The following is a 72,089-nucleotide window of genomic DNA, read 5'->3' as shown; positions in this document are numbered from 1 at the left end:
CAAAATACAGAAAATCCAACAAATTATACAGAATAACTGAGCCTGGAGAGGCTTGCCAAAATAATACTCTCCAAAAGACATCTCAGCTTGCATTCTCGGGCTGAACAAAAAACCAATTCATCATACAGAATAACTGAGCCTGGAGAGGCTCGCCGAAATAATACTCTCTCAGAATAACTGAGCCTGGAGAGGCTCGCAGAAATAATACTCCCCAGAGAGACCTCAGCTTAAGCTCATGGAACAAATCCCCAGCGAGAGCTATCAAAGCAAGATCGTCAAAATCCCCAACGGAAACGCGATCATCCAAACAAAATATCCAAGTCAAAGGATTTAAACTTCCTCAGTGGAAGATAGCTTTCCAACTCAAACGAAGAGTGAAGCTAAGCCTGAAGAGGCTTTCTAAATAATACTCTGGGATACATAAGAACTTCAAATCCCCAGTCGCCTACACAAGAGGCACTCCTTCAAAAAGGAAAACCCAAAAAAAAGGATCAATAACAATTCCCCAAGCGGAATTTGGCTTTTCAGCCAATCATTGAACATCAAGATAATATGCCTAACAGAAGAGGCTAATCACAATCAACGACAAAATCCCCCAGCGGATAACAGCCTACACAGAGGCAACAAAAATCAAAAAAATCAAAAAAAAGTCACCCGAATAAGGATAACCGGGATACTCCACAACGTCAAAAGGACGACAGCCAATCATAAGGCATCGCTCACATCAGAAAGAGCATCTTTGTGTCTGCACCCCCAAGGAATCAGAAATTCCCCAATGGGCACCAACTACCCAATGGAAAGTTGGGACACAAGAACCTATGAGTAACTGCACATCCCCTAGACGGATCCCTGCGTTATCCAGCCCTCAGTGGCACAAAAATAAAAAACAATCGTCGAAGCAGCATCGTGGACTGTGGAGACAAAATCATCTCAAAGCCTAAGAGGCGCTACTCAGCTACCCAGTTGTCGAGAGCACCGAGGTATGCACAAGTCTGGAGAGGCGGTACTCAGCTACCCAGTTGTCGAGAGCACCGAGGTATGCACAAGCCTGGAGAGGCGGTACTCAGCTACCCAGTTGTCGAGAGCACCGAGGTATGCACAAGCCTGGAGAGGCGGTACTCAGCTACCCAGTTGTCGAGAGCACCGAGGTATGCACAAGCCTGGAGAGGCAATACTCAGCTACCCAGTTGTCGAGAGCACCGAGGTATGCACAAGCCTGGAGAGGCGGTACTCAGCTACCCAGTTGTCGAGAGCACCGAGGTATGCACAAGCCTGGAGAGGCGGTACTCAGCTACCCAGTTGTCGAGAGCACCGAGGTATGCACAAGCCTAGAGAGGCGGTACTCAGCTACCCAGTTGTCGAGAGCACCGAGGTATGCACAAGCCTGGAGAGGCGGTACTCAACTACCCAGTTGTCGAGAGCACCGAGGTATGCACAAGCCTAAGAGGCAATACTCAGCTACCCAGTTGTCGAGAGCACCGAGGTATGCACAAGTCTGGAGAGGCGGTACTCAGCTACCCAGTTGTCGAGAGCACCGAGGTATGCACAAGCCTGGAGAGGCGGTACTCAGCTACCCAGTTGTCGAGAGCACCGAGGTATGCACAAGCCTAGAGAGGCGGTACTCAGCTACCCAGTTGTCGAGAGCACCGAGGTATGCACAAGCCTGGAGAGGCGGTACTCAACTACCCAGTTGTCGAGAGCACCGAGGTATGCACAAGCCTAAGAGGCAATACTCAGCTACCCAGTTGTCGAGAGCACCGAGGTATGCACAAGTCTGGAGAGGCGGTACTCAGCTACCCAGTTGTCGAGAGCACCGAGGTATGCACAAGCCTGGAGAGGCGGTACTCAGCTACCCAGTTGTCGAGAGCACCGAGGTATGCACAAGCCTGGAGAGGCGGTACTCAACTACCCAGTTGTCGAGAGCACCGAGGTATGCAATGAGCCTGGAGAGGCGACGACTAATACTCACCCTGGAGAGGGCAAACTCAACCTGGAGAGGCTACTCAACAATTTTCCCGCCTGAAGACACTACAAGTCGGAAGGATGGCTTATTCCCCGGACAATTGGGTCAACTCCTTTACTTATCAAACGGTACACCAAAAGGCCGTTTGACTAAGTAAAGGGGGGGCAGCTGTAGACCCCTAAAATTGTCCGGGTCGGAAATAAGACTCGAAGACTCTCGAAGATCAAAGGAAAGTCAGCCAAAGGGACTCTTAGAAGACCGTGGGATGACAATCTGTAGGTTTAGAGGTCTTAGAGTAGCAAAAAATAAGAAAGTGGAGGGAATGAAGCCCAATACGGCCTCCCAAAAGTTCAGTACGGCCATATTGAACATTTTAAACTACAATACGGCCGCACTAAACTCAATACGGCCGTATTGAAGTTTCTGAACTTCAATACGGCTGCACTGAACTCAATACGGCTGCACTGAACTTCAATACGGCTGCACTGAACTCAATACGGCCGTATTGAGGTTTTTTGAACTTCAATACGGCCGTACTGAATTCAATACGGCCGTATTGTAGTTCAAAACTTCAATACGGACCGTATTGACCCCCAGAGGCCGTATTGCGCCTCATCCCTATAAATATGACGTCAATTGGACGTCATTCTACACTTTTACACTGAGTTTTAACCCTCTTCTTGAGTATTCTGGGTTTTTTTGAGCAGTGCTCTGCCTAGAAATCACTCGGAGAGTTGATCCGACAAAGTTCTCGAGTTCTGAGCTTTTTGCTTGAGTCTCGAACTGAGTCGAAGGGAAATCCTCCGGATTTCCATAGTTAAAATTTTCTAGGAGGGAGCGAGCGGGCTTGTAGAGCGAGGGAACGCCAAAAAGCTTCCTAGTTTTACTTGAATATAAAAGCACGCTTCAAAGGTTTCTTCTTAAGACCTTCCTTTTACTGCTTTCTGTGTGTATATTTAACTGTCATCATGTAGATAGTTAAGTTATAATTGTTTAGAATAAAGAGGGGTAATTTAGTAATTTCGCACTATTATTTTTAGAAATAATCTGTCATAGGGAACCCGAAAGGGGCGCTGTGGGGTGCTAACACCTTCCCCACGCGTAACCGACTCCCTTACCCGACTCTGGTTGTCATGGCCGAAGTCGATTTTTGAATCGATTGCCTTAAACTTCTTTTTCCAATGTTTTGAGTAAAACATTGGTGGCGACTCCATGAACCCTTCCTTTTTATGAAAACCGCTAATCCATGGAGGGTCCCGCTTGGGATTAACATGGATTGGTGAGCCTTTTAATAAAATTGCTCGTTTGACAAGGTCTCAGTTTGAGAATAAGTCATTCTAGCAATCCATATTTTTAAACAAATAAAAGAGTCCAACCATCCATCACGAATGCCGAAAGCCCGTTTCGGGCCGGTGGCGACACTCCTAGGTGTTTAATCTCCACCAAGGGCTTTCCACCAAAGAGAATAACAATCTCCTAGGTTCCCACAAACATTCCAAGATGCTACCCTTGAACTTGGCTTTCCACACCTTCAAAGAAGCACTCAACACACCTTATAGTTGCTGGAACAATATGGTAAAAACTGAAAAGGAACAATTAAGAAAGCTACACCAAGTGGTAGAGTTAAATGAGACAAAACAAGAAGGAATTCTAATAAAAGACAAGCAAAAATTAAGGCACCAAAAAAGGCTAGTACATCAAAGTGAGTCCTATCAATGGCTCTAGAATGGATTACAAAATTAAAATCTAAGATTAAAAAAGTAAAAACAGAAGCAATTAGCTAGTGTTCATGGCTGGACAGATTTAGACATACACAAAAACATCAAAAACCGAGAGCAAACTTTCACTATTGTTTACTCCTTTTGACTTTTTCTTTTGTTCTTTCTTTACTCTTATTTTTGTAAATTCTTTTTCCCTGTGTTTTACTTTTACTCAGGAGTTTTTAATGCCTTTTACAACAAATATTAGTCTCGGATTTAATGTAGAAAAATGATGTCAGACAATAAGCAAAACAAGAGGTATACAAGTGAATTTGTTTTTCAAGTGCTCACAATTCTTTTGCACAAACTTTAGGTAACTTTCAAGCACTCTTTCCCTTTTTTTTCTAATGCTTTTAGAACACTTATACCTCTAATTTGCGTTTGTTTTAATGGACTAAAAACGTTCACACAGTTCAGCCACAACACAAGACACAAGAAATCCTAGGAAGCAAATATTGTTTTAGACAATTTTTTTTTTGACAAACTTTTTTAGAAGACATAAAGGAAACCTAACTCTAAGAAATTTGTTAGAACTAATAGCAAATTAAGAACTCAAATATGTAAAATAAAATCACATATAGGTCAGCCATATATATTACCAAACCAAAACCGAATCCAATATTGACACAAAATAATTAGTAAAACAAGCTAGTCTAAGAATTTGAGACATGTTAAAGGACTACACATGACTCTAGACAAAACATATGATTCAAAAACAAAACACATGCTATTCAATATTACTATCCAATCACGGATTCAAGTAGGAATAGGCAAGACTCAAGAAAAATAAAAAGCACAAGCACAATGAACCTATAGCACACAGATTTGGTTCAAGGAATTAGGAAACAAGAAAAATCATGAACCAATCAACAAATGAGACATATATAAGGATCCATCAATATATGTAGAAAAACTAGATCCATACAGAAAACTAAACAAGACATGTAAGGAATCAAGACATGACCGAATCAATTACAAGAGACAAGAAAACATAACCTCAAGGTAGCTTGTGGAGCAAGCTAAGCTTAACCATGGTTCTCTAACTTGACCATCCACAATGGTTTGGAAGGCTTGTGGAGCAAGATTCTAACTTAGAAGCTTGGGAAGCAAGCTCAGTTAGAAGCTTGTAGCACTAGCTTCCTAAGAGTGCAAAGTCTATTAGTAAATTCGGCCAAGGCAAGCTTATGGAGCAAGCTAGGCTAACCAGGGTTCAAGAGAACCAAGGTTAGCTTAGCTTGACCGTCCACCTTGGTTTGGGAGGCTTGTGGAGTAAGCTTCTAACTTAGAAGCTTGGAAGCAAGCTAAGTTAGAAGTTTGTAGCACAAGCTTCCCAAAGAAGCCAAGTGAGCAAGCAAATCCAACCAAAGATGAGGTGGGCGGCCAAAGGCATAATTTCCATACTTAATCCAACCCAAAAATCTTGGAATTAGTTTAGTTAGGTTCACCAAATGATGGTGAGGCCTAGCTAAATCAATTCCTTGGAAAATATGGAACAAAATAAGCCTAATATGTAAAATTTGGCCTAGGCCCAAATCTGGCCCATTTACTAGTTGCACCTACATTCTTTGCTAATTGCCACCCCACTTCTACTACTAAAAAATGTAAAATGAATGACCATTAATACAAGGTCAAATGGAGCAAAAGTCTCCAAAGAACCTACTCTAAATACACAATAGAATGTTCTATAAAAAGGAAATAAAGTGCCTCACAAATACAAAGGCAAAATAAACCTATACAAGTAACTACTATGTACACAAACATATGAAAGGTCTTCACAATCATCCCATTCCTCTTGGTTCCTTTAATGTATCACCTCTTGGTCTTCTTAGCCTTGGCATGTTTCCATCAAAGAGGAACTTCGATAAATCACCTCTCATCAAGTATGAGTTATCGAGTCTCTGTTAGAAAACCTCCTTCATGCACTATCATTTAAATAGCTTAATAGGAAACTATCATAGTCCCGTGAAGGTGGCTTTTCAAAACTTTGTATTCACGAGAGCTCAAAAGATAAAAGCTATGGAAGCCCTAGAAGAAAGAAATTGCATGCTTAACGAAGAGCTCACGCAACTCAAGGAACAGATGGCTAGAATGCTCGAAGCCATGGACAAGCTGCAGAACGATGACAATAATGCCAGCAATATTAGAGATGCTTCCAAGGTTCATTTGAATGCCTTAGAGGAAGGACTAAAGGTTGTCAAAGGTTGTAATCTCGACATCGAGGAAGCTGCAGAAATGTGCCTAGTATAGGGCATTAAATTCCCTCCGAAATTCAAAATCCCCGACTTCTCCAAGTACAATGGGATCAGTTGCCCAAGGGACCATCTAACAATGTATTATTGAAAGATGGCCTCTTATGTTAGTAATTAGAAGCTCTTGTTACAATCCTTTCAGGAGAGCTTATCGGACGCGATGTTAAACTGGTACATGTAGTTGGAGGGACACATAATTCAAACCTGGAAATAGCTCGCTGATGCATTCCTCGGGCGTTACAAACACAACCTTGACCTGATACCTGATAGGTCAGACCTTCAAAACCTAAGCCAGAAGGGTGATGAACCTTTCAAAGCATATGCACAAAGGTGGAGAGAATTGGCTGCTCAGGTAGAGCCCCCGTTGTCAGACAAGTAGACTGTGACCCTCTTCATCAATTCCCTAACTAGACCCTGAAATTACTCTCTTTCATGCGTTGATAATAAAGGTAGGACAAATTCTAATAACTACTATATTATTTTATTTCATATTAAAGTCATAAAATAACTATTAGAATCATTTTAATAGTAAAAATTGAAATAATATACACAAATTTTTAAGTTTAAATTTTGTTATTATCATTATAATTTTTATAAATAAATAAAAAAAATTCATAGAAGGTTTTGTTGGATGATTTGTAGCCAATAGATCATCGTGATTTGTGGAATATGTGATGGAGACATTTCCATGGTTGTGGTGGTCTTAGTTCAATTTTGTGGTCGTCATGGACACAACCTTTTTCTCTCCCAAATTTCCAGTCCACATAATATTACCATAAATGTATTCAAATTAATTTTTTCGTTGACTTATAAAATATTGATATAAATACTATGGTAGGGGTGGATCGATTATGACAAAAACACATGAGTACAAGTCAAATTTGAAGTCATAAGTTTCAACTACTATAATTTATTTTCGTTTACAAGTTTATATCTTGAATTCAACAGTTGAAAAATATTTATGATGATAGTGATTTAAAGCTAGAAAATAAAAAAAAATTATAATATAGCTCTTTTACAAAATGTTTCAGAAATTATTAGTTCTCAAATAAAAATAATTATTAAGTTTTAAATGTATTTTAAAAAAAATTCTTTAAAAGGACACATACAAATGAGTCATAAAGTGATCTATACGACATTTCTGTTTATTTTACTGCATTCGGTAGTATTAATAACTTTAAATTATTTTTATCTTTCAATGTTTTACAGTTTAAAGTTTTTTAAATATGGAGAGGAAAAGTTTAATGATATAGTTTAAATATAATAACTTTTAGAACAGAAAACCAAACTGAATTCTGGACAAAATGACATATTTAATGAGTTCACTAAATATTCATTACTTTGCAAAATGCATATAATATACATACTATTAGCAAACATTTTCCATTTTTCGGAAGCAATTATATTCATGTATTAATGAGTTCAAAATACTTTATGTCTTTATAGTTATTTAAAGATATTTAAGAATTATAATATTTATTGAATCACTTTGATATAAAAATAGTTTATTTTAATATTATTTTTTATTATTTAAAAATTTAAGGGTATAACAGTTCAAACATATTATGTACAGAAAAATTAAAAAACCACTTTTATATATAGATATAAATAATAATAAAAAATGGTAAAATATAAGTGAGGTCAATCCGAGTTTTTCATGCTTTTTCATAGATTTCTTTACCAAACTAGCAATAAAAAAGACACTTCATATAAATATATTTTTTAAATAAGTTATTATTTTTAAAAAGGTATATTATTTTTTATATATATTTTTTTATCTATTTTATCCTTAGATATATTGGTTAAAAAAATTAAAGTACAAATATAGAAATATAATATCTTTAAAAGAAATGGACATCAAAAGAAGATAACTCATTTATATATTGTTATAGATTAATATAAAATTAATATTTTAACATAGATGTTTATTATATATAACTAAAATTTATTATAAATTATATATAAAAAAATATTATATTTAAATATATAAATTATATTTATATTTATATAAATTAATATTTTAAACATATAAATTATATTTTAAATATAAAGATCACTGGTTTATATTGTGATAAAAAATTATTTTTAATTATTGATAATATATTCTAAAATATTAAAATTTAATTTATAAATAAATATGATAAATAAAAAAAACAAAAAATTATAGGAGTTCCTAAAAATGTTTTTATCAAAAACTAATCTCCTAAAAACGTTTTTACGCAAAATAATTATTTATATATAATATTTAAGATTGATTTAAATAATTTTTTTTAAAATAATATATATTCAAAATAATTTATCAGTTTATAATTGTTTTAGACGTACGTGTAACATGTGTGACACCAAAACATCTCAACTGCACAAACCAATACAGCGTGTGTTTAGTATTTATTTTCTGACGCAACTTTTTCTTCTCTTTCCATGTCCAAAGTAAATTTATCGTAAAAATTAATATTTATCACTTTAAGTTAAACAGGATTCTAATGCAAACACACACATAATGTATGAGGTTAGAAGAGACAGCAATGTGATGTATTTTTGTTATTAAATTTTTGTATATTTTTATAATGTCGACTTTATGAAAAATTGAGTGTAAATAACCAAAGCATGAAAACTTATTTCCACTCGCATTTTCTTATAATCTTGTTACTAAATTTTCATAATGTTAACTTCAATAATTCGTAAGTGTGAGAGGATGTGAGTGAGACAAGTTAAAAGTGCTTGAAAAAGTGATCAAAGCATAAAATGAATTCAAAACAAGATAAAGGTATTGGAAAATAATTAAAATATTAGATGAGTTAAACAAAAGTTAAAAGGGGAGTTGGAATTAATCAAAGCATCATATATAAATTCAACAAACTTTAAAGATGTGTCGTAAATAAATAAAAAAGTTAAGTGTGACACCTTCTATCCCGCATACCATAACACATAAATAATAAAATTTGAATAACATAATCTTTCATTATTAAAAATATCAAATATGTTCAGATAGAGAGCACCACACCCATAATTTAAACAAATAACATAATTAGCGAAAATTACAACGAAATAAGGCTAAGGTTTTCAAAATAATTTAATAGAAATAACATCCTAATCTAATTTTATCTACACCCCGATGTCACATGTCCTATCAGAGTAAAGCCTAACATAGAAGCCTAAGCTTCATCACCAACATCCCCAGCCTCATGTTGATAATCACTTGTATAATGGTAAAAGGAAAACAACAAAAAGAAAAGGGAGTGAGAAACATTTCACTCTAGCTCAGAGTGTAAGAATACACACCGGATAGTCAAACACAGACAAAACATGTATATGTACATAGCATAGATGGATTAACAACAATATCACATTCCACTCATCAAAGGCATAAAAATCACTTTAACATATAACATTAAAATACACATGTAATGGACACGGACTACATATTATCATGGATGTGGCGCCAGTAACACATATCACATGGCGTATTGCCGCTAGCAATACACGAGAGAGTAGTCTAGGAGTATATGCCAGGTCACACCCTCTGCGCACTCTCACTAGAAGGACATACTACCAGGGTCTCGTCGGGATAGCTAAGCCGTACAAGATACATCCCATGCACACAATGGGCGAGACTAAGACTTACAAACTGAGCTATCCCCAATGACTAATCCCCAAGCTTTTACACAATTGGGTCTTCCCTGGCATTGTATTCTCATAAGGTTCCCACAGGAACCCATAGAGCACTCTAATTCATACAATAAACATTTAAAACAGTACAATTTACTCATACAATTACTTCTTCAAACAATATCCTCTTATAATCACTAATGCATTCCCTTAGGGTTTCCCATAGGAACTCATAGAGATCTCAAATCATACCGTTATTTACATATAAGAAGAGCAAATAGAAGAAACGTATAATTGGGAAAAACCCCTCATAAATGAGCATACAACAAACATAGGATTGGGGGCCAATCCCACTAACCAACATATATTCTCATACCCAAAGCGAGGTTTCTCACTTCCCCTTACCTCGATAAGTAGGAGCTGAAACTGAAGCAAGATCTTCCTGGACTCCTCCTCTAGGTTCCCCTTGGTCTCAAAGAGTGTAGAAGAAAAGAAGTCAGGAGTGCAAAAATGTGCTTTTGGGAGTGTTAGAACGTGTTATTTATAGACGTCAGAAGTGGCTAGAACGACCCATTTCGAATCCGGAACGGCCCGTTCTAGACCCATTTGTCATGTGTAAAAGTCACATTTGGAACGACCCGTTCCTAAACCAGAACGACCCGTTCTAGGCTTAAGTTTAACCCACAATGACCATGTTTGGAACGACCCGTTCTTAAACCAGAACAGCCCGTTCCTAATTAGGGTTATAGATCATTTTAGTAGTTTGGAACGATCAATTCCAGTTTCGAAACGACCTTTCTAGGCTATTAAAATTCAAAATATTAAAAATAATTTTCGTAAATAATTATTATTAAAAACCTTTAAAATATTTTATAAAACCCATTTAATTAATTAAAATAATTATAAAAAAATAATTTTTATAAATATAAAAATAAATAATAATTAACTACAATAAAAAAATTGGAATGTTACACTAAAAAGTTAAAGGTACATGAGAAAGCAATAAAAGTATGAGATGAGTTCAATATATTAGGTGAATTTAACAAAAATTAAAATGTGAGTGAAAAAATAATCAAAGCACAAACTTAGTTTAACATAAAAGTGGTGCAATTTTGGGGGAGAAATTGAAAAAATAAAAAGTTAGTAAAAAGTGGGTGAGCAATATCAAAATATAAGAAAAAATGAGTGAGAAGAGATAAAGTTAGGTATAAATTAAAAAAAAAAAGCATGTGACTTATAGTGAATAATTTTAATATATAATAACAAATAATAGACAATATGTCATGATTTTGCAAATACACTTATGTGCTGTCATTTTCTCGAATGAAATAAAGGAATCTTGAGTGAGAAATTGATACATGTTCCATTGGATATTATTTTACTTAATATACACAGTAATAAATAGAAAGGGGAAAAAGGGAGATTATGGAATTGTTTAAACTTAAAAAGTAGCATTTCTACACAAGTATTTTTTTTTAAAGTAATTATTTAAGAAGTCTGTAAGAGTTATTTATTAAAAAAATTAAATTGTTTTTGCTTATTTTAAAAGAAAAAATTTAGATTTTGTTTAAATATAAATTCAGAAATATTTTTAAAATTTTTTTATTAAAAAATATTTTTTATTTTTAATAAAGATTTTTTTTTTTAAATCTAACTTATATCAAAACATATGACAAGCACACAAAAAGTATATAGATATTCATTTTATTAAAAAAAAAAATACATTTTTATTAAAAGATAAAAAATTAAACAGACACTATATTAATTATTCCTATGTAATCCAATTTGTGGATACAAGGGATTGATTATTTTGCTAATAAATATTTGTGTTAATTATAACATATAATAAAAAAATTATCTCATTTAATAGTATATATTTTAAAATAATTTTCTTTTAAATTTTTTAAATAATATTAAAAATAAATTATTTTTATAAAAATAAAAATAAAATTCAAAATTTTTAGATTTAAATACGATATCAATTAATATATCAAATATTAATAATTTTTAACTATTTTTATTAAATAAAATATACAAACAGAAAATGCTTGATAATTATTTTGTATTAGGATTCTTAGAATTTCATACTTTCACAAAATTAAACACAATAATATTTTTCATATGAGAAAGTAAATAAAAACCTAACAAAAATCCACAAAATGACACGTGTACAATGCTTACGCAGACGCGCCCGCAGGTAGTAAAATTCCGCGAACTATATGTAACTAAAAGCATGAAAAAGGGGAAAAAAATGGCATTGGATTTGGGTTGGGAAAATTGAGTGAGGAAGTCTCGTGTACTTTTCCTGGTTGGCAAGCAAACGAGTAGCGAAAATTCCAACCCAAAGCATACGACACTGACGTACCTGTCGTTTCGATTTCAACAAAACTCCTTCCCTCTTTCTTCATTACCTCATTCCCCACACACCACACTCGCTGCTCCTTTCCACGCTCTCAGGTATCAACCAACCACAATTCTCCTTTGCATCAACTCGGATTCGTCTTTTGGATGTTCCTAATTTTGCTTCAATTTCGATTTTTTTCGCTGGATTTTAATCTTCATGATGCGTGGTTGATTGCGCCGCATGTCGCTTCTGACTTGTACATGATTATTATTATTATTATTGTTATTACTGTTGTTGTTTATTGTAACCGATGTGAATTGTTCTTAACGTGGTAGGATGGACGTGATTGCGGTTAGCGTTTTATTTATTTATTTATTCATATATCTGGAAATTTAGGTTATTGCTGGAAGGGGTGGTTCAATTTTTGGATGAGATTTTGCCTGGGTTTAAGAAATGATTCTCTTGCAATGGGAATGGTCTACAAGTTAAATTTTTAACGGCATTCATGATTTTTTCTTTTTTTGGAAAGAAGTCCATGTACAGTAGTCGTAGTGACAATAGCTGAAAAATGCTCATTGGGTTGAGAGTTTTAAACTTGTACTATTTTGACGACAGTTTCCATTGAAGGAAAAGCTATATGAACGGAACTTTGGAACTCGTGTTTTGCTAAAACAAGCACATTTCAAAGTACCAAACTAAGATGTAACTTTTTATCTCCTTTTCATTGAATGTGATTTTGTAGTATGTTTGTTTTATCATTGAGTTTCGTGGGAAAAACACACATTCAAAAACACTGAATTAAGATGTAACTTTTTCTATCTTTTCACGGACTTTCCTGTTTGTTGAGTGTCTATCTTGGAAGGTATATGTCTCAGAGTAGGTATAGCATTTTAAAAGTTTCCTCTAGTTCATTATTCTGATACCTGACCGTGAACAAAGATTAATCTATATTATCTTATTATCTTATTTTGTGGATTTGTGTATTTTTCCTAACCCAGGTTCATTAACTTTTTACACTGCCTGCTTTTCTTCTTGTCTCTCAATATTTCCAATTCACTGTTAGGAACAGTATATGTCTGAGGACATTGACTTCTATCCTATGAAGCAAGGACGCTTTGATGTGTCGTATTGTTGGACACATATCTGACTCTGACGCTCCCTGACACTTGTTTGACACATGATGTCAGACATTCTTAATTTGATTTCTAATTTTTTTTTTGTTGGCTTGGACACTTAAGTATACACTTCTAACAACTTGAACACTTGAGCTGACACCTTTATATGGATGAACATGCACTAATATTATTTTTAGAAAAATACTCATTCTTTAACTTTTAGATAAGTCAGCTTAAAATATAACATAAAGTATTAAAAATATAATATCATTCTCCTATTCGTAGTGTTTGTTATATTGGTAGAAAAAGCACAGATCGTTAGTTTTAAAAGGTCAATATACCATCAATCTTGATCTCTTGTTATGTTACTCATATTTCATTTCATTAGAGTCTCTCTATGTGTGTATGCAGTGTCCTATATTTTAGACATTAGCCATGTTGGAGTGTCTATGTTGTGTTTGGTGTTCATGTCAAAGTTCATGCTTCATAGCTTCTAACTATTAGGAGGTGGCTGGTGCTGGTAGTTTTGGATGAAAATATAGTATACCACATTTTTTTTGGATATAGGGAAATAAAAGGTGCCTTTGACATTGCTATTAAAATTTAAAAATCATTTAGAATATGTTTGGTGGAATCCAATATATTGGTGTAGTGTTATCCGTTTTGTATGATTCACAATATGATTCATGGCTCTGGTGATACAAATCATGTGTCCAATTGTTTTTGTGCTTGAATTGTAGATGAATTGTATGAATCACTTGTATCATATCATATCCTGCACACAAATCCTGCAATTCTGGGCATGTGTTTCCCAATTCTAAGAAAACCACAAAAATGCTTATTCTTCTTTTTTTATTTTGAAAATTAGGTAAAACAAGAGGGAAAAGGCTGATTTCCCCCTCCAATCTGACCCAGGGTGGACTGCTGTCTCTTTTCACTCATTGATGCTGTCTCCTTTCATTTCTTCGCCTATTTTTTGTTCCTCCCAATTAAACAGAGTGACCCACTCTTTTCTTCTTTTCTTTGTATTTTATTGTGTTGCCTTTGCTCATTCTTGCATTACACGTGCAAGCTTGGTGCTCCCTCTCCTTTTGGTGTCTGAGTGTGTTTTTCTGCTTCTGGTTGGTGATCACCTATCCTGTTACGTGTATTCTTGCTGTGTGCAGCTTGTTTAGCAGCAGCCAGCGTTTTTTTGGCCTTGTAGCTGTAATGATTTGGATCTTTGTTTATGTCACTTCACTTTGTTAGCCATTTGACTTCAAAATGCTAATATATATACACACACACACACATATGTTATATGTTTTGATTTTTGGTGTTTCTTTATGTTAACATGCACCTAGAGTTATGTTTTCTAGTTATTGATCATGAACTTGTCCTTTTATATGTATTTGTTAGTTGTATATATTATGTTTTATTATTGATCATGAATCTTGTTGATGTAAATTCCAATACCATTTCATGGACCAGCTAACTCACGTCTAAGTTGTTAGGTGAAGTACTATCAGTGTTTTTATATCTAATTTAACATTGGAAATACTAATTTCAATAGACTTGAGCTAACTGTTATTTATATTATATTGAGTTATTTAATAATCTCAGTTGTTTTGTATGTTTACTAATTACTATTATTGCACTACTCTACATGCTCTTTATATATTTTACTTGAATTTTTTCCTCAATAATTAACTTGTAAAACAACACTTTTATGTAGTTAAAATGCTTAATGGGCATTTGTTACTCTGTTTTTTTTTGTTTGACTCTCTTGGTTCTTGATTTGGTGGAATCATATTTTTCAATCTAGTTACTCTGCCATATCTGTATATCTGGCCTTAAAATAACCTTCATCTTGTGTTGTAGCTTACCTGCGAGAATGGGGTGGGGAAATATTTACAAAAGACGTATCAGAGTATTTACAATGGCCATAATAGTATACCTAGATTATAAGGTAAGTTATGTTGGTTATTCCAAAAGAGTTTCTTTTGATTTTTTACTTAAAAAAGTCTATTGACTCTATGAACTATTTCGCTCTTGAATTCATCTCTATAGGGTGTACAACAACGAGAGAAATGGACTAGCAAATCTAGACAAGCTGCATTGTGGGAGAAGGCTCATGAGCGTAATGCTAAGCGTGTTCTAAATTTGATGATAGAGATGGAAGGCTTATGGGTGAAATTTGGGCAATATATGTCAACACGTGCAGATGTGCTTCCTGCTGCTTATATACGTCTCTTGAAGCAGTTACAGGACTCTCTTCCTCCTCGACCCTTGGAAGAGGTTTTTCTTCAAATGTTTTAATTTTAAAAAAGTCTAGTTTTTGTTCTAGAAGAAAATAGATGCTTTTTCGGAAACGATTTTCATTGTGGTTTAAATTAAAAATAATCATTAAATTTCTTAAGCATCGTAGGTGATTTTTGTTCATTAGAGGCTAGTATAAGAATTCCTAGCTTTTGTACTTTTGTTGGCAAAGAAATTCTCATGTACTGTTGAAAATGGAACTGCTAGTTTGGACTTCACAGTCCATGAACAAGAATAAGGGTCATCATTTGCTAACCTACTTGAGAATTTCATTTTGTATCTTGAGTCATTATCATTACTAGACTTCTGAATTTTAGTTTGTATATGCAAGGTCTATGGCACCATACAGAAAGAGTTGGGGAAATCAATGGATGAGCTATTTACTGATTTTGTTAACGAACCTTTGGCAACAGCATCAGTAAGATCCTAAGGATATTTTTGCTACTAGAGGATGATTATATAACTTGGATAAAAAAAATCATTACAAGAAAAGTGTTTTTTTCAATTGAATTGAGTGAATCATATCTGAGCTACACATTTTATGCAGATAGCACAAGTCCACCGTGCAACTCTGCTCAATGGACGGGAAGTGGTTGTTAAAGTTCAACATGAAGGTGTCAAGGCAGTTATACTGGAGGTTCGCTTGTTTTATTCTATGGGATGTATGGATATAGAGGTCAATGGAGCCTTTCAAAAGCTTTTTGGACCTTCATTGTTTTTCAGGACTTAAAAAATGCGAAGTCAATTGTTGACTGGATTGCATGGGCTGAGCCACAATATAACTTTAATCCTATGATTGATGAATGGTGCAAAGAAGCTCCTAAGGAACTCGACTTCAATCATGAAGCTGGTAATTTCAGATCTTTTCTAAAGTTTAATGTAATAGATCTAAATTTATCTGAGAATATCTTTGGTACATTTTTTTTTGGGAGAAATGTGCTTTGATTTTCAAGAAATTTTCTTATACTTAGATCTTTCATAGGCAGAAATGTCTTTATGGGTTATGTTTGGTGTTTAGCAGAGTTTCCCAAGGGTTTTGTTGGCTAATATGTTGAGAAATCAATGAGTTCTAGTTATTTCGATATCTTTCCTCCTTTAAAACAATTTGTTTTTTGTTTCTATCTAGAAAAATAAATGTTGTAAGAGAATTAACAATAATTATGCATGCAAATTGCAAAGTAGTTATTTCTAAAATATATCCTAAGTGAAGTCCAAGTTTAGAGTGAATCATAGTATAAGCTATACGATGTTCCTTTTGCACTTTCCAATGAATAAAGAAAGAGATAAAACATAGACATATGATGGGCTGAAACTGTGTGTTTCAATGAACCAAGGAATGTGGTTTATATAGACTTGTTATAATAAATACGCACAATTAGAGGAAATTTTGTTTTCTCTAAATCTGATACACTTGATTATAAACCATAAGTAGAGGATATTCATTTCTGATTTTCAACTCTTCCAAAGCTGGAGCATATAAATCAAATGCACCAAGCTTGTTACATCTATAGCTTGATTATATTTATCACAAGTTTGGAATGATCAATATTTTTATAATTGTTTTAACTTGAGTGGGATTATTAAGAGGGTGGTATAGTATTTTGAAATTACCAGTATTAAGATGTGTATTACTTTTTCTACAATGGATGGTAATTACATTAGTTGTATTTAAACATGTATGCCTGCATCCATTGGATGCACAGATTGGGATGTGTATTACTATAAGTGAATTGTGTCCTTTTTGGTCTCCCTTCATTGCAGCTTCCAGCACCTTAAATGTGCTTGGTGTGAGGTGTGTTTAGTTCCATATCTTCTAGTGATATGGCCTAAGTAGTGCTTATAACGCTTGGACAATTCTCACTATACAAGCGGGTTTTCTGAGGTTGAGTTTGGCCTTTAACCCAAATTTTAAGATGATATTAGAGCCTATTGTAAATTCATTGTTGAGCCGCCCACATTGTCCACACTCTAGACTCATAGCCCTTGATGTGAGGGGGGGTGTTAGAAAGTTGCCTTAAGCCCTTAATTGCAATTACACCTAATTGCATTGCAGCCTCCAGCACCTTTATCGTATTGGGTGTGAGGGGGTACATTTAGTCTCACATCATCTAGAGATATGGCTAAGGTAGCAATTATAAGAAGTGTTTTGAAACCCAGCTTGGACCGGCTGGTCAGACTGAGACTTGGACATATGTGTTGCTGACTTCTTCAAGCTTGTGGCTCAAGACTTGGTCACTGAGCGTGCTGTGCATATGGTCCCATTGGTGCGATTGAGGAATGTGATATGTAATAAGTCTCACATCATCTATAGATATGACTTAAGTAGCACTTATAGGAAGTGTTTTAAAACTTGGCTTGGACTGGCTGATCAGACCGGGACTCGGGCATATGTGTTGCTGACTTTTGTAAGCTCTACAAGCTCGTGGCTCAAGACTTGGTCACTGAGCATGCTATGCATATGGTCCTGTTGGTATGATTGAGGAATGTATAGTATAATAAAAGTGAACCTATTGGGTGTCAAACCAAGGACATGACACAGAGTAAAAGTTCAGCAAACCACTGGACTATGTTTAACAAATATAATATATACACCTATATTAAATTAAATTTTTTTTATACCGGTTCATGCAGTTCAATTAGTGAGTGCTATTTCGATCTGTGATCCACTAACCTAGTACTTCTACCGAGTCAATCACCTATTTGAGTTTTAAAACATTGCTTATAAGTCTTTGATTTTAGCATTCTATCTATAGACTCATCTTAGCAATCTGTCTGGCTTTGTTTGATTTCATTTTTTCCTCTTCACTTAAAGTGCGTCTCTTACTTTTACATTTGTTTCTGTAGAAAACACAAGAACGGTGGCTAAAAATCTTGGCTGCAGAAACCAATATGATGGAAATACAAATGCCAATAGAGTGGATGTTTTGATCCCAGATGTAATTCAGGTATGTTCTAATAATTCAGGCATCACTGAATATTGAGGGAAAGATGTGTGAAATAAATGATCCCTTTTATTTGTAATATTTATAAAGTCCTTCTTACATTGGTGACATGATGCCATGCATTATCCTGTCCAGGCAGACTTGATTAGACACATTCACATATTTTGCATATTTTTATGTGAGAATAGAAGTTACTTGAATATTACATATTTCCCTACAAGGTCCTATACCAAAGTAAAAAATGATTTTCTTCTCCACAGTTACATGCTGATTATCTATTCCAGTGGGTTGATGTTGGTGCCTTAAGTTTATAGGGGTTCCATATGAAAATGTGCACCCACGGGGCTGGCCCAAGGGCGAGGCCAACAAAGCCTTACCTTAGGACCCCTAAAAAATATATATTTTATATTAATATTTATATAATTTTTTAAATGTTTCATAACTTAAAAGTCAATTTTACATTCTTAAAAATTCATTTTAAAAGATTCATTTCTAAAAAATATACAAATATAATTATTCTTTTCAAGGCTCATCTCTAAATATTTATTTTTTTATTAAAAGATACTATTAATTTTTAAAAGTATCACTTTAAGATTTGCTTTAGGCCTAATAATATGTTGGGCTAGTCCTGTGCACCCAGTTCATTCTTATTCTTTTTGCCATAATTTCTTCTGTTTATATAATCTGGTTCCTTCCAATGATAGTCTACAGAAAAAGTCCTCATTTTGGAGTACATGGATGGCATTCGGTTGAATGATTTAGAATCACTAGAAGCTTTTGGAGTAAATAAACAAAAGATTGTTGAGGAGATTACTCGTGCCTATGCACACCAAATATATGTTGATGGGTTTTTCAATGGTGATCCTCATCCCGGTACTCTCTCCCTCTCTATCTGATCTTGAGTATGCATGTGTAAATGATGTTGTTCACATGTATGTCATTTCTCAATTTGTTGTAGAAACTTTATCTGTAACAGTTCTGATTTTTCCATTTTCTCATGAACTTTTTTGGTTGTCTTACTGGTATCATCATAGGAAATTTTCTTGTGAGCAAGGAAACTCCACATCGTCCCATTTTACTTGACTTTGGGCTCACCAAGAAACTATCAAGCACCATTAAGCAAGCACTTGCAAAGATGTTTTTGGCATCTGCTGAGGTTGGTGCTGGCTTTTGTGCTTTTCTTGATTATATGAATACTCATAATATCATGTATATTGTTTATGTAGTGGTTATAATTGTCATTTTCTGGCAAAGATCTCTTGGTTCCTTGTGGCTTTGCTGGCTTGGAAGCAAGTTACCTGTTTTTCCCTATCTCACCTCTCTTACCTGGTTATTTATTGGGCTCTGACTAGAGTAGCTAACTTATCCTATCTTGGCTTTAGAGGGTTGTGCTTTAAATTGATTGCTGTTTCTCAGGCCAAAGTTTAGACAAGAGAGTCCTGGTGAAGTTTGTTTTTGATTTAGTTTGTTATATTAAGTGATCATGTTGTTAGATAAATTTATTTAGCTTCATCTATTAGTATTAGTAATAGCTTAAGATTTTTGGTTGATATATTTGACATGGTGTTAATGCCACTCTATCATAAATTGGGCTGTACTTTGATCTTCGTGACTTCCAATTTCTCCCTTCTTCAGTTGCTAAGTTGAGCCAAATATTATGGGGGCTTCTAAACTGTAATTTGTTCCCCACAGAAAATGGCTTATAAAGGGATTATTAGATATGTAAAGGCCATTTTCCCAACCTCACCTAGAAGAATAAGCTTTTTTGGTTTGGTGCCTTTGTGCTCATGCAGTGATAGCAAAAGGTTCACAATCATAAAGTGTCTATATGATTCAGGAACAAATACTTTCAATTTGTGTAGTACATTTTTACTTTTATATTTTTTTCTTCACTTTTTAATTACATTTTTTATAGGATTTTTAGTATTCATACAAGTTTTCCTTAATTGATCCAAGTAATCCTTCTAAATGATGACTGAGTATGTAAGCCTTTTTGCTGAAGGGGGATCATGTGGCCCTTCTGTCTGCCTTTGCCGAAATGGGGCTTAAGTTGCGTCTGGACATACCAGAGCAGGCAATGGAAGTAACAACTATATTCTTTCGTTCGACAACTCCAGCAAATGATTACCATGTAAGAATGCCTTGAGCTGCTGAATTATACTTTGGTTTCTTCAGGTTTCAGAAACTTAACCTCTCCCTAATTATGGTGTATTTTTTCTGTTTCTAAGAAAACAATGAAATCTCTTGCCGATCAAAGAGAAAAAAATATGAAGGTTATACAGGAGAAAATGAACCTTGACCAAAAAGAAATGAAACGCTTTAATCCTGTGAGTTCAGATATAAACTTGTATTTATTTCATCTTGTTCCAAAATTAGGCTATTGATTGTATTTTAGATAGTGTTAATTTCTTAAAAATATTTTCAGGTTGATGCATTTCCTGGTGATATTGTAATATTTGGAAGGGTTCTTAATCTTCTAAGAGGTCTGTTATATTCCGTGTGATGCGAATGTAATGCTTATTTGTTCCCCATGTCTTATTTTACTTACCTGATGTGGATGCAGGACTTTCTTCCACCATGAATGTACAAATAATATATATGGACATTATGAGGCCATTTGCAGAATCAGTTTTGAGTGGGTGAGTCTTTTGAAATTTTATTATTGGTATTTATTACGTGCTTGTTTCATTTGTGGCTGAACTGAGGTACACTTGCCAGGTACATTAGTAGAGGACCATCAGTAAATGATAAATGGATTTTTGATACACCAGTCCATTCTGATGTAGAAGGCAAGCTGAGGCAGCTTCTAATTGAGATGGGAAATAATGATAAAGTACTTGGAATCCAGGTGCAAGTCGTATTTCTTAATGGATTAAACCTCCATTTTAGTCCTTGAGATTTTTAGTGTTGGTTTCTTTAGTCTCTGACTTAATAAAGCTCGAGTTTGCTTTGGTTTACCTGATGCTGTTTGATTATCAATTACGTTATGGCAGAATATATATATGTACTTATGTATGTCTTTTGTTCTTAACAGAAATCTTTGTCATGTATAAAGTAATTGCTAGTTATTATTAAGAAATAAGAATTTGAAATGCTGGATACATGCCCAGGTAGCTTAGCTATAAAACCAGAGATAGGAGTATACTGAGATTTATTTAAATCAATAATTAATAATTGTTATGCATTATAGATATAAAATGCAATTTTTGGCTTCCAATGAACAACTCAAGCTTTTGGGATAGTTGCTACTCGGCAATGTATCAGAGTCTCTACGATCATGTGATTAAGAGATCAATGCTTGTACTTCCCATTCTTCTAATGAAAGTTGAAGTTCAGCATTCAGAATGAGCTTGGACATTTTCTACCCTTCAAGCCCAAAGAATTTTTATGTGGGGGGCATGTTAAATATCTTCGGTTTGGGCTTTCATCTAATAACTCAAGCTCTTTCTCTCTCCATCACATGCATATATATCTTGAGAAGTATTTATATTCAGAGTAGTATTTATTTTAAAAATGAAAGGGTTATATGAAAATCTGACATCTTTCAGTTTTAGTCCCTGTTGAATTTTTTCATTTTTAGTCCCTACATAAAACAAAAATAGTGTTTTGTTAGTCTTTCACTACCCTTTCAACAGGGAATAAGGGCACACAGCACAGTATTTGTAATTTTTTAATAGGGACTAAAACCAAAATATGCCTTATTTTCAGGGAACTTATATATAAAAATTTGAGTTGACTTATTAAATCTGAGCATTTATACTATTGGGATTTGTGATTACATTTGGGATCACATAATAGTAATAATTGTTCCACTTTTGAAAAGCCTAGATACTTGCAACTTCAGAAATTGCGTTAGAATAATTAGCTCAAGTATTTTCTCTTGTAGATTGCATTCTGTATTTATTCCTCTGTAATCATCCAGCATGGAAATTCCCTTGGCGGAGTCTGTTTTACACTCAAGCAATATCACTCGATCATCCATCCTTCATATAAATTCTATTTTTATTCTCTCAAATATTAGCAACTGCCTCAAATCTTAAGTATACATATTGTCATATTATATGTTAACTGAGAGTCCATAGTTAACGGAATCTATCTTTGCATTGGCATACATTACTGGTATGATATAGTTATTGAGCTAAGTGTTCCATTTTTTTATTACATAATTGATGGTTCACCTTAGAGATGTTCTTCTTGTCTCTTATTGTTGGTGTTGTTGCATTTGATGTCAAAAGTCAATCAAATAGCTGAAGTATTTGTTCTATTGTTTTAATAAATTCTGCATAATATCTTAAAGGTATGTGCCTACAAAGATGGAGAGGTCATTATTGACACTGCTGCAGGAGTGCTTGGTAAATATGATCCCCGTCCAGTTAAGCCTGATAGCCTTTTTCCTGTGTTCTCTGTTACAAAGGGTATCACAGCAGGAATGATGCATTGGCTGGTTGATAATGGGTACGTTGTAGTGTGCTATGACCATATAATTTGTGCACCTCTGAATTGATTGCTGTAATTTCTTGTTTGTTGGAGAAAAAAAGTTTTCATTTCACATTTCATATAGATAAACATGCAAGTAGAGGGGTTGTACTTAGTTACATGCTATTGACTAATAAACTGAGATCTGTTTTATTTGTAGTGTTGCTCTATTTACCTTAAAATGTTATTCCAATTGTTGTCATCGATATTAGCTTCCAGTGTTCTGCATTTGCTCCTGCCTCGCATAAAATGTTCATGGTCACAACAGAATGTATACCTTGTTGCATGATACGCACTTGTGTCTACTCATAGTGTTAGTGTAGTCTTCAGAGGATACACAAAATATTCTGGTGTTTCGGACAGGCATTGGCATATTTGGTTTTTATCAGACTTTTTTTTCCTCTAATGAAAGAAGAAATCACAATAAGTTTGGATGATAAGGAATCCTCCAACACATAAGATTGAAACACAAAGACTAAGAAAAAACAAAAATAATAATGCAGCTGCGCTGTCCAATCTTGCAACTTATCTGTTAGGCAACCCCTTAGAAAGATCATTTGTTTACAAATTACCCTAAATGGAAGCATAGTAGTCAATCCCGTGTAAAATAAGCAGTAGTGGGTAGCAGGATGAATGCTATTATGAGATTTTAATATACACAACATAAGTTGTACTACACATACATCATATAAGTTACTCCCTGTTTACGTTCGTCACCTTCATTGACTCACGCACATAGGTTAAATCTCTCTCCAAAATTAATTCCACCTTTATGCTGACTTCAAAGAACACTCAGTTATGAAATGACACTCCCTGTTTTATGTTGGATTGATATTTATGTAATTACACTTGCGATAATTGACAAGTTTCTCCAGATTGTTTGACTTTCTTTTTGTATTCTGAATTATTTGAGAAAGAATTGATATGTGCATTGAATCTAATTGTATTTTAAAAATCTTAGATTTCTTGTGTTGGATTTTAAATACTATGAAAGCACCTGTGTTAGTGCTAGCGTTGTTAGTTTGAAATGTTTGATTTAAATAAAAGTCATGTCTGTAAATTGTCATTGAATGTTTAAAATCATACTATCGTACACTGTAACATTTTATACTCATGTTCGGTGCTTTTAACCTGAAAAAAGTACCTGTTGGCTTGTTATGTTGCAGACAACTAAACCTTGAAGAGAATGTTGCAAATATTTGGCCAGCATTTACATCGAATGGGAAGGATGCCATTAAGGTTCGCTTTTATTTTTAAAGTTAATAATGAGAAGAATGCTGAAATGAGATAGAAACTAGAGAGAGATGTTGAAAAGAAAAAGTGTTATCTAAGTATTTATACATTCTAGTGTGTGGGCCATTTGGTCAGCACAATAATCTCCTGCATTCTACAAGCCTAATGCAAATACATTAACACTCCCCCGTTAATGGAGAAGACAGCCTTTGCTGAAACAGGAAAACAGCCTCTCTAGAAAAGAGGGGCAGCTGCCTGAAAGAGGGAAAAACTAATGCAAGGTCTGGGCTTTGGATACCACATAAATATGAAGGTTATTCTAAAACTAGAGAGACATACTAGAAAGATGCTGAAAAACAAGTGTTCTCTTATTTTCTACAGGGTAGTAGGAGGAGACATGCATATTAGAACATTCTAGTGTGTGGGCCATTGCTCCAGCATAATAATCTTTAGGTTCTACAAACCTAATATAACATAAAGACATTAACATATAAGAATTCAAAATGTTTTAATCTTCTGTATCAGGTTCATCATGTGCTTAACCATACATCTGGTTTGCACAATGCAATGGCAAACATAGTTCAAGAAAATCCTTTTCTGATGTTTGATTGGGATGAATGTTTAAATCACATTTGTATGTCGGTACCTGAGACACAACCAGGCAAGGAGCAGTATTACCATTATTTATCTTTTGGCTGGTTGTGTGGTGGAATCATTGAGGTATGTTTGCTTGCCCTTGTCTATCAAAATTTTCTATTCCTATATTCTTATTCCTGTTCAAAAATTGTCTAATTTTATGCTTCATTAGAGTTTCTGAACAAATGAGGACAAAAGCAGAGGATGATTTTATATGTATAAAAAAGCTTAATTTTAAGTTGATTAAAGAAAGGGTAATAGATTTTTTTTTTTTTTTTTTAAATAGGAGAGTATAAGAATGATATATATTTGAGTACTATTCTCATGCTTGTAATTGTGCTATTGCAAAAAGCAATATATGGTGATTGGTTGGTGGGTATGAGTGTGGAGTTAAGACCTTGAACGTGTATGGATTATCTGTTTGTGCTTATGACATCCAGTTGCTGATGACAATCAGTGTAGGACTATATTGATGTTGTTGTTGCCTATTTATATAAAATAGTAATATTGTCATGGTTGGAGTCAGTTTTTAACTAATTATTTTTTACAAAGTTGCTAGTTACATTTTTCTACAAGAGATTTTTCTATCAACGTTCTAATAATTTATTTCGATAAAAACAGCATGCATCTGGCCAGAAATTTCAAAAGATCCTTGAAGAAGCAATAGTTCGTCCCCTCCATCTTGAAGGAGAACTGTATATAGGGATTCCCCCAGGCAAGTTTTGATGAATAATTATTTTTGTCTCGTAGTCTGACAATTGAATTTGACGTGCATACTATGAACTCATATTATTTTATCTTTTGCATAACCCATAGTAGTTGGATGCAAAGAAATTTGGGACATGCTTGGTTTCAAAAAGTATTTTCTATTTTCATTTATTTTCACAAATAATTACAAACTGTGACGTTTATATTTTGTTCTCAAAGATTTTCATATAAAACATGAAAACAACAAAATGTTTTTATTTTTATTTTTATTTTTATTGTCTCTTGTACAAATCTTTAACATCGTGTAACAAATTATAGCAGAGTGCCACTTTTTTATTATTTGTGCAAACTGAAAAATAGAATACATTTTCTTAAACCAAATACGCCCAATATCTCCAATTTGATTTCTTGGTAGATTGTGACGATACTTCATTGCTTATATCTTCAGGGGTGGAATCACGTCTTGCAGCTCTAACTGTAGATACAGATGATTTAAACAATATCTCAGCACTTGCTAATCGTCCTGAACTTCCCTCCTCCTTTCAGCCACAGCATATTGCTCAAATGGCAACTGCTTTACCCGCTGTTTTCAATACACTGAATGTTCGCCGTGCGATCATACCAGCAGCTAATGGACACTTATCTGCCAGGGCACTTGCACGTTATTATGCAGCCCTAGCTGATGGTGGCAAGATACCACCACCTCATTCCTCTGCTTCTAAGCCACTACTTGGAAGCCATCCCCACACCCCCAAATTATCTTCTAAACAGAAAACCCCCCAAAAGCGAAAATGCCTTGGACGGAAGCAACCAACTGTGCCTTCAGTCAGTACTAATGCTAGTTATGAAAAGGTTTCTGGTTATGAAGATGAAGAGGTTGATTTGGGCAGCAATACTAACAGAGAGAGTAGCAGTAGTGATGATGCCAGTAGCAGCAGAATTGGTAATAATCTGAGAACCCATGTTGCTGGTAATAAGGTCTACAGGAATCCTAGGATTATTGATGAATTCTTGGGTTCAGGAGAGTACAAAAATTTAGCTTTGCCAAGTGGAGGTTTTGGCCTAGGATTTAAGAGGTATAGTTCTAAAGATGGGTCATCCGTTGCCTTTGGTCACTCGGGAATGGGTGGCTCCGTAGGGTTTTGTGATGTCACCAATAACTTTTCTATCGCTGTGACACTCAACAAACTGTCCTTTGGAGGTGTCACTGGAAAAATTGTCCATCTTGTTTGTTCAGAGTTGAATATTCCTGTTCCGGATGATTTCTCCAGATTCATGGTTCAGCAAAGAGGACCGGATATAGCGAGGCCCATAATTAATTGAGGGTGGAAGGTTTTTTTAACCCCTTTTCCATCATAATTTCGTGTATAATTTTAAATTTTACGTAAGTCCTTGATGATTATATATATACCGTGAATCTTTTGTGCCTTATTTATTTTGGCTGTTGTGCTTTGGATATCTGAGGTAGCTATGTTCCCCTTTTGTTCCCAAGAATAATGCATGTAATTATATACCCGCCAAGTTGTAATTTTAATAATCTAATTTATCAGAACTGTCTAGTATTTATGATTTTTTGTCCAAGAGTTTCTGTTTTCTTTGTTAAACGAATTTGAATTGGTGGGTATTTTGTTAGATCCTTTATAAGCACTTTTTGAGCGTTAACATCTGTCTGGGTGAGCTTTTGAAAAGTAACACCTAAAATTTTAAACACAAAAAATGGAAGAGAACTTGCAGGACAATCTTACCAGTTGTGGGGTTTGCAACTCCCAGTAAATGTATCTACACCCGTTCGAAATAAGTTACTTACGAATGCGTTCTTGACATTCAATTGCAATAATAAGAATCACAATTTACATTTTTAGACTTGAAGTGAATTTTGAGGTGATTGTTTTAAAATTAATATTTTTGAAAAAAAATCATACTTTCTTTGCAAAATTTGGTAAAAATTGATATAATAAAAGATAATTTATTCAATTCAAATTATTGACTTTATCTTCAAGTAATAGAGAGTAATATGGGTAAATTGCAATCAAATGTACCATTTTATCTCTAAACGAGCTGATAGGATAATAAAGAGTTATATCTCCTTATTAAACAAAACAAGAGAGAAATTGAAAATTTATGAATTTTAAATAAAAACAAGTGATAGAGTTTGAATCTCATTCACTAAGGATAAAATACACTTTAGTTACTCTTATATTAGGTCATATTATAATAAAAATTAAAATATTAATGCTAAATATTCTTCTTTTTCCTTCAGCCTAAAATAAGGGCTTGTATTGTTTTATACTTGGAGTAATTCTCACTAGTTAATTACAAATATTTAGATGATCCATTGTATAGTGTACATCATAGTAACCAACTTATCTTTATACATATTAACATATGTGTTTCACCTTCTTCATCCGTTAGCATCTAATATGAGTGTTTATCATAAGATATGAGAAATTGATGTTGTAGTCTCTAAATATTTTTTTTTGTAGTATTCAAAGGGTCATCTCAATACTGAAATGCTAGTTGTCGTTATAAGTAAACTCTAATTAAGGTAAAAAAAAATTATATATTCAAACTTTCTGTTGCTCTAAAATACATATTTTAAGGAGAATTTAATGGTTCTCCAATTTGGTCACAACATTGGATTTGATGGAATCAATTCCATCTTATGATACATCACCTTGATCTTAATTGTACATGCATGTCAAGATAAAATGATGGTGACAAAATTTTCATTGCATGACTGGAATCGTACCTCGAAAATTATGTTGGTCTCAAATACGATTAAATTAATCGTATGAATTCTTAATAACTAAGTGAATTTTGTTGGGCAATTTACTTGAGCAAGGAACTCAGATCCTCAATCTGGATTACTTAGTCTACCACGAAGGGCTTTATCACTATTTTGTGATAGAAATAAATTTGTAATGGAAAGCCACAAAGAAAATTATTGTAAATAATGCGATAAATTACTTAATACATAAATTTAGATTATCTGCTTGGAGACTTGGTTTACATTGAAAAATATCGCATTTAGAATGTTTCCATATATAGCATAAGCATTAGTTGTTTTTTCTTCTTCTTAAAATTAACCACCCATGTAATTTATCTTAATTTTTTTTATGCTAAGCTAAATATTACCATAAGAAAAAATTATTTTAATTTTTAACGGTCTATACTTAAAAGATGAATCAATCGACAAGACAGTCGCATAAAAAAATGTTAGCTCAGCAATAATTTTTTGACAATTATTTTTATATATGATAAATTAATGAGTAGTCTTATTACTATCTAACATTCAACAATTATTTTTCATCGGATTGCATTATATCATTAATTTGGATTTTTTTTTTAAACTCAAGGGACACTTCCAATAATTAATAGCAATGACATGTATCACACCAAGTCTATTTCAGGAAATCAATCACCAATGAGCTGTATTACCCACTTCTTTTTTGTTAACTAAATTTAACAAACAAGCAAACTAAAGGGAAAAAAAGAAAGAAAAAAAGAAGAAGAAAGAAACTGTTTAGTTCAACACACAACATGCTAATTAAGTATTCTAGATAGTTTGGTACAAGTAGAAAAAGTTTTTTGTGCATGGAAAATAGCAACAATATTTTCCATGATATAACCTACAAATCTAATAAGGCATACATAAAAGTTGGATATCTAACTAGACAGTACTACAAAGTTAATGAAAGGCTTAAGGCCACAAGGTAGTCATAGAGCTCACAACATTATCGTTATTGAAATCATTGCAAGGTATATCCAAGCTACTAACTGTGATTCCAGCAGCACCATATGAAGCATCATTGTTATTATTCCCTTGGATGGTGATGGTTGGTGAAACATGTGCCATGCCACGTAGAGTACTATTCGTGTTGAGCTGTGGTGGGGTGCCTAATTGACACTGATTTTGATGAAGCTGATTGCTAAAAGGGAGTGAGCCCCGAGTGACCATATCCTCAGCTAACTTAACCTAAATTCATGAAGAAAACAACTTCTTTATTAGCTAGAAAAACATGGAGTATGTAATTGAAAACACTTGTTTCATGTAGAGTTGTCAATTTGAACCAGCATATTATAGACCAACATATTTTTGGACTGAATTGGGTTGGGCCAATATGATACTAGGTTGAAAATTTTAGGCAGATGATAAACACACCTCCACTCTCGTATAAACACACCCCCTTTTTAAAAAAAAATATATAAAATGTCTAAATTACCCTTTTAAAAAAAATGAAATTCCTAAATTTACACCTCCCTTTCCCGCACCTCCTTTCCCCGCACCCCACACTCCACACCCCTCTTCTTCCCAAAGCCTCTTTCTGCTCAATGTCATTAAGCAATATACTTTTACAGTCATTCTGAATAGAAAAAAAGGACTAGCCCCACCATAACCAGCATAAGAAAGGTTCTTTTACAGTCATTAGCATTCCGGAAAGTACTTTCCGGAATAGTAAAATTATTGTTCATATAATTCCGGAAAGAACTTTCCGTAACAGTAAGAAGAAGAAGAAAAAGAGGAGTGCCAGAAAGAGAAAGAAGAGGGGTGTGCGAGGTGCGGGAAAAAAGAAGAAGAAGAGGAGTGCCAGAAAGAGAAAGAAGAGGGGTGCGCAATGTCAGCAGGTAGTCTTGTAAGAGAAAGACTCTTACTTGTTCTATGGAAAGACACACTAGTACAAAAATGACTTTTAAAATCGGAGTTTTAAAATCAGTCATAAGATAGTTATTTTAAAAGTGACGCGGTGACCTGTACTGCAATAGAACGGCCCCAGAACGGCCCGTTCTGCAAGCAGAACGGCCTGTACTGTTTTTAGTAAGGCCTGTACTGCAAGCAGAACGACCTATACTGCTTGCAGAACGGGCCGTTCTGAAAGCAGAACGGGGCGTTCTGCAATCAGAACGGGCCTTTTTACAAGAAGAACGGCCCGTTCTAGTGCCGTTCTGTGCGGGGAAGGGGGGTGCTGGGAAGGGAGATGTAAATTTAGAAATTTCATTTTTTTTAAAGGGTAATTTAAACATTTTATATTTTTTTTAAAAGGGAGTGTGTTTATACGAGAGTGAAGGTGTATTTATCATCTGCCAAAATTTTATGATCCAATTTGTCTTATAATGGGCAGCGAGTCAAATGGGTTAGTTCATGGGCTAAATTTTAAAATTTATTAAAATAAATTAGTTTTCGTATAATAAGTTAATACAAGCATTTTTAATAACTATAAACTAAAATAGGAAAATATATTATCATTTATACAATAAAATAATAAAATATAATACATAATAATAGAAATAAAATAAAATAATTAATTGTAACAATATATGAATGTTAAAAATAAAAAATATAACTCAATATGCATAAAATGTTACCTCTAAGATGAACATTAACAATATATATATAAATATTAAATTTATTATTTATTATTTAATAATTAAAATATTATAAAATAAATTGGGTTCATGGTTTGAACCAACTCATTACGGTTAGCCCACTTCGGACTAGTAAAAATTTGGGTTGAGTTGTGATGAGACAAAATAACTTTGACCTAATTTTTTGTAGCCATGGATATGTTTGAATAAGTTTTTTCAGAAACACTTTTGGAAAATAAAAATTAAAATAAGCTTTTTCATAACTAAATTATGCCTAAGTTAAAAATATGGTTTTGGGAATGTTAATAGCAGAAAATTTTTTCACATTAACTTATGAATAAGTTAATTTTAACTTATGGAAAAAATTTCATTTTTCTTTCTTAAAAATACTTATAAGAAAGCTTATCTAAACAAATTCTATATCTTTATTATTATGAAATATCTATTGATTAATGTGTTAACGGAAAAATTTAACCGACCAGTTTTGGTAAAAAAATTTCTTCTTAATCACCTTTTTTTATTCATAAGACTTGAATATGTAATCTTACAAAAATTTGAACTCAATTTTAATAATTAACATAATATTTATAATTTAATTGAAAAAATTGATAGATTATTATGCAACTAAAATGCATTTGACTTTTATAATGATTGTTTTAAAAATTATATCAAAAGTAATTTCTAATTTATTCACCTGTAATATATCAAAATTAAACTAAAACTAAAAATATTCTCCCTCATAATAGGTTTCGAGGGGAAATAGATATAGATATTATAAATTCCCATTGTACATATTTATCATGGGAAAATAAGCTTAATTTTTAACTTAATGTCAACCGGATAACTTATATATATATATATATCTTGCCCTAATTTCATCTCTATACATGGGTTCGTAATTCATTTTATTCTTTCACCAAGTTGTTAATTTTTTTCATCTTCTGGTACCTACTATATGTTCCTTATAAATATACACTGAAGAACTGATACCTTAGCTCTCAAAGCTTCGACATCAGATTTTAGGACTCGATTATTCGTATCAGCCTCACGAAATTGTTGGCTTGCATCTGTAAGCTGCTTAAATAGGTTTGCATTTTCCAGTCTCAGCCGTTCAACCTAAGAACACAAAATTCAAAGTTTCACAATGATTACCTGAGTCATATCAAGGATCTACATGATTGAATTTCTAAAATAACAAGAACGAATCTATGAGGAAGAAGGAGAAAAAATAAAATAAAATAAACATACGTTATTCTTTTAATAAATTATAAAATGATATATTTTTTATATAAGAAATTAGAGTTTATGCATGTAAGTTTAAAAAATATTGAGAAAGAAGGGCAAGGACTATGTTTACCCTCCTTCCACATCCGTTCTACCTGAAAAAAAAAAAAAGAGAATTACAAGATTTAAACAAAGGGCAAAAATTGTTTGACGTCATTTTATGTTGAGTACTATTTATTAATGCATTCTCAGCCACATTCCTTTTATGTTTATTATTATCGGTTAAAATTTATAAAAAAAAATTCATAAAATTACAATTAGTGGGACTTGTTAAATAAAATGAAAGTGAGTAAAGATGAGTTGAAATGAATTTATTCTTGTTCTTACTCGACCCAAAAATTGATTGTAATTTTTTTTATTTAAATCCGAACTAATCCAATTAAGATCTAAAATATTTGAGATGGACTCAATCAATTCGACATTTTAATTCAGTATATTAATATTAGTATGTATAGTTAAATTATGAAATAAAAAAGATATAAACTTAAATTGAGGTATATTTTATGATATATTTTAAAATAAATAATTTCCTTATAAATATAGTATAATGTTACACAAAAGTACTATCTATTAAAAAATATTTTATTATTAATACATAATTATTTTAAAAATTAATATTTTAGTATGTACAATACAAGTGTTAAATATTTATTTTATATAACTAAAATTTATAATAAATTAGATATAAAAAAAAACACCATGCTTGGATATATAAAATATATTTATAATTAATTTGTATAAATAGATATTTTTAAACATAAACATTATATTTTAGATTTATGATAAATAATTTATACTATAGCATGAGATTATTTTTATATATCAATGATTTATTTTAAAATATTAAAATTTAATTTATTAATAATAATGATAAATAAAAATAGAATTAGATAATAAGTTAAGAAAACTCCTAAAATCCATCTCATCGAGAAAAAAATTTAAAAATGCTCTCATACAAAAAAAAAGTATTTGTATTTAATATATGTGAGTTAATTTATATATTTTAAAATAATAAATGATGGGTTAAGACAATCCGAAGTATAATCGAGACTTGTTTTAAAAATTATATTAAATTTAGTTTTAACACTCAAATCTATCTAAACCAACAAAGGACATGATTGGGTCCATAAATGGATTGACTTTTACTCATCCCTAAAATAAAGTGTGATCACAAAATATATAATTTTTAATATATTGTAAAAACATGTTTAAAATGATATAATATAGAATTAAAAAGTGTTGTTAGCATAGTTCTTATAGGTTATATACAATATTGTATTGAAGAAGAGAGACAAGAGACAATAAGAATAAAAACTTTGGTGAATGATGTGATAAAAAAAAAGAAAAAAAAGAAAAGGGTGTAAGGAGAAGTGAAAGAAGAAAGTGTGAAAACATAAAAAGAGGTTTTAGATAAATGAATTACTTGCCACTCGAGGTCAGCCAAATGGGCTTGTTTTCTTCTTCTGGACCTCCTTGCAGACTCGCGATTAGAAAACTTCCTGAAATCATAATAATCAAGGGCAAATAAATACATTGAACATAGTTTATAATTAGCTTGAAATGGTTGAGATATCATACATATTATTTTTTAATTTATAAAGCAACAAAGTTTAAATATAGAGTCTTGTGCATATATATTACAATTATATCAATATTTAACCCTAATAATTTAGTTGAGACATGAAACCTATTTGAATACATTAATTCAGTTTAAAAAACTTTTGAAAATTTTATTATTGAAAAATAAAGAGTATTTTTCAGTAGAATACCTTCTGAGACGTTTTATATCAATAGCGTTAGTGCCTGCTTCATCTTCATCAGATGGGTCACGTGAGGAACCACTTGTTGTTGTGTTTCCTTTGACTTTTTCATTTTCTGTGCTGTTTGGTTTGTTTGCAGACACTGGGCTCCCAACTGCAACATGCCCATTAACCAATTCAATCCTAAATCTTCAACCATTCACAAACTATATATACACTAATCATATTTGGACACCTTTTGATTGTAAACATTTTGTTAATACTTTATTACTTTTTTCTTCCTATCCTATGACATCATGTCACAAATCTTTTTTGTATACCCCAAAAACATACCCTACTTGTTGCATTATTTGAACTTCAAATAATTGGTACTGTAGACATGAGACAGATTTTATATGCAAAATAGAAAGGACACATAATAATTATGTAACCCATGCATGCACAATCCTACTTGACATGAATCACTTTTAATAATAAAAAAAATAAAAGTTTAGGAAAGACTTTTTATGTCCATTAATTTGTTTCAGTTTTTCTTAAAAGAATCTATTCTTTTCTAAAAATTATTTTTGTTTTTTTAGTTTTCCATGTATCTGTTTCAGTTTTTCAAAATAATTATAAGTTAAAAAATTTAAAATTAGAAGTTATATCGAATAATTTATCATAAAATCAATTTTTTAATTAATTTTTATTGTAAATTAACAATAATTATAGCTTCTACCTTTTCTAAAAATCTTTAGTTAAAAATCATTGTAAGAAACTAACCCTTTATCTAATCAAGAGAAGAAAAAAAAAATATACGAGCAGAAATTTAGTGTGACAGCTTAAATATAAATTTTGAAAGTAATTATCACAAAAGCTAATAATATTTTACAACAAGCAGCTAAGTGCCACTTTATGATTACATAATCATGGCAAAAACCAACCTTATTAATTTGTATGCATTTTAATTAAATTCATGTTGTAAAATCTATTTTCATGTCATTCAACTTTTAATTAGGTGGTGTTGTGGTTATCAATCAAAAGTATTAGTGCCTGTGTAAGAGATGAAAACTTGATATAAAATCAGTTTAGATAGGTTAAAAACGTTTTTGAGAATTTTTTTTCCCAAAAACACAAAATAATTTTTAATAAAGAAACTTTTAATAAATTTATATCCAACTCATATGTGCATATATATTACTATAGAAAATTATATTACCAGTACCACAAATAGAGGACTGAGAATCAATAGTTGCAGAGATGGTGGATTGCAAGGGAGTGAGGTTTTGGGAGCAAACAAAGGTATCATCTGTTACTCCTGTTCCACCACATGTAGTCGAAAATGCTGTTACTGCATCCTGCAATTATCAACAACACCTTACATAAGTGTCAACTTATATTTTAACTATGTTTAGTTACAAATTAAAAGTATTTATTTAGAGTTTCTCTATTTTAAAAAAATATTTTTATTTTCAGTAAAGAAAATCTTCTAAAAGCTTGTAAACAAACAAATTCTTTTATCATCAATTTCTAAAGTTATTTGGCACTAATAATACCTTCTTCAAGTCTTACCCTTCATTGTCTCATCATTTTTTACCCTTTCTATCTTAACTAGTATAGGTTTTTCGTAAGAAAAATGTTATTTGTATGATAGTATTTTCAACAAATTGTACAATAATAAATGAGAAGCTGAGGCAAAACGAAAGAGAGTGAAAAAGAAAAAGTTAGAGGTGATAAATGATAGAATGAAAAAAGATAAACAAAAATATTGTTGTATGAATACATAGCATAATTTTCTTTTATTGTTCTTGTTTTTAACATGCAAAAGGTACAAAATAAAGCACTTAAAAGATAAGCTATACAAGGACTGAAGGAAGAAACAAAAGCCTCCACCTCCACCTCCACCAGCCAAAAGCCTTTTCAATGGACCCATTTAGATCGTGCGCAATAATATCTTCATCACTTTATAAAAAGTAATGTGTTATTCTTTCGGAAGCAATTGGAAAAGCACCTAGTGGATGCAATTTACTGTGGGAGGAAACAAATATAAAATACCTTAAATTTTACACCCATTTTAAATAATTTTGTTTCTGTCTTTTCACATACTCGTTATATTTATTATTTATTCTTCCAACGTTGTATACATCTTTATCTATCTAGATGTTTATCTATAATAGCAAGGGAGATTTAAAGTTTTTTATTTAACCACAGTTGGGAATTTATTATTTACATGTATGTGAATAAAAAAGGTACCAAAGTAGTAAAACTTAGTTGGTTAATGAGTGTATGATGTTGTGAATCTCCTTATATGAAACTCGATTTTCTTAATTAAAAAAAAAAGAGGAATAAAAAAGATATAATAGATTTGAGATTTATATATAAATAAAAGAATAAAGGAAAGACCCATATCGCTTTGTTTTATTCTTTTCTTCTTTAGCGGATACACAGAGCAAACGAAAATTTTTGTATATGAATTGCAAAGTCATCCTTGAATCATTCTTGATATCTGCTATGCAACGAAGTTAATTTGAGAAGACATCATTAATGGAATTTGATTGGTCGTCATATTTGTTATATATGTGATTATATAAAAAAAATTTATCATATAATATTACATATTTTATAGTGACACAATACTTATTATTAAAAATTATTTTTAATTATACTATACATAATATATATTGATATATTTTAAAAAAGTATAAGTTATAATATCACATAATGTATGTTATTGAATCTCATTTGAAATTAATATTAAAAATTTGTATAATTACATATCAAATAGATTTATTCATACATATATTATATTTATAATAATACTTTTTGTATGTTACTATATATAATATTTTTTATAGTGCCTTTCTCATGAATAATTTGTGGTGGATGAAATATTTATTTCAAATTTTCAATCAATTTAACCCAATAACTAGCTTTTTAATTATGATTTCTCCAAATATTTCTTAAAAGCAAGAATTTATAAAATTATAAACATTTTTTTTATTAAAAAATACACGAATAATGAAGAGAAAAGTTCAAATAAGGGGAATGTTAAAAATACAAAAAGAGAGGGAAAAAAAAAAGATAATGTTTAGATCCAAAGTGTGAAGTACTGCGTTCCCACGAGTTGTGAAGAGAAAAGCTAGTAATAATGAAGAAGGCATGTCTTATGTCTTGTTGTTCACAAAACAACTCCTGCTGACGTGGCTTTCACCTTTTTCATTTGCCTTTTTGTTCAACTAATATCCCCAACGTTATTTCTTTATTCCTCTAGTCTTCCTCTTCCTCTACCTAAACCACACACACCATCTATATATAATCTTTTTCTTCCTTCTTCAATTCATGCATCAATTTGAGAACACAAACCAATTCTACTTCAACCAGCTTTCTTCCTTTCTCCACCATCCATTCTTTTCACACAAATTTAAGGATTATTTTCTCAATTAGTTAGACTAAAAGTGTTTAACTACAACTTTATAAAGTGTCTCATGTTTTTTATTTTTGATACAAAAATTTTCAAAACACTTAATTTTAACTTCTATTTAAATAAGTTTTACATATTAAAGTTGAAACCAATATATATGAAGACAAAATAAATCATGAATACTTGGACGAAATTAAGTGATGTTCTAGGATGAAATTCGAGATATCACCCTAGTATAGTATGGATAATATTAATAAAGGCTTTTAGGTTAACATACAGAAGAAATAAAACTTTGATTCTAATCGATAAAATAAAAAATTATAAAATTACATCTATGTTTTAAGAATAATCATTATTAATAATAGTAAAAAAAAAGTCAGCTTTAACATGATTTTCATAGTGATTATTATTAAAATAACAAATTTGTAATAGTTTATAATTTAATGGTAGTATAAATAATAACTTTTGAAAAACTGAATACATCATATTACTGAAATGAATTAATATTATAAAAGAGTTTTATATGATCCTTCATAAGCATTAAAGTATGAGTTTGATATGAAACATGTTATTAATTTTATAAGTTAAGTTAGGAATAGTAAGTGTTGTGGGTGAGAGAAGAGTAAGTAACTAACCAGATTTTGGAAAGCTTGGTTGAGGTGAGAGGTGAAGGGATCGGACTTGCAAGGTTTGACGTCGTCGTTTGAGATTTCGGGGTCGAGGATCGACGCGATCCACTTAAAGTCGTCGATGTGCGCCGCCGTCATAACGCCGGCGCCGCCCCACTTGCCGCCATCCATTTCACCGGAAAATTAAGAAAGAACACGAGAGTAGTGGGAGAGGGAAAAGGGAATAAGAGAAGCTGTTTCATGGGTATAAATAGAAATCAAAACTGCTTACGTGGCAACTCATACCTTCTTCTACATTACAAACAAATTTCATCACTTTAATATTTTTATATTCTTAATTTTTTTCTTCCAAAATACCTTTTTAATTTCAATATATAATTTTATTGATTTTACTTTTTAGTAGTATATTTATGTTTTTTAATGAATAAATACTCTAATTGGTCCCTAAATTTGAAAGGAGTTGTCATATTAATTACTGAAATTAAAAAATTATTAAAAATATTCCTAAAAGTGATTAAAGTAATAATTTTAATATATATTAAGGAAATAAAAAGACACTAAGTAATTAAATTTAAGGACTTATTTGACATTCTAGAGACTTATTTGACAATATCTTAGTTTTAGAGACTAATATGAGATTGCTTTATAAATTTAGGGATCAAAATGAGTGTATATTTATTTTTAGTTCTTGTCATTAATTTCTTTGTGATGTCATTTTTGTGTGAATGATGTGGATTTATTAGATACATGTGATGGTGATGAATTTAATTTTATGGACAATCATGTGTCACTTATTGGTTTGTGAGAGAAAAATGTAGGAATTGAATGATTTTGTGTACAATCAATATTTACTATGAACGAATGTTACCCCAATGAACATTCAAATTGTTGATGACTGCATAGCACCTAAACCATTAGGTGGCAAATTGCAATCTAAAAACCAAATATATTAATGCCACGTGGATTTAATAAATCCACAACCTACATCACTCATATAGAAATTATATTATAAAAAAATTAATAATAAAGACTAAAAAATATTAAAATAACATAAATATAAAAACTAAGAAAATTATTTTAAATTATATAAATTAAAAGATAAAGTATGTAAATTTACTATTAGAGAATTATTGTTCTACGACAATAATTCTACATCTGTTATATAAAAATTAATATAAAAAATGAACATAGTAACATTTTTGTAATTAAATATAAAAGATTATGATAATTACATCAATTTTTTAAAATTGATGTGAATATTCTGTCCTTCATTAGTATTCTCATTAATTAATGTAATATTAGAAGTGTTTTACATGGTTTTAGGCTATAACTAATGTAATTTGAATCCTCCTTCTAATTATAGTGTCCAAACTATAGAAACATATTCAATACCCAACCTCACATTAAACTTGTTCTCCGACAACACTCAAGGTCGAAAAGTTTTACCTCAACAACACCTGAACTCAAATCCCATAATCTCAACACCCACCTCCCAAACTTGGTCTTTTCAACGAAGATTTTCCCCGTCGATCCCAAACTTGAACTCCATAATCACGAAATCATCAAATTCCTTGATCTTAACGACAACGTTATTAATGGAATTTCTCTTGTCATTCTTCTTTTCATTCACCAAATCCTAAATCCAAATTCTCTCTTTGGCTATGACGATAAAGAAATCCAAATCCTCCCTCCGATAAATCCTAAACCCCAAGATTTTAATAATTTTTATATTTTGAACTAATAAAAAATTATTTTAACAAACTTGTATTGTATCTACTATATAACGTTATTATATGAAAATAAAAAAATATTTTGTATGTTAATTAAAATCAAAATAAAATTAATATAAAAAACATATCACAACTTGGGAGTTAGGAGAGAAATTGACTTAAATTTTGATTTTTTTTTAAAATTCAAAAACAGTACAAGAACAGAAAGAAAAGAGAAAAAAATTGATTCTAGTACAAATTTTTAAAGAGAAAGGAGTAAAACAATAAAATTGGACGGCACATGATGTCAAAACGTAGTACCATGAAATGCGCGAAATGGTACAGATTTGTCACGTGTAATTACTTGTTCAGTCCTTCAGAAACCTGAAATAATATAGATTCCAGTTTACTGTAAATCATGTGTTTTTGTATGTTCATTATTAAAATATAATGGTAAAAGGAATGTTACCTACATAATTTAACAGTTTAATACGACTTCATTATTTATGTAAATGACGAAAGTCACCAATTTATTTGTATGAGTCCAAAACATATATATATATATATATATATATATATATATATATATATATATATATATGAAAAGATACCATTTATTTAAAGAGTAAATATATTTAGACTTAATTTACTCAATAACTCATATTTTACATTAAATTTTAACGATTCAATTATTGAATTAAAATTTCTTACTAAATAGACAAAGTCTGCAAATTTTGTAAAAACTAAAAAATTATTTGATATATTATTTCATTAATTCAAATTAACGTATATTTTTTTTAATAAAATATTTGATTTGAATTGATAAAATGAAATATTAAATAATTTTATTTTTTTAAAAAAATTTGTAGGTTTAATTTATACATTAAAATTTTTTAATTTAACGATTGGATTGCTCAAATTTGATGTAAAGCATGAGTATTGAATGAAGTAAATTTAAGTAAACTTACTATGGGAGTAAATGAAATGAATTATCAAAAAAATTTCAAATTTTTAAAAAATTTACAAATTTAATCTATATATTAAAAACTTTAAATTCAATGGTTGGATCGTTAAGATTTGATATGGAGCATGAGTTATTAAATGAAGTAAGTTTAAGTAGACTTGCTCCTTGAGTAATCGGATCTCTATATATATATATATATATATATATTACCAAAGGATTGATGAGAGTATTCTTTGACTTTGTAGGAGGCTCACCTCTCTCAAAATCTTGATTGTATTATTCTGGCATCATTTTTTTTTATACACATATTTGACTTGTGCATATAAGAAAGGTTTTCATTGACAAAAGTATTTATCTATCTTAAATACTATTTTTTGTGTAATTACATGCATTTTATTCAACTTTGATTACTAGGTTAATCCAGTAATTGTGGTTTAAAGTTTAGACAAACTATTTTACATCTCAAATATATAAATATAAATTTGAAGAAAATTTTTAGTCAATTTTAGGCCAAGGACTATAAATGTTTAGAATCTTGAATATGAACTTTACTACCTATTAAAATTCCATTTGATGACTCGAGCAAAATTACTTGGGAATCTGGAGTCTAAGAAAAATGAAACTTCTAGACAAAGGAAACTGAATTTTGTTAAATATGTTAAATAGCAGCATATAAAGAGTGAAAATTATAAAAAGCAGGCACATTAAAAAATAAGTACAAAGATCAGCAGCACGTGTTTTGTCTCTAGTTTCCCTCTTGGAACATATAGCATGTCAATAAATTATTAATATGAAGCATTTGTAATGTGAAGAAGCATTAGGAGCCATATTTACCAGAGTTGGCCTCAATTATGCAAAAAGTTCACCTGCTCCTGAAAACAAAGTGAGAGTGGGGTAGCAACAAACAATGGGTACAATATTTTTTTTCTTCTTCATACCATAAACATTGTCTTTTACAAAAGATAATCTTATTTGAGTGAAAGAAGATCATTCTTAAAATTTAACACAATCAATTATATATATACTTAAAATTTAAACTTCAAGTTATTAGTTAAACTGAAATAACTTATTACCAGTTAATTCACGTATTTGTAGGATAGATACAAATCCAAGAAAGCATGGTGGCACTAAAATATTATAGCAGCCACCCAATGAGACGAGGTCCAAATTCCAAACCCAACAAAGCCGTGCAAACTTTACTTTTGGAAAAGCATTAAAGGCATTTTCTGCACCTTGATGTGGCTCATGCAGCAATGGAATATGTATGCATCAAAGGCAAAGAACAAAGGGGTGTTTGGTTTGAGCAAATTAAAATGAGTTTCTTAATGAGTAAGTTGTGGTTAAAGTAATGGAGATTGATGGGGACAAGCACCGACCCTAAACAAAAAAGGTTGGTAACGTGGTCGTGTTTAAAAAAGCTGGTTTACCCGTCTCAACTTTTTTCTCACCCACAAAAGTCTCAATGTAACTGGCAAGCTTTGCTTTATTTGTTTATTATTCTAACTTCACCTTTTTCCTCTTATCATCCTTCAATACCTAACTTTCTGAACTAGATTACCCACTATTCTTTCACGTTAAAACCACCATCAAATAGTTTATGCCCTTGTGTCTTTGCGACACACATATGAATAAATTATTAGTGTATATATGTTGGAAATTTTATATCAATTAAAAATATGATTATAATGTATATATTAATAGAGAATGATTTTTATCTTATAAATTAATTTTATAAAATTAAATTATATTTATAATTTATTTTATAAGATAAGATGAGATTATTATTTTATACTTGTTTTTAATTTTTTTAATGGTGAGATATTATATCTTCTTTTATTAAGAACCTTTATTTTTCTTCTTATAATTAGAGTTATTTATTATTGTTTCGATTTTGTTGATATGTACATGCATTTTGGTCTATATTTTTTCATGTTTATTGTTCACTTTTTTTTAATATTTTTTATATATATATATTTTTGGTGTGCTGCAGATGGTTAATAAGTTTAGAGATATTAGCATTGTTGAGATATCTTAATTCTTATAGTAATGTTTTGCATGTTAATAATTTTTATTTAAAAAAAAAAGCACGACGCTACTAAAAGAAATAAGAGCGATTGTATTGTTATTTATTTATCATTATTTTGAAAAGTATGGTTTAGAGTAAAAGAATTAAAGTTATTGGTTTTTATATGTAAAATATATATATTTTTTAATTATACTATGACCACACAATTTTTAGATGTTGCCCACACGGAGCCTTAGTTACAAATCAATTTAAGAACGGCTAAATATAACGCCCACCCAATATATGATATAAAATAAAGTTTACGTTGTATTTACGACGTGGATGCATAATAATTTATAAATCTGAGTTAAAATTCTTTTTTCTTTCAATTTTATAATATATTCGCTATCTTCTAAAAAGATGATATGACCTACACAAATAATATATATATATATATATATATATATATATATATATATATATATATAACTATAACACGAAAGAGACTTCGTACTTTTGCATATTTAATTTAAGAAGAATAATAATAATAATAATAATAATAATAATAATATTATTATTATTATTATTATTCTTATTCTTTATTATTATTATTATTACTTTTATTATTATTATTATTTAATTTAAAAGTTAGGAGTGCTAAGTATCATTATAGAATTAAGGTATTCAAATAATGTTAGCACCTCAATGCCTACCATTCATTTACAGTACCCCTTAAAGAAGATTACAAATGATAAAACGTATAAAAAAAAATCATGGGGGATTAAACCAACACTCATGAAACATCAACAAAATCTAATCGGTAGCAAACCCAACGATTATGACAAAAATCTTCTCTAATGAATTTAGGAAGAAGATCCCACCAAACAAAGTTAATTTTATGTTCAATCCCATAAAACACAAATTTATCAGCATAAATATTACCTTCTCAGAAAATGAGATGAAAAAATTGCATACGCGAGTATAATTGTAGACACTGCTTCTATCTGCTTCATTTGGTCCAAGGAACAATAGTAACATCTCTTAATGCTATCAATACCAATTTAGGATCATATTCTAACCAAAGGTTATGCCTGTAATGTAAAAAAAAAAATGGCTGATTTAGTAGCCCAGAACGGGCCGTTCCCAATCTGGAACGGGCCGTTCCAAGCTATTAAATTGAACTGAAAATCGTAGTTGAGAATGGGCCGTTCTGGAGGGAGAACGGGTCGTTCTGGTTGGAGAACGGGACGTTTTGGATGGAGCACGGGCCATTCTGGAGGGGAGTACGGGCCGTTCTGGATGGAGAACGGGCCGTTCTGCATGTGGTTTTTGTACGTGTTGAGGGAGTGCAGAACGGGCTGTTCCGGTTTCGATATAGGCCGTTCTGACCACTCCGGAATGTCTATAAATAGGGGTTGGGGGCAGTTGAGGAGAATGAGTTTTTAGAGAGAAGTTTTAGAGAGAAGGACTCTAGGTATGTGAGCTCTTTTCTCTCCCAAATTTCTTTGTATGATTCCTTTTCTCCTCTAGATCACTAACGCCTTCTGGCTTTTCTTGAAATTCAGACTAGGAAGCTTGCTTTGGGAGGATTGAAGTTCCGGGTTGAGCTTCGGAAGGGAATTCTATTTCGTCACAGTTGTTGGCCATTTTGAGCCCATTTTCAGGTGAGGGAAGTTAGAATATTTATTGTTTAGGTTGCATGTGAGTTTAGAAACTCAATAGGTGCATGAATGTTGAGAATCCATAGAGGGATTGAAGAAAATCTCATTTTTTGAGATTTTGATGCATAGGTTGGATGCATGTGAGATCTAAGCTTATTTAAGTTGTATGGAGCCTATGCATTGTGTTTTTGTGTTTGCATGTGGTTGGATTTGTTGGTTTGGATGAGAGTTTCTGAACTCTCTGACTGGGATTAGGCTAGGCGCAGGTTAAGCGCGCCAGGCATGGAAGAGCTTAGGGCTCTCGGGTTGAATGTTGGGCCAGACGTGATTTGGTTGCGTCAGGCATGGATACTCTTAGGAGTCTTTGTTTCAAGGACACCGAGCGTGAGTTGAACGCGCTGGACGTGGATGAGTGATGTTGTGTATTTTACTCGTATTTTAGCACTTTAATTCACAAGAATTCATAGCATAATCATGCATATCTTTCATGTTTTTAATAAATTTTTATATCATTTTCCTATTTTATGCTTTTCTTGGTATGTGTTGTGTTTTCTCTGAGCAGGATCAAGATTTAAGAATTAAAGAGGAAATGCTGAGCTACAGGGAAAATCACGGCCGTGATTCTAAATCACGCCCGTGATTCACCAGAGAAAATCACGGCCGTGACTCCCAATCACACCCGTGAACGCCACTGACCCTTCATAGATGTGCTCTAGAGAAGATCACGGTCGTGATTCTCAGTCACGGCCGTGATTCACTTCGCGTCGATTTGGTGAATGAATGTGCTCCAGAGAAGATCACGGTCGTGACTCTCAGTCACGGCCGTGATTCACTTCGCGTCCCAGCTTTTTAAGTTTTATGATTTATTTTTATTTTTGTAATTTTTATCTTGGTAGTTTTACCTTTTTACCCTTTTAGGTTATAAATTAGATGAGGTTAGCCTAGAACAGGACTTTCGTTTTCGGAGACAGTTTTATTTAGTTTTTGACACTTGGAGAAGGTTGGGCGCCTGTGCCATCGACTCTAAGGTTTGCTTTTCTTTTATTCTTCTTTTCTTGGAGAACTACTATGAACTCCTGTGAGTAGTTTCCCTTTTTCTGGGATCAGGGCTTAGCCTCTGAGAACCTCTTTATTAATGCATTATTCAGTTTCTTAATTTTATTCCAATTCTTGATTTGTTCTTTTATATTTTATATATGAACTTTAACATTATTGTTTTCGTAATAACATTAATTAAGGATGAACTGAGAGGAGAACTTGATTATAATTATGATAAACAATTAATCTTAATTTTCATAATCATAGATAATTAGGGATGAACTGAGAGGAGAACCTAATTATCGGAACCTAAAGGAACAGACTTGAGTGTTAAATCACGAGAGTTGATTTAAGCTTTCGAGGAGCAATAGATTAACAAAGATCTTAATGGGTTTAATTGAACGTAATTACCACGAGAGTAGGGATTAATTTTAATTAAACACGTCCTCGTAGCCTGAGAAGGTGCAAGGATTAAATTAGGTTAAGACTACCTTCAAGATGGAATAGAATTAATTAATGAAAATAATAATTCAATATTGTTGGAACTCTTTGTGCGAACCCTAGATTCCCGGAAATCTCCTTATCTTATCTTAAAGTTTTATCTTATTCATTAATTGCATTACTATCTCTTTTACCAGCGAATCTGATCTTATCATCTCAAAACAAACATTTTATCTGTTTTAAAATTCAAATTAAAATACTAGTAATTCTAGGTCAAACACGTAGTCCCTGTGATTCGATATTTATTACTTGACGACAACCGTACACTTGCGGTTTTTCTATACATCAAGTTTTTGGCGCCGTTGCCGGGGACTACGTCTCTTGATTTAAATTACAATTATTTTAATTCGAATTTTTTTTTAAAAAAAAAAAAAAATTAAATAAATAAATAATTTTTTTTTTTTTTAGTGTTTACTTCTCCAATTCAGATTTCACGGGTCACTTTCTTTTTTTTTTGCAGTGCCTTAGGATTAATGCAAAAGAGATCTCTACGTCTTGGGAAACCAACACCACTTGATCCTGAGATTGAAAGAACTCTCCTGAGAAGGAAAAGAAACCTTTCTAGAGAATTTGACATGGCTGCACAACGAGATAATTTACCGCTTCGGGATTACTCTGCACCCGTAGCTCGTGGGATACCTGGCGAACTGGAGCTACTGTACCAGCTTCTCTGGTGAATATGCTCAAACAGAACACCTTTAGAGGACTACCATCAGAAGATCCTAATGACCACTTAGAGGGGTTCTCGGAAATCTGTGAGACCCAGCAATTTGATGATGAAGTTTCTGATGGAATGCGACTCCGCTTATTCTCACTCACCTTGAGAGATAAGGCAAAGGTGTGGCTAAGAACAGTGCCTAGAGAAAAGATAGCAACTTGGGAATTATGTGAAAGAGCTTTTCTAGAGAAATTCTTTCCTCCTTCTAAAACTAAAGAATTGAGGAAGAAAATCACTAATTTCCAACAAGGCACTGGAGAGACTATTTATGAAGCATGGGAGCGGTTCAAAGGATATCTTCAAGCATGCCCACAACATGGCTTCAACCGTTGGCTTACCATCCAATTTTTCTTTGAAGGATTGGACCAACAAAGCACCATGATATTAGACTCAGCAGCTGGAGGATCTTTCATGGGGAAACCTATTAATGACTGCATGATTATTTTGGAAAATGTAGCCTCAAATCACAGCCAATACAGTGAAAGAGAAGTCACAGCAAGGAAAGGAACTCCGGGGCGATATGAAGTGAACAATATTGAGTTACTCTTAGCAAAATTTGATACTCTTAATCAAAGATTAGACAAGATGGAAAAAGCTAAGGTTAATTCAGTGGCTACAAATCAAGTATGTGACCTTTGTAGGGAACAAGGGCACACTGCAGTAGATTGTACCTCAATTTTTACTGGAGAAAAAGAAGATACTACTGAACAGGTGGTAGCTTCTCATAATTTCTATGACACTCCTCGAAGAGAGAAGAGTAATCCATATTCCAACACATACAACCCTGGTTGGAAGAATCATCCTAACTTTTCTTGGAAGAATAACCCAGTTCAAGGAACTAGCAATCAGCAACCTAATTTCCGTCCGTCCAATCACTTCATTAATGGGGAAGGAAATCCAGTACAGACACCCTCAATTCAACAAAGTGTTTCAAGATTAGAAAACCTTATGGAGAATTTTGTCACTAATCAAAAACAGACCAATGATTCAATGGCAAATTCTATTCAAAACCTTGCTGTCAAGGTTGAGAATATTACTCTCCACAACAAGATGCTGGAAAATCAAATTGCACAGTTGATGCCTAGTTCAAACAATTCTCCAGGTATGTTCCCAGGTAAAACAGTTGCAAACCCAGCTGAAAATGTTAATGCTGTTACTTTAAGGAGTGGGAAGAAATTAGACAGACCTGTGTCTAATCAAAATGATAATATTGAGATTGATGAAGACGCTTCTCCTATGGTTGAAAAACCTGAAAAAGAGAGATTAGAAAAAGAAAAAGTATCTTCATCAAAGCCTCAAACTGTTTATCACCCCCCAATTCCTTTTCCTCAAAGGTTAGCAAGGACTAAACTTGATAGACAATTTGAAAAATTTTTAAATATGATCAAACAAGTGTATGTAAACATTCCATTTGTAGAAGCTCTACAACAGATGCCTACATATGCTAAATTTCTTAAGGATCTTTTAGCTAACCGAAGGAAATTGGATGATAGAGAGACTGTTACATTGATCCATCATAATTTGCCCAAAAAACTTAAGGATCCTGGTAGTTTCTCTATACCTTGTCTCATTGGAAATCTAAGGTTTGAAAAAGCCTTATGTGACCTTGGGGCAAGTATCAGTTTAATGCCTTTATCAATTTGCAAGAAATTAGATATGGGAGAATTAAAGCCTACAGCAATGTCAATCCAGTTAGCAGATAGATCTATAAAATATCCCATAGGAATTTTAGAAGATGTTCCAGTTAAGATAGGTAAATTTTTAATTCCGGGAGATTTTGTTGTTTTAGAAATGGAAGAGGACAAACAAATACCAATCATACTAGGTAGACCATTTTTGGCTACAGCAGGCGTGATAGTAGATGTCAAACATGGAAAATTGTCCTTATCCATTAATGATGAAACAATGGAATTTAATATTGCTAAATCTGTTAGACAACCTTCTCTTGAAAATATTTGCTGCAGGGTTGATATATTGCCTAAAGACATGGAGGAAGAAGTCATGAGATCTATTTTGAGGGATCCCTTGGAGAATTTTCTAGTTGGAGGAAAGCACATAGATCTTGAGGGGATTCAACCTAATTATGCTTGCTTGATCGATTCAAGTCCCCCGTGTAAAGAAAAAGATCCTCTAGTAGAAAGTCTTCTTGAGCCTTCAACAGATTGGGGTTAGGAGAATGTACGCATTTCATTAATTTTATTCCAAAAAAAAAAAAAAAAAAAAAAAAAAATTTTAAATTTCAGAGTTCCAGAGAGAATCACGACCGTGACTCTAAATCACGGGCGTGATCTTCTCTGGAAATTTTTTTGGAAAACTCCAGAGAGAATCACGACCGTGATTATAAATCACGGGCGTGATCTCCCCTGTTTGAATTTTTGAAAACTCACAAAGAGAATCACGGCCGTGATTTCCAATCACGCCCGTGATTCCCTGCTGAGGCTCAACCGATACAACCCGTGATTTTTGAAAAGAATCGGGCTACACGGCAGTTTCCACTGGAGCCATTAGAGGACCTACCTCCAGCAGCTGAGGAAGCGGCTCCTGCAGATGAGGAAGCAGCTCCTGAACAACCCCCTCTACATCCTGGACCTGAGGTGGACAATGCTGCTATCCTGGCAGCTATTCAATCAATGGATAACCGGCTGAAACAAATGGATGAACGCCAGCAGCATTATAATTACATGGTTGATCAAATGTATCAATGGCACATTCAACGGTATCCAGATGATTTTCCACCACAGTGAGATCTTTCTTATTCCTTATTTTACTCTGATGCTTAGGGACAAGCATTCCTTTCTGTTGTGGGTTGGTTGCATATTCATGCATTTTATAATTTTGTCAAAATAATCTATCATGCATTCATTAGCTCTTTGCTTCGGGACAAGCAAATCTTTAAGTTTGGGGTTAGGAGGATGTACGCATTTCATTCATTCATGCAAAGTAAAAAATAAAAAATAAAAAAAAAAAAATAAAAAAAAAAATCATGCATATATACATATTCAGTTAATCCCAGCTTGAATTTGTGTTTGAAAAGTAAATATTTTTAATGAAATTGTTCGTCTTTGAAAACACTGAATGTGATGAATTGAATCTTGAAGTCTCAGAACAAAAGGTTGAAAAATTAGCTGGTTTTGTGGCTAGCACTTGGTTCTTAGTATTGAGACTTGAAATGATCGAGAATTATAAAAATAGTCTCTTGAAGATAAATTCTTTTTAATTCGTGCTTAAAAGCCTTTGGGGGGTAATAATAATAAAAAAAAAAAAAAAATCACCTAGCACCCCTTTGAGGTCATAGGTTAGAGGGAGAATATTCTTAACCTTAGAAAACTAAGGGAACTAATTAGCTACTGGGGAATTGTTTAGTAAAATAGCTAGACCCCCTTTGAGGCTACGTGTTCTTGAAATTATCATCCTCTCTACACTGATTGGCTACTGGGGAAATGTTTTAGGTGAGACAAAAACAAAAATGAAAATATTACCCCTATTTGTGTCACAAGCATTGAAAAATTATTTCTGTTAAATTATCTTCGTTTGACTAATGAGCTTTACAAGATTTGACATCATGAAACTCTTAGAAACTAAGAGTTGGCGCTAGTAATGAAAGATTAAGATTCTAATTGGACCTTGTGAGACTAAGAGTGAAGATTTTAAATGCTCAGTTAATTCTTGATGATTCTTTTTTTTTCAAAGTGCTAATTATTGTTTGAGGACAAACAAAAGTTCAAGTTTGGGGTTATTTGATGTTGTGTATTTTACTCGTATTTTAGCACTTTAATTCACAAGAATTCATAGCATAATCATGCATATCTTTCATGTTTTTAATAAATTTTTATATCATTTTCCTATTTTATGCTTTTCTTGGTATGTGTTGTGTTTTCTCTGAGCAGGATCAAGATTTAAGAATTAAAGAGGAAATGCTGAGCTACAGGGAAAGTCACGGCCGTGATTCTAAATCACGCCCGTGATTCACCAGAGAAAATCACGGCCGTGACTCCCAATCACACCCGTGAACGCCACTGACCCTTCATAGATGTGCTCCAGAGAAGATCACGGTCGTGATTCTCAGTCACGGCCGTGATTCACTTCGCGTCGATTTGGTGAATGAATGTGCTCCAGAGAAGATCACGGTCGTGACTCTCAGTCACGGCCGTGATTCACTTCGCGTCCCAGCTTTTTAAGTTTTATGATTTATTTTTATTTTTGTAATTTTTATCTTGGTAGTTTTACCTTTTTACCCTTTTAGGTTATAAATTAGATGAGGTTAGCCTAGAACAGGACTTTCGTTTTCGGAGACAGTTTTATTTAGTTTTTGACACTTGGAGAAGGTTGGGCGCCTGTGCCATCGACTCTAAGGTTTGCTTTTCTTTTATTCTTCTTTTCTTGGAGAACTACTATGAACTCCTGTGAGTAGTTTCCCTTTTTCTGGGATCAGGGCTTAGCCTCTGAGAACCTCTTTATTAATGCATTATTCAGTTTCTTAATTTTATTCCAATTCTTGATTTGTTCTTTTATATTTTATATATGAACTTTAACATTATTGTTTTCGTAATAACATTAATTAAGGATGAACTGAGAGGAGAACTTGATTATAATTATGATAAACAATTAATCTTAATTTTCATAATCATAGATAATTAGGGATGAACTGAGAGGAGAACCTAATTATCGGAACCTAAAGGAACAGACTTGAGTGTTAAATCACGAGAGTTGATTTAAGCTTTCGAGGAGCAATAGATTAACAAAGATCTTAATGGGTTTAATTGAACGTAATTACCACGAGAGTAGGGATTAATTTTAATTAAACACGTCCTCGTAGCCTGAGAAGGTGCAAGGATTAAATTAGGTTAAGACTACCTTCAAGATGGAATAGAATTAATTAATGAAAATAATAATTCAATATTGTTGGAACTCTTTGTGCGAACCCTAGATTCCCGGAAATCTCCTTATCTTATCTTAAAGTTTTATCTTATTCATTAATTGCATTACTATCTCTTTTACCAGCGAATCTGATCTTATCATCTCAAAACAAATATTTTATCTGTTTTAAAATTCAAATTAAAATACTAGTAATTCTAGGTCAAACACGTAGTCCCTGTGATTCGATATTTATTACTTGACGACAACCGTACACTTGCGGTTTTTCTATACATCAATGAGTCTTAGGACTCTCATGTTGGGATTAGGCTGGGCAAGCTCAGGCTACGCCGAACGTGAATCTGTTTATAAATAATTGTTTTAAATTGATGCTTATGCATGTTTAAAGTTGATGTTTAGATCATGTATGTATGATATATGATGTATGGTGAGGTGGGATTCATATGTATGCTTTGTGATGATACGTATGAATGTTTGAATATGATATGACATGTGTATATGTTCATATGAGTATGTTTATTGATCATAATGGTGGGTAGACTATTTATGATATATGATGCATTATTGCATGTGATGTCTTATGACATGTGTATGATTGTTGATCATCATGGTGGGCAGACCATGTATAATGTATGATGCATAATTGCATGTGATGCCTTATGGCATGAGTCTAGCCTAGGACTTGAGGAGAGGAAAAATATTTTCGAATTGGAAGAGCTCACATAGAGTCTCTTGAGAGTGGTGCTTGGATAGGCCACTGATATATGAGAGTGGTGCTCAGGCAGGCCACTGGATTTGGGAGAGTGGTGCTCAGATAGGCCATTGGGTTGGGCGAGTCTCCTCTAAGTCCTTAGCTAGTATTGGAGTGAGGTATGAGGTCGAGGGTTATTCCTTTAACCAAGTACTCGGGAAGGTGCATGGATCCTTGCGGATAGTCGGTGGACGAACTCCACAATTGACTTGGTTATGCATGCCAAGGTCGTGGTAAGCCCGTACCCAGCTGTGCTATACCTGACGGTGGATCTGGACTTCTAAGTGTGTAAGTGACATCATCCGAGTAAACCCGAGTGAGGACTATATCCTGTTTAGCTGTGATCGAGTGGGCGCATTGGGCGTGAAAACGGTTGGGGTGGTTTCGGTAGGATGGGATGTCACTTATACAACTCTATTGTTATGGAGATCTCCTAGGTGTATGCGTGACGACGCATTAGATGATTGATATGCATTGATATCTGTCATGAGATGCATTTATTGCATGATTATTAATATGATGAAGTGTGGTGTTTGACTTCATGATTGGTGGATTGTATTTTATGCATGAGTAGTATTGGATAGAGTGTATGGTGTGACTCTATGAATATGATTGATAGTTGGACAATTGTGTAGTATAGATTATTGTTCTATACTTGTATGACTGATTTGTGAATTCTAGCTTACCCTTCTGTTTCCATGTGGTGGAACTGCGATGATCATACTTGGTATGGGAGCAGGTCAGGGCTATTTTGGAGTTGAGGTGACCGCTGCGAGACGGGGAGTTTGATCCTCGTGTTAGGATTACCATTTTGGGTAATGATTTTGTCTGTGCTTGACCGACACTAGGGAATATTACTTATGGGATGACTGTACATATATGGCGTTTTATTTTGTATTTAAGAAATTTAGTTATTTTATTCTTATCTATACTTATATGTATGAGTTATTCAACTTAATATTTCTCTTAGTTCACTAGTAGTAGTGCGATTCCACTAAGTGTAGAGATCATAGCGGGTCGTTACAATGCCAACCAACATCATGTGCATGCTCAATAACGTCTACCATAGCAGCTACTATTTCAACTTGAAAGACATCCATCGAACCTTGATAAGTTGCAAATCCACCCATAAATGCACCACTATTATATCTAAAAATTCCCCCGTAAGTAGTTAGACCTGGGGAACTCCGAGCCCCCTATCAATTTTACACTTCACAAGCCCAGATGAAGGAGGATGTCAATCCACCTGATTAATAATGAGAGGTTTTGGAGGACAGACTTTGACCAAAAAATGTTTCAAGATTTTGATATCTTCCCAAGGATGCAAAATACACCTAGCGGATAAGGAAACTGATAATGCAACCGCTAAAATAATCATTGAGTTGATTGTTGGAAACTGAAATCAATATTCCTAAAACGAACATTATTTCTTTGCAACCAAATGTTGACAACAACACCTCCTTGACTTGGCCATTCTAATTATGATCCAAAAAACCATCAGCACAAAGTGCACTGAAGACAAATCTATGGGTTACAGAATAATGCTTTGAAACCATAACCATAATTCTTTAGCAACAGGACAACAAAGAGACAAATGTTTCAAAGATTTTGTAGCTATGCCACATAGGATACATCTAGACCTGATCACTCAAATTGACATTAGTGGGCAATTTATTATGCAATAAATGGCACATGATACATAATCTAAAAGGGGGTAAAAAATTAGCTCACATAATCTTTGCCCATGCATTCTTTTGCAAAGGAAACAAAACATGATTAAGCACATCTTTCAAGGAAAGCTAACCTGTATGAGATGGCTTCCAAACTAGTTGATCACTGCCTTGGTCACAAGGGATACTAATATGAGATAAAACAATCTGCAAACCAGGAACCTTACATAGAACAACTTCAAGAACCTGCCAAGAGTCATTCTCTACAAAACAACCAAGATTAGCTACAAGATAGCATTGGATCTTTCTTAGAGCTTTTAGAACATCCTCAATCGAGTCATCTAAATGCCAATTATTAGCCTAAAATTGATGCTTTCTACCATCCTCGATAATCTAGCTAGTATTAGCTTTAATATCAAGCCAATGATGAGCAATTGATGACCCAATGGAAGAAAATTTATAATCCACCAAAGGTACTTTATTTATGAGAAAACGTGTCAGCATTAGAGCAACCCATTGATCATCAAAGTGCAAGAAATGCCATGCTAACTTCAATTTGGCAACTTTGGTAAGCCTAAATAGGGATATAAGACCTAGACCACCCTTATAGATAGGTTTATCAACTCGTTTCCATGCAATAGTAACAATCTTGTAAACATTTAAGCCCCCAGACCAAATAGAATTTCTAACTAGTCTCTCCACTTTTCACCACTACCTTGGGCCAAGAATATATGTGAAAGTTGTATAGTAGCTTCCTAGAAATGACTACATTAACCAACTGAGCTCGAACCATCATAGATAATAAAAAACCCTTCCAAGAAGCTAATTTAGCTTTAACCTTACCCAAAATACCTTGAAAATGTCTAGCTCGAGGGTTTCCTTTAAAGATAGGAACACCAAGATAATAAAAAGGAACATGATCTATAGCAAATCCCATAATAGAAAGAATTCTAGCAACTCTAGTAAGAGACATAGAGCCATAGTAAAACCTACACTTTGCAAGATTAATGAATTGACTCGAGGCTTCATCGTACAACCGAAGAAGAGACTTTAAGTGTTTTAAATTTGAAGTAGTACCCCTATAGAACACCATGACATCATCTACATAAAGAGCATGCAATGGTGTTTGAAAACCATGAGGCCCGACCATTGGTAGCAAAAGACTTTGATCAACCAAATAAGAGATCCAACGGGTAAGAACATTTTCTGCTAGACAAAATAATAACGAAGAGAAGGGGTCCTCTTGATGAACCTCTCTTTTGCCAACAATATAACCCACTGAAGAACCATTATTATTATTATTATTATTATTATTAAATCTATATGTAACATACGTCCTTTCTTTGATGAGGTGGTGTGAATCTATGCAGTAAGATCTTTATAGTTATTAGATTTTCAATTCAAGATATGAGGAATGACCATCAATATGGATTCTTGGAGCCGCAATCCATATTGAACTTAAGGAATGGTATAGTAGAAGCCCAAATTTACATTTAAAGATGCTTGCATGACTAAGAAAATAATTATTTTAGTTGTAATGTATATGTACATAGTTGCTTAGTTGCATTTGAAGTAGGAAAAATGACACCAGAAATAATAATTTTTCCATAAAGTAGAGGTCCAAAAATAGGCTCATGCATACCATCAATATCTACTAGAGGGCAATAACAAAAGTGATAATAAATGCAAAAGTTGCAATCAATAAGGTAAGAGTCATCAAAACACCAAACCATCTAATGTAAAGATGATTTCTGATGCTAGTTATCCGATTAAAAAAGTGACTCTATAGGCTTTTGCTCCTATGTCTCTCTAAAATTGTAGTCTAGAAACAATTTGGAGAAACATTAGCATTTAAACTTACTTTAATGCAATTTTATTACATATTGATTATATATATATATATATGTGTGTGTGTGTGTGTGTGGTTGACATTGTAATATGATTGAATCTACCTTGAGTAACTTCTTATTTTAGTTGGTTAGTTTATAAAACGTAGAGAATATTAAAAAAATCACTTTTTACAATCATTATGTTTTGACCGAGCTTTGGAGAAATTTAAGAATGTGTTGATCTCTCCTGTTGCTTCAAAATTATATGTTTCATATGTAGTGATGAAATAGATAGTCTTTCTAGTGATGTTAGTGGAATTTTGTTAGTTTTTATGAAAAAATTCTATCATAAAAAAATCATATGACTTTTGGCATTGTACTAAGTTTTCTTTCAAATTGTTTTGCTTATAAATGTCTTTGTGATGTTTCAGGATCGTTATATTGTGTTTTAAAATTTGTTAAGTCAAAAAATGATCTTAGATCCATCACTTTTTCATAAGTTTTAATGATAACAAATACTACATTTTTCAGTAAGAAAACATTTTCAAAAATTCATTTTTCAGACTTTGTAAGACGAAGTAGTGTTTGTAAGATGAAGCAAATCAAACGAAGCATACAATTGTTTTTAACGACCATTATTTATTATGACCGACATTTTTAAAATTTGAAAATGAAGGCTTTATACCTTAACAGATTGCAAGTCATTGTCTTAGAACTTACATTCTTTTAAAAATGTATAAAAGCATGTAGAACATCATAACAAAGGACAAAGATCTTAGATTTCACGAAAAAGGTGTAGGAAAAGGACTATATCCTCATTGCACGCTGACTTTGCTCCTATTGTTCCCATTTTGTTACTTTGCTTTGATAAGTAGCTTGATCTATCAAATATAAGAAGTACATTTAGGTGAAACGCATTAATTGATGCATTTAATGTACCAACGTATACTTTGTCTCTCTAGATCAGACAGAGGAGTAAGACGAAACAACTCTATGAATCAAACTCAAGAAGCTGCAATGATCATCTCTTTCTAACCTACTATATAAGAAGCTCTAGAACTCAATAGAAAGAAAAAGAAGTGATACATAGAAAAAGAAAAATTTTGAGATACTCATAGAAAATTTTCTTCAAGAGTTTTTTTTGTACTTAAACGTTTGTTGTAATCACATCTAAAAAAGATGACAACTACAACCTTATAATACCTCTATAATCATTATTATAGGGTAGAGCCTAAAGAGGCTTGATTGTAAAAGAATACTTGGGATTAAGTCTGGAGAGACTTGTTTGTAAAAAGAATACTTAGATAGTGGCTTGAAGAGACCATTCAAAGAACACTTGTTTATGCTAGAAGTGACTTGGTAAAAGAATACTTGTAACTTTGTTGAAAATTAATGGAACTCAATCTAGTTGGATTGAGAACTAGATGTAGCCTCGGTGGTTGAGATGAACCACTACAAAAACTTGATGTGTTCATTGATTACTTTTGCTAACCTTTTATCTGTTGGGATACTACTTCATATACTTGAAAACATGCGAGTTTTTGATATACACTATTTAACCCCCTTCTAATGTCTATCTTTTGTCCACAGTTTGGCATTAGAGCTCAACCTTTGACAAGGTTGAGCATCTAATCGTGCTAAAGGAAAAAAATCCAGATGGGAAAAAGTAAAGGACAATATCTACCAGAAGGAGCTTCTCTTATGAGGCCACCAACCTTTAATGGAGAAGACTATCCATACTAGAAGGACCAAATGGAAAGGTTCATTAAGTCCACCCAGTACCCCCTATGGAGGATCATAACACAAGGTGATGTTGCAGTCACTAAGCATGAGGATCAATATACTCAAGAAGATTACAACATTCTACAAAACAAGACCAATGATCCTTATCTCATTTCATGCTTGTTGTCCCGAATCGAGTGCAACAAGTTCTGTAGCTACTTTATTGCCAAGGAAATTTAAGATGTCATCTGGGTAACTCATGAGGGCACTAAAGATTTGAGGCTCGGAAGTGGAGCTACTCTTTAGAGGCACTATGGGTTATTTTCCATGAAGGAGATGAAACTATTGATGAGATGTTTGGATGCTCCCAAACAATTCTCAATGGGTTAAAATCCCTAGGAACTAAGTTTTCAAAAGCTTAGAATAATCTGAAGATCTTGAACAGCCTACCTAAGATTTGGGAGCGCAAAGCCATAACAATCATTGAAGCTTGAGACCTAAAGATCTTGACACTTGATGAAATTCTTGGAGCTCTTCAAGTTCATGAAGTTCTCCTCAACAAAAGGGATCACAACAAAGTACATAATATTGTTTGCTTGAAAATTTGTAAACCTAGCAAAGAGAAGGAACAAAACAAAGCTCTCAAAGTTGAGTCTAAGACAAAAAGTTTAGACGAGAGCTTTGAGAACTCTACAGACAATGAGATCTCTCTCATGTCTAAAAAGTTCAACTACATGCTAAAGAAGAAGGGAAGGATGGGGACCTTCCATAAAAATAAGGAGAGATCTAAAAATCCTGGATCTTCAAAGAACAAGGACGTAGTCTACTATGAATGCAAAAAACATGGACATGTGAAGGAAAACTGTCCCTCCCTTAAGAAAAGATGGTCTAGTAAGTAAAAAACAAAAAGAAATCTAATGGTCACTTGAGAGGACTTGAACAACAATAGTAATAGTTTATACAATGAGAAGGCAAACATTTGTTTGATGGCAGACGTTGAGACAAGTATTGAGGTAAACTCTCAATCTATCTTTTGTTCATCTGACTTTGAACAAAGAGGAAATGTCTTATGACACCTTACTTGCCAATTCTCATATGATTTCTTAAGTATAAGAAGCTTAAAGAAAAATAAAAACTTCTTGAAAAAGAAAATCTTGAACTCAAGAAAAATATACTAAAGTTTGAGGCACAAGTTAAGGGCCTAATGGACGACCATCAAAGAAAAGCTCACACTTGAAGTCCATTGGGCATTTAACTAGGTACATGGTTAGGAGGCTTCTACAAAGGAAGTGCTTCTTGGACCTATGCTCTTCATGAGCATTGAGTACGATTTCTCTTATTAGTCTCTTAGCTTCCATTGTATATACATTGTATAGTCGTTGTACATAGTAGCTACTTGTATAAGTGTATTCTGCTTGTCTATTTGTAAGGCACCTTTTTCTTTTCTTATAGGTCATACCCTTAGGATTCTAGGGTATGTTACTTGGAGACTTTTGCTCTATTACACCTTGTATTAAGGGTCATAGATTGTCTCATTTTTAGTAGTAGAAGTGGGATGAAAAATAGTAAAGTATGTAGGTGAAGCTCGTAATTGGGCCTTTGGTGGACCTAGGAAATTTTTTACATATTAGGCTTGTTTTGTTCCATTTTTTTTCCAAGGAATTGATTTAGCTAGGTCTCGCCACCATTTGGGGAACCTAACTAAACCAATTCCAACACTTTTAGATTGGATTAAGTGAAGGAAACAAGATGTGGCCACCTAGCTTCCTCCTTGGCCAAATTTTCTTTAGCTTCTCCAACACACTTGCTTCTAGTTAGCCTAGGAGACAAGATGACACATGGCATATCTTGATTGGCTCTTCTAGATCTAAGTGTCTCTTCCTTATCTCCTCTAGAGACAAGGTGTCACTTAGCAAGCTAGGATTGGCCAATCTAGATCTAATGTCTCTACCTTATCTCTTCTAGCTTGCTCTACAAGCTACTCCAGTACTATATATATACTTTCATTCACTTGTAAATGACACTTTTGGATGATATATGAGAGCATAGCCGAGATATTTCTCTGAATTCTCTCTTCCTAAAAGCCTTAAACCTCTTTTTGATTTTGATCCAATTCTCTTATCCTCTTCCTAAAGAGTGTGACGAGGATTGAAGTGGTTCATCTTCTTCCAAGGAGTGGCATCACTTGAAGAGTGTTCTTCACCTCCTAAGGTGAAATATGAAGCTTTTACTTCCATTGGAGGCTCTGGTGAAGCTTGAGAAGTGTTAAAAAAACCAAAAATCTAGGGAGAAACTTGAAGGAGAAGTCAACACCAATCCGGATTCTCTAGAAGGTTTCCATCAGGGTCTCAAAGACAAGATCATTAATTATGTACCTCTTGAGATCACGACATTATAGGCTGAAAGCATTCAACCTAAGAAGGACGTAACCAAGTTTGTGGAAGGATCTTCAAAGATAAATATGTTACTAAGACATAGAAGACTTTTATTAGACAAAAGTGGTCTTGGTTTTTATTTCAATCATAAGACATCTCCAAAGAGGCCTAAGTCTAACTCCTATACCAAAGGAAAAGGAGTAAAACCTCCAAGTAGACAGAAAAGGCAAACTAAGGAAAATAGGACTAACATAAGAGGACCCAAGAAAATCCAAGTGCCAAAATCTCAAATTAGTCCTATTGCGAATCACCTTGGTGGGAAGAATGAAGGATTTAAGTTGGTACCTAGATAGTGGCTGCTCATGACACATGATGCGAGAAAGGTCTATATTCCTAGACCTCCAACCACATGAAAGCTCTTTTTCCTTTGGAAGAAACAAAGGAAAAATAAAGGATATAAGTAATACATTTATGTCGATTGTACATAATGTTCTATACATTGAAGGTCTTAAGTATCACCTATTTAACATAAGTTAATTTTGTGGCAGTGATTATACTGTAGTTTTTGACAAAGACTCATGCATAGTCAAATAAGATGATGGGTCTATGCTTTTTGCAACTTAGAGGAAGAACAATCTATATGAGAATGATCTAACTAGTTTATGCAGATAGAATGTAACATTTCTACTGTCCAAAGACGCTGAAAGATGGATTTGGCATAAAAAACTCGGGCATGTTCATATGAAACATATTTCTAAAATAAGCAAGAAATGTCTAATAAGGGGTTGCCTGAAATATCTTGTAAAATGCATATTCTTTATGATGTGTCAGAAAGGGAAACAAATTAAATCTTCTTTTAAATCTAAAATGGTTATTTCCACTTTTAGACCACTAGAACTATTGCATATGGGATCTATTCGGTCTAACTAGGACACTGAGTTTGGGAGGAAAAAGTATGAATTTGTCATTGTAGATGACTATTCTAGATATACATGGATATTCTTCTTAGGCCACAAACACAAGTCATTTAGGGTCTTTGAAATATTCTACAAGCATGTTCAAAATGAAAAAGGTTTTTGCATATCTGCTATCAAAAGTGACCATGGAATAAAATTTCAAAATTTTGATTTCAAAACTTTGTGAAAACCAAGGTATCTTCCACAACTTCTCTTCACCGAGAACTCCTCAACAAAATGAGGTAGTTGAAAGGAAGAATAAAACCTTCCGGAGATGGTTAGAACTCTCTTTTGTGAAAACAATTTACTAAAACATTTTATGGGTAGAGGTCATGAACACTTTGATGGTAGAACTATATATCTTGTGAGATTTTGAGCCTTAATTGATGGATGGACATCTTTTCCATGCTATATTCTTTCTTGTGTGATTCTCTCATCTTGCTATTACTCTAGGTTTTGCTTTGACTCTCTTTGATATTTCTTGTCTTACATGCATTATTGATATGATATAGACATTCCTTCTTTGTAAGCTTATAGCCAAATGGCCTTACATTACATCTTTTCCACTTGTTAGCCCCTTTGAGCCTTTTGACCGTTCCTTTGATGATTTAGCTCATTATAAGCCTAAAAGTGAAAAACCATGATATACCCTAACCTTAGGAATTGGTGGAGCTTTGGAATTGTTTTGGGAGTGGGTTTAAGATAAGTGTGGGGGTGTAACTCCAATGCTTTATACATGAATAAGATGTTTGTTGAGTGTTTGACATTAGCTAGGAAAAAAAGGAATAGAAAATCATATAAAAAAATATAGAAAGAAACAAAAGAAACAAAAGAAGAAGAAAGTTGAAAAAAAAAATGCAAAATCAAAAAAAATTGAATGAACAGAAAAAATATATGAAGCTATAGTAAAGTGGGAAGAAAAAGAGAGAGGTTGGCTTTAGCATTGGGGCACTTTTCATTCTTATCTTTTTACTTATTTCCCATTTATCCTCTTTTCTCTTTGGTTCTTAGCCTTGAAATCCTAATTTTATCCCACATTTACCTTGGCTACATTACAACCCAATAAATGTCCTATTGATCTTTAAATGCATGGGTTTCAAGTTGTTGAGATTAGAGACTTGTCAAAATTTGGTAGTACTAGTATTGCATAATGTGCTTGAGTGTAAACACAAACCTAAACACTTGAGAGATGAGATTAAACACTATCTTGCAGGAGTTCTATCATTTTTGGATCATTCTTTAATTTGACTTGTCACCTTTCTTACTTTTAATGTTGCATATGTGTTAATGGATTGTTGTTTTTCTTTGATGCTTTGAATGTTGTATTCCTTCTTCTTCTTATACATTTGCGAATTCATTGGAATGTTTTGAGAAGTTTTTTTCATTATATGGTTTTGAGTTTTAGTTTTTATTTTTTTGAGTATTGTCCCATAGTGCAAAGGTTTAAGTGTGGGGGTATTTGATAGTTCATTTTGGGAAACAACTTTGTATGCATTTATTTGGCCCTTTTGACCTTTGTATATGTCTTATATTCATGTTTTGGCTTAGATTTATGATAGTGGTATTATTTGATGATTGTTGTAATTTTTACTCAACTTTCAGATTTTTACCCACCTAAACATTCTATATTGTGCAGGCCATATGTTGGGCTCCCAAAGTATGATTGGGACGTTCTTGGTACCATTACAAAGCTTAGAGACAATGCTATGACTTCTCTGTTGAAGGCTAGAGCAAATTCATATCAGAAGAGGTTAAAAAATGCAGTACAAAGTTGAGGTCTAGTGTAATTTTATTTTATTATTTCTAGTTTAAACTTTAATGACTTATAATTAGTGTATTAGTGGCTTGAGCTTTGTTTAGTTAGACTTAGGCCCATTTAATTTTTTATAAATAAGTGTAAGTACATTGGAGTGAGGAATTTTTTGGACCTCATTTTTCAGAATTCTTGCATTACAAGTTTTTTCTCATTTTCTCTCAACTTTCTTCTCTCTCACAAGTTCTCTCTTTTCTCCCTTCGGTTGAGAAGATGGGACACCTTGAAGACTCTTGAAGAATGTTTTAGTTTTGATGATGTATTGCATAGATGTTTCTTAAGCCTATGAAAAAGGACAATTTATTGATTGTAATAGATATATGCATGTGTGTGTGTTTGTTTATAATTGATGATGATGAATGCTTAATTCAATAACTAATGAAGCTTTTGAGAAACTAGGAGCTTGATTACTTAGTATTTCCATGTATAAACATAAAGTAATAATCCCCAAGGATCCTTTTGGAAGAGGTAAGACCAAGAAGGGTGAAGGTTGATCCAAGGAGGCTCACACTTGAAGACCATTGGGCCTTTAACTAGGTCCATGGTTAGGAGGCTAGAGGAGGCTTCTACAGAGGAGGTGCTTCTTAGACCTATGCTCAATATGAGTATTCAATATGATTCCTCTTTTTAGTCTCATAGTCTCTATTGTACATACATTGTATAGTTTGATTTCTTGTACCTTGTATATAGTAGATACTTGTATAGGTGTATTTTGCATTTGTATTTGTGAGGCATTTTATTTCTTTTATTTTAGGTTATCCTTTAGGTGATGGAAATCTAATCCCCAAGGATCCATTTGGAAGAGGTAAGACCAAGAAAGGTGAAGGATGATCCAAGAAGGCTCACCCATGAAGACCATTGGGCCTTTAATTAGGTCCATGGTTAGGAAGCTAGAGGAGACTTCTAAAGAGGAGGTGCTCAAAGACCTTTGCTCATCATGAGCATTGATTATATTTCCTCTTATTAGTCTCTTAAAGTTTCCATTGTACATACTTGTATAGTTGTTTTCTTGTACCTTGTATATAGTAGATACTTGTATAGGTGTATTTTTGCCTTTGTATTTGTGAGGCACTTTATTTCCTTTTTAGTAGCTATTGTATATTGTTTCTAGGGTAGGTTACTTGGACACTTGGACTCCATTTAACCTAACCTAGAAATACATTCTTTTCTTAGTTTTCTAGTAGTAGGATTGGGAATGGCATTAGCAAGCTAGAGAGTGCCATTAGCAAGCTAGAGAGTGTTACTAGCAATTTAGCCAAAAGGTGGTCCTAGGCTAAAATTTACATATTGGACTCATTTTACTCCTAATTTTTCATAGATTTGATTTAGCTAGGTTCCATTCACATTGGATGAACCTAACTAAACCAAATTAACAATTTCAAAACCGGTTGGAGTAAATTAATTCCAAAGAGCCACCCACCTAGATGTGTTCACACTTGTCTTCACACTTGGCCAAATTGCTTGGTTCTTCTCAAGCTTAGAAGCTTGAAGCACAAGCTTATCCTTAGCTTGCTTACTAAGCAAGCTAAGTGAGTAGCTTGCTCTCCAAGCCTCTAGACCATGGATGGTTAGCTAGACCTTACCATGGTTCCTAGTGAACCATGGTTAAGACTAGCTTGCTCTCCAAGCTTCCTACTCCTATATTTTCGTTTTTCCTTCATTGTAAAACACTTTTGATGAATTAGAGATTGCATTTTCTGAGTTGAGTTCAGATTTCTCTCTTCCAAAAGTCCCTAAACCTCTTTGAGTGCATCCAATTCTCTTATCCCTTCCATAGAAGAGTGTGGTGAGAATTGAAGGGGCTTATCTCTTCTTCAAGGAGTGGCGCCTCTTGGGAGTGTTCCTCCACCAACCGTGGTGGCTTTAAGGCTTCCTCCTCCATTGGAAGCCTTAACCAAGCATAGGAAGGATCAAGGAGTTCAAGGTCTAGGGAGGAGATTGAAGGAGACTCACATCAATCCGGGTTTCTCTACAAATCTTCCATCATTAGGAATTTAGGGTATGTTACTTGGAGACTTTTGCTCCATTTGACCTTGTATTAAGGGTCATTAATTTTTGTATTTTCAGTAGTCGAAGTGGGGTGACAGATAGCAAAGAGTGTAGGTGCAACTAGTAATTGGGCCAGAATTGGGCCCAGGCCAAATTTTACATATTGGGCTTGTTTTGCTCCATATTTTCCAAGTAATTGATTTAGTTAGGTGTGACACCCTTACTACCCCAACACATATATTGTAATAATATAGATAAACTAAGGAAATCAAATTTTCAAAATAGGTAAAAGGGTTCACATAAAACCTTTAGAAACATTCTTCAATATCCAAAATATTCTGAAAATGAAACTTGGAAAATAAAACATAAGAGGTTACAAAATGTTTTCAAAATAATAGGTTCAACTCCGTATACAAATACAATTCATGTCTTAGAAATTCTCTGCCCCGATGTGACAATATCAGAGCATACCCATAAATCAATTGTTGACACTCTAGATGCCACTCATAGCTGGATCTTTCTCACCTAAAACATCCACAAATTGTACGGTGAGAAAAGAAAGCATCTATATATAAAGCACATAAGGAAAACGCAACATATCATCTCATTATGACTCTATACTTAATAAAATATTCATAAACATTTCAACATATCATAACTCGATCAATCATACATCATCATCACGTCATAATTCGCAATCACACCAATCATCACAAATCTTGCACTTCACACTATGCCAAGGTCACGTTACCCATTTAACAATCCAAGGCCGTGCTCACCCCCGATATAACATTGTGCCAAGGTCACGATCCCCCTGTAGCATATCTAGCCCAGGGTCGTGCTCACCCCCGACATGTTATTCAAGGTCACGATACCCACATAACAATCCAAGACCGTGCTCACCCCTGATATAACACTGTGCCGAGGTCACGTTACCCCTAACCCAGGGCCGTGCTCACCCCCGACATGTTAACCAAGGTCACGATACCCATGTAACAATCCCAAGCCGTGCTCACCCCTGGTCATAGGTGTGAAGAACCACAATCACATCACAATCCACACAATTCTTACAATTAACACTATGTCAAGGTCACGCCACAACTGACATAAGTGATACGTGTTAATTGTCTCACTCATCCCACATCATGCCAGGGTCACGCCCTCCCTGTAGCATCACTTACCCAGGGGCCGTGCCATCCCTAATCATTGATGTGAGGAACCTCAATCATAATCATATTCACATTCATCACATCTCATCTTATAGTTCAATAACATATCACATACACACCACGGATAAGTCCAACAAAATAAGGGTTTCATACACCTCAAGCAAGTGACATATAAATCATCAATTCTTATCAGTTGATATAACAATAATATTCATAAATTAATATAATACTCAACAGAATTACCAATTTAATATAATTTCAACATAAACAGTAAAATCCTCAATTGTTCCAAAACCTAGCTCACAGGCACTTTTCTACAATTTCGTTCTCTCTCGCAGATCATCATTCTTACAAATTATTAGAACATTTATAATCCTCAACACATACTGAATCTAATGAGATCATCAATTCCCCAAACAGAAATCATCCAATTTTTCACAACCTAACTTACAGGCACTTTTCTATAATTTGGTTCTCTCTCCCAGAGCATCATTTTTACCAATTAATCATATATCCATATTCCTAAATACATACATAATCAAATAAGACCAATAATCATTCAAACAGAAATAATCATAAAATTACTCATAATCCTAAGGATTCTTCCTCTACCCAATTCCCTCATGTAACTCTACATATAAATAATTCTCTTTTCCCCGTACCTGGATAAATAGCAGTTGAACTAAAACAGGGATCTCTTGGTCTCCTTCTCTAAGTGCCCCTTGGTCTTTTGAGAGAAGAAGAGGGAAAGAAGAGAGAACAGAAGATAATAGGAAGAGATAATGAGAGATGTGTCAAAATGACAGGTGAGGGGCGCTATTTATAGAATTTCAGGCTCACTTACCAGAACGGCCCGTTCCAAAAGTGGAACGCCCGTTCTGGACCCTTCAAACCTATGTAAATTTCTCAACTGTAACGGCCCGTTCTAAAACTGGAATGGCCCATTCTCAAACCCAGCAGAACGGCCTGTTCTCCCTCCAGAACGGCCCGTTCTCCCATTGGAACGGCCCGTTCTCCCACTTCATTTTCTAAGCATTTTCTTATTTGGGAAAGGCCCGTTCTCCCATTGAAACGGCCCGTTCCGGCCAACGAATTGGGCCCTTGGCCCAGCGAAAAATTGGGCTGTTACAATACTCCCCTCCTTTATGAAATTTCGTCCCCGAAATTTTTGCAATGGTAGACTCCTCGCTTCTTACTTTCTAATTTTTATGCAACCTCACTACTTTATTCATGTACAACTCTATCAATTTCACCAAGGAATGTCTAAGGGTAAGACAAGTAAACTTGGCGAGCCTATCCACTAAAACACAATTAGAATCAATCTCTTAAGTGTCTCAGACAAACCTACAATTAAGGTCCATCCACTCATCATCTTACTTCCAAAATGGGATGTTTAAGTGCTACAAAAATTCCTAAAGACTTCTAGCATACTAAACACGAGTATACAATTTCTCTACTCCTCTCTTCACCTTAGGTCACTTCACTTCCGTTGTACCACTCTGATCCTCCTAAGGTCCCGATACATCTCATTAGCTCTTAAATATATGTTAAGAGTACTATTATGTCCTTCCTCTAAAATCATCTTTCTTAATTCAAGGTTACTACGCACCCAAGTTTGTTCTTGCACCTCAAAACAATGTCGATTTCTACTCAGAAATGGTTATCTATACTTCTACCAATCTTCTCCACTTGGTTCCCTAAGAAAGGATCTGACTCCTAGGCTTCTCTAATCTCTTCCATTAATTCACTAGTCACTTTCAACATAATGAATTCAATGCTCCTAAGGATAATCTCACACACCAAGCATAAGTCTTTAAATTCTTCAATCAAATCCAACCCTTAAATCATCAAAAATGATATATCAGAGGTCATCATAATCAAGACATCTGGCACAATATTGGTTTTACTTTTATGATCATTTCTAAAGATCAAGCACCTAAGCGTAAGTACACTTAGTATTCATATCAGATATCTAATTTCACCACTCCATCTACACCCAAGTCAAACTCTTATCCATCACCTTATCCTATAGCCTTATATCTTGTCACCAAAATGAATCAACTAATTATGCTTCTCCAATTTCCTTCAACAATCCATTCGTTACTCAATTCATACTTAGTCTCACACTACTAAAAGTAACCTTATAAGCCCAACTTAAGTCTCTAATTTGAGTCAAAAGGATTCATCTCTCTGATCATAAGGGAAGATAAATATAAAGGTTTCCTACACAAAACATCGGTCACCACAATGGCTTTACTCAATTAACAACTAAGTTTGAAATATTAGTCCTCCAGAAATTAAACTCTCTTTTGTCACATAATTAACTCCTTCAGTTAATAGATAATTAAGGCTCTAACGATCAATAAATATCTCAAGCTTAGAATCATATAGGCAATGTCTCTAAGTGTCTCTAAATATTACAACTGCTTACTTAAAATCATAGGTAAGGTAATTCCTCTCATGAATTTTCAATTACCTAGACACATAAGCTACTACCCTTCCTTCTTGCATCCATACTCCAATCAACCCATCTTAGAAGCATCACTATATACCACATAATACTTACTAAAATACGGTAGTATTAACACTAGTCAATCTTTCCTTAAGAGTTTGAAAACTACTCTCACATTTGTTATCCCATACAAAGGCAACTCTTTCCTAGTCAATCCAGTCAAAGGTAATAGTAAGCGACCCAGAGAAGTAAGCGACGAAATGCTTTGGGGAGTTTCGAACTACTGCTGAATCCACGGGTAGGCAAGAGACAACCTGGTGAACTGAAACATCCTAATAACTAGAGGAAAAGAAAGCAACAACGATTCCCGTAGTAGCGACGAGAGAACGAGAGCAGCCTAAACTGTGAACCGCTATCTTAAAATTTATTCAATAAATTTTTTATAAACTATCCCAATAAAACTCCTAACCTCACTATTTGACTTTTGGTATCTCCCACTTAAGCACAACTTCTACCATAGGTAGATCTACGTTATATCCGCGCAAGAAATTACAGGGCCTAGAACACTCACCTCATACAATCAAAAATCATACTTAGATAATTTATCCTAAATCTATCTTGGATACATCTTCAGAATTAACTCCAATATGATGATATCACATCTTAAGGTCAATGTCACTAAACACACAACCATTCACTAATTAATCCATAAGGTCATCTATCCTCATATCCACATACATGCATATCAAATCATATTAGAATACCTATTCAAACCTTCATATATATCCTTCCCAATCATATATATGAATCTATCACTATTTTACACCATATAGCATGTGCATGAACTTAACTTTACCACATAGCATCATACAACCTTGAACAACCTTACAATCCACATGACAATACCTCAGAACATCATAACAAAATAATTTTTATCCTTGCATTGCCTAGTAACTCAAAAACATCATGATAGCATAAATCTCCCATCAATAACTGTCAAGGAAAATGATACCTAGAGAGTTACACTTGTCCAATGATCTCAATCCTATCTCAAAAGAAAGATAAAAGAATAAGCTATAACTCTTATGAAGACATGAGATTCTGAATAGATCCTCTTCTTAGCTAACAATTCAAAAATCACAACAGATATATTTAACGCTTACAACTAGCCTCTGATAACTATAACTGGAGTTCTAAACCTTCATTTTACCTGATTCCAGTGCCATTGAAAAGATCACTCCCAAGACTACAACTTTCATGAAGACCACAAAATCTAAATCTATCAATACGGTACTCCTACTGGCATACCAAAACTACAGCGAAAACATCTCCTACACTAGACAACAGTAGTGCACTAACATCCCACAAAATACCTCAACCCTCCCAAACTTACTTCTTTCTACCTTAAACTCATATCCAAGCTTCCAACTACAATCTCTAAACGAAAATAACTCACCTATTCCACGAAAGACTTAGAGCTGAAATAAAATCCTCATGCAACCTAACCCTTTACAAGATAAATATGCAAGCATCAAAACTTAAGGAAATCACCAACACTTTGAACTTTCATCAAGAACACTCAAAGCTCTAATGCTCGACACATAACCTCTTAAATTCAATCACTACAACTATAGCTTTCAGAAATGCCACCAATCGTAAACTCTAAATACATTCGATAAGTCAATTTCTCACCCACATCCAAGGTTTCACTAGTTCTAGTTGGTTAGCAAGATAACTTGTCTTCTACCACTACTTGCACCTATGCTCGCAACACGAGCGATGCCACCTAACCACTACTTCTTACATAAGCAAGAAGTACCAAAATAATTAAGCAATCATGAGAATAACAAAGAGCAATCAAAAATAGCATCATCAAGTTATATCATGTCTATCAGACAAATCCTGAGAACACAATGCACACAAATAAATAAACAACATAATCAATCATCACATTAACACATCAATAAGTTCAACATTCAACTAATCACATTATTAATCTACCAAACAAGCATAGTAGACTCATAACTCACGGCCGATTGGATTGACCTGCTCTGATACCACTAAATGTGACACCCTTACTACCCCAACACATATATTGTAATAATATAGATAAACTAAGGAAATCAAATTTTCAAAATAGGTAAAAGGGTTCACATAAAACCTTTAGAAACATTCTTCAATATCCAAAATATTCTGAAAATGAAACTTGGAAAATAAAACATAAGAGGTTACAAAATTTTTTCAAAATAATAGGTTCAACTCCGTATACAAATACAATTCCTGTCCTAGAAATTCTCTGCCCCGATGTCACAATATCAGAGCATACCCATAAATCAACTGTTGACACTCTAGATGCCACTCATAGCTGGATCTTCCTCACCTAAAACATCTACAAATTGTACGGTGAGAAAAGAAAGCATCTATATATAAAGCACATAAGGAAAACGCAACATATCGTCTCATTATGACTCTATACTTAATAAAATATTCATAAACATTTCAACATATCATAACTCGATCAATCATACATCATCATCACGTCATAATTCGCAATCACACCAATCATCACAAATCTTGCACTTCACACTATGCCAAGGTCACGTTACCCATTTAACAATCCAAGGCCGTGCTCACCCCCGATATAACATTGTGCCAAGGTCACGATCTCACTGTAGCATATGTAGCCCAGGTTCGTGCTCACCCCGACATGTTATTCAAGGTCACGATACCCATGTAACAATCCAAGGCCGTGCTCACCCCTAATATAACTCTGTGCCGAGGTCACGTTACCCCTAACCTAGGGCCATGCTCACCCCTGACATGTTAACCAAGGTCACGATACCCATGTAACAATCCCAGGCCGTGCTCACCCCTGGTCATAGGTGTGAAGAACCACAATCACATCACAATCCACACAATTCTTACAATTAACACTATGTCAAGGTCACGTCACAACTGACATAAGTGATATGTGTTAATTGTCTCACTCATCCCACATCATGCCAGGGTCACGCCCTCCCTGTAGCATCACTTACCCAGGGGCCATGCCATCCCTAGTCATTGATGTGAGGAACCTCAATCATAATCATATTCACATTCATCACATCTCATCTTATAGTTCAATAACATATCACATACACACCACGGATAAGTCTAACAAAATAAGGGTTTCATACACCTCAAGCAATTCACATATAAATCATCAATTCTTATCAATTGATATAACAATAATATTCATAAATTAATATAATACTCAACAGAATTACCAATTTAATATAATTTCAACATAAACAGTAAAATCCTCAATTGTTCCAAAACCTAGCTCACAGGCACTTTTCTACAATTTCGTTCTCTCTCCCATATCATCATTCTTACAAATTATTAGCACATTTATAATCCTCAACACATACCGAATCTAATGAGATCATCAATTCCCCAAACAGAAATCATCCAATTTTTCACAACCTAACTTACAGGCACTTTTCTATAGTTTCGTTCTCTCTCCCAGAGCATCATTTTTACCAATTAATCATATATCCATATTCTTAAATACATACAGAATCAAATAAGACCAATAATCATTCAAACAGAAATAATCATAAAATTACTCATAATCCTAAGGATTCTTCCTCTACCCAATTCCCTCATGTAACTCTACATATAAATAATTCCCTTTTCCCCCGTACATGGATAAATAGCAGTTGAACAAAAATAGGGATCTCTTGGTCTCCTTCTCTAAGTTCCCCTTGGTCTTCAGAGAGAAGAAGAGGGAAAGAAGAGAGAACTGAAGATAATAGGAAGAGAGAATGAGAGATGTATCAAAAGGACAGGTGAGGGGCGCTATTTTTAGGATTTCAGGCTCACCTACCAGAAAGGCCCGTTCCAAAAGTGGAACGCCCGTTCTGGACCCTTCAAACCTACGCAAATTTCTCAACTGGAACGGCCCGTTCTACAACCGGAACGACCCGTTCTCAAACCCAGCAGAACGGCCCGTTGTCCCTCCAGAACGGCCCGTTCTCCCACTTCATTTTCTAAGCATTTTCTTATTTCAGAACGACACGTTCTCCCATTGAAAAGGCCCGTTCCGGGCAACGAATTGGGCCTTTGGCCCAACGAAAAATT

General features: G+C 33.5%; 2 protein-coding genes and 1 non-coding gene across 8 annotated transcripts; 1 reads left to right on the top strand and 2 right to left on the bottom strand.

Moving 5' to 3' along the window:
• The first annotated feature begins 11,835 nt into the window (after positions 1 to 11,835).
• LOC109790839 (ABC1 family protein) lies at positions 11,836 to 26,914 on the top strand. 5 transcript variants are annotated; one of them, XM_083063488.1, is made up of 20 exons: positions 11,836 to 12,038; positions 13,909 to 13,956; positions 14,901 to 14,988; positions 15,090 to 15,317; positions 15,670 to 15,756; positions 15,886 to 15,975; positions 16,062 to 16,188; positions 18,183 to 18,283; positions 18,985 to 19,153; positions 19,315 to 19,436; positions 20,283 to 20,411; positions 20,509 to 20,607; positions 20,706 to 20,763; positions 20,844 to 20,919; positions 20,999 to 21,128; positions 22,578 to 22,735; positions 23,923 to 23,995; positions 24,515 to 24,709; positions 25,247 to 25,340; positions 25,782 to 26,914. In XM_083063488.1, exons 3-20 carry the CDS (start codon positions 14,914 to 14,916, stop codon positions 26,654 to 26,656), a joined length of 2,886 nt encoding a protein of 961 aa, XP_082919614.1. In that variant the 5' UTR covers positions 11,836 to 12,038; positions 13,909 to 13,956; positions 14,901 to 14,913; the 3' UTR covers positions 26,657 to 26,914. The 5 variants fall into 5 exon arrangements, with proteins under 5 accessions (XP_082919614.1, XP_082919615.1, XP_082919613.1 ...); XM_083063489.1 differs by having other exon boundaries at positions 13,909 to 14,038; XM_083063487.1 differs by lacking the exon at positions 13,909 to 13,956.
• Positions 26,915 to 28,855: 1,941 nt separating this feature from the next.
• On the bottom strand, positions 28,856 to 38,006 carry LOC109790841 (bZIP transcription factor RISBZ4). 2 transcript variants are annotated; one of them, XM_020350086.3, is made up of 6 exons: positions 37,777 to 38,006; positions 34,940 to 35,078; positions 33,751 to 33,895; positions 33,405 to 33,480; positions 31,688 to 31,813; positions 28,856 to 29,309 (listed from the first exon to the last, which is right to left on the bottom strand). In XM_020350086.3, exons 1-6 carry the CDS (start codon positions 37,939 to 37,941, stop codon positions 29,034 to 29,036), a joined length of 927 nt encoding a protein of 308 aa, XP_020205675.1. In that variant the 5' UTR covers positions 37,942 to 38,006; the 3' UTR covers positions 28,856 to 29,033. The 2 variants fall into 2 exon arrangements, with proteins under 2 accessions (XP_020205675.1, XP_020205676.1); XM_020350087.3 differs by having other exon boundaries at positions 34,946 to 35,078.
• An 8,576-nt stretch (positions 38,007 to 46,582) lies between these two features.
• On the bottom strand, positions 46,583 to 46,689 carry LOC145952245 (small nucleolar RNA R71). The gene has a single exon (XR_014429924.1). It is a non-coding gene; the product is annotated as a small nucleolar RNA R71 (small nucleolar RNA).
• Between the last annotated feature and the right edge of the window lie 25,400 nt (positions 46,690 to 72,089).

This window comes from Cajanus cajan, chromosome 9, assembly GCF_000230855.2.
Source record: "Cajanus cajan strain Asha chromosome 9, NIPB_CcT2T_4, whole genome shotgun sequence".
In the NCBI taxonomy this organism is placed as follows: Eukaryota; Viridiplantae; Streptophyta; class Magnoliopsida; order Fabales; family Fabaceae; genus Cajanus; species Cajanus cajan.
This window is presented reverse-complemented; position numbering and strand designations above follow the sequence as displayed.

Bases quoted from the DNA above. Each gene is read 5' to 3' on its own strand.
- LOC109790839 (XM_083063486.1), top strand. From the start codon at position 12,090: ATGTTCCTAATTTTGCTTCAATTTCGATTTTTTTCGCTGGATTTTAAT. The intron at 18,284-18,984 runs GTATGTTCTAAT...TTCCAATGATAG, and splicing joins TGATCCCAGATGTAATTCAG to TCTACAGAAAAAGTCCTCAT. The intron at 20,608-20,705 runs GTGAGTTCAGAT...AAATATTTTCAG, and splicing joins AAATGAAACGCTTTAATCCT to GTTGATGCATTTCCTGGTGA.
- LOC109790841 (XM_020350086.3), bottom strand. From the start codon at position 37,941: ATGGATGGCGGCAAGTGGGGCGGCGCCGGCGTTATGACGGCGGCGCAC. The intron at 33,896-34,939 runs GTAATATAATTT...GGCATGTTGCAG, and splicing joins GTCCTCTATTTGTGGTACTG to TTGGGAGCCCAGTGTCTGCA. The intron at 31,814-33,404 runs GTAATTCATTTA...TTGTGTTCTTAG, and splicing joins TGGCTGACCTCGAGTGGCAA to GTTGAACGGCTGAGACTGGA.